Genomic DNA, 70,070 nt, shown 5'->3' with positions numbered 1-70,070 from the left:
TCATTTTAGATACATTATTCAAAAAATGAGTTCCAGAATGAGTAGTTGGAATAGTCGTTTTTTTTTCTAAAGCTGGAAAAGAGGTTCTTCTTAAAGCGGTGGTCCAAGTGTTGGGAATATTTTACCAGGATCTAGATTTACTAACAAGTATGTGGAATTTACATCATAAATATGAATTCTCTAAAACAATAAAAATAAACACAAGTTTACGAAAATCTTACATTGATTACAGCGGAATATAATGACTCCTTCCGTTCAAGATCTCTAGCCCTTGATTCCTTTCTGTAGCATAGCATTATCAAGATCTGAACCTGGATCTCTTTCTCTCCTTCGGGATTGGTTACCACTGTCTTACTCACTATGATTGAGTACTTGACTTGCTATGTGTGGGCACGACACTCATTCACTATATGTTTCGAAAGTGAAGAACAATGAAGGAGGTGAAATCTCTATAGAAGGAACTCTCTCTTCTAGGTTGGTTGAATAGTCAAGTTTGACAAAGTGTCAAGTGGATGAGATGAGAGCATCATGTTCATTTTATAGTGTTTCAACTATAGCTTAGGTTTGAATTATATGGATTAAAAAAGAATAAAATATTCGGCAAAAAACACTTATGGCCGTACACAATAATGGACCACTTTCTAATTAGATTTTTGCCACTTTATTTTATCCACTTATTTTTTTTTCAATAATACCATATTTTCTAATTCAATTCTATAACTGCCAAAATTATTTATTTAATAATTATAATTAATTACTAAATAAAATTATCATTTATGTAATTTATTAATTAGACCATACAAAGTCTCTTAATTAACAAATTGACCATAAAACCTCTTTTCTTCACAATTAAACCCTTGCTTAGTGAAAATTCTTAAAAAAGACATAGTCTAATTTTAGAATTATAATTGATTAATTAAAATCAATTAACTGATTCTGCAAGCAGTATTATCTCAACTAGTGAGGGGACCATGGGCCTATATAATCGAGCTTTCAATAAGTAGATCTAGAATTCACCAAGTAAATTCTCAACTTATTAATTCCTCCTTGCACCATTATAGATTTATAATTGAATACACTCTCAGTTATACAGAACGCTCTATATGCACCACGATATCTATACGTTATGATTATCCATTGTTACAATCCTAATAGTCAAGGATCCTCTATAAATGATCTACACAAAATAAGGACAAATTTACCATTCTACCCTTCAATGTATTTTATCCTTAAAATACTTAGCAACCTATAAATGATATTTCAGTAAACTAATATAATTACTGAAATAAGATCTCAATCATTTATCTCTATTCAGCCAAGCTCGAAGGAAATCATCATTTCACTTCTAAATACTTATAGAAGCTATAGATTCCATATCTATGATCAGTGTGTTGGAAATTATTTTACCAAGATCTTAGATCTACTCACAAGTATGTTGATTAACACCCTAAATATAAACTTTCTAAAACGATGAAATAAACACATATAAAGTTTAATAAACCTTACATTGGGTGCAACGGAATATAATGACTCCTTCCGTTCAGATATCTAGCCCTCGATTCCTTTCTGTAGCAGAGCATTGTCAATATCTGAACCTGGATCTCTTTCTCTCCTTCTTTGGTGCTAAAACTCCTTCTTGTTGAAAGTCTTTCTTCACGATCTTCCTCACTATGATTGAGGTATCACTTGCTGTGTGTGGGCACTACTCTAACACTAAGAATTTTGAAATCTTTAGGAAGAAGAGAGAGAGGGAGTGGTCGGCCAAAGATAGGGAGAGAGAGAGAGGCTCAGTTTTTTTCTGAATGAAAAAGTAGAAAATTTAAGTGTAAATTTCCTGAAGCCTTCACTATCTATTTATAGCATTCCACTCGGGTTAGGTTTGAATTATTTGGCATTAAAATAATGAAAATATCAGTTTAATAAATCATTCCAAGTGGCCGGCCATGTAGAGTAATGGGCTTTACTTAGATTTTGCAGTTTTCTCAATTCTGCATCTGATTTTCTCAAAAACGCCGATTTTCTAATTCAACCATTTAAATGCCAATTCTAACTATTTAATAACTATAAATAATTATTAAATAATATTATCACTTATCATATTTATTAATTGAACCATACAAAGTATCATAATTAACAAATATGCCCCTTAAACTCTTTCTTTACAATTTCGCCCTTACTTAGTGAAAAATTCACAAATAGATATAGTCTAATTTGAGAATTATAATTGATTAATCAAAACCAATTATATGAGTCTTACAAGAAATATTATCTCAACTAGTGGGGGGACCATGGGTCTATATAACCGAGCTTTCAATAAGCAGATCAAGAATTTATAACCTAAATTCACTGACTTATTAATTCTTCGTTGAATCCACGCATAGAACTTAGAATTGCACTCTCAGTATATAGAATGCTCTATATGTTCCACCATATAGACACATCATTAGTTATCCATTGTTATAATCCTAATTTGATCAATGATCCTCTATATGAATGATCTACACTGTAAAGGGATTAGATTACCGTTACACCCTACAATGTATTTAATCCTTAAAACACTTAACCCCGTATAAATGATATTTCAGCTTATGTGAAACGAGATCTCCACCATTTATTTTCATTTGGTCAAGCTCGAAGGAGATCATCCTTTACTTACTATTCGCCAAATAGAAGCTATAGATTCCATGTTTATGTTAGCGCTCCCACTCAATTGCACTACCGTGTTCCCAAAATGTACGTATCACCCTGACCCAAAAGTAGGCTTAACTAACAAATCAAAGAACACGAATAGCCTTTCGAGATCGAGCCTAATCATAACAGGATTAAGATCATTTGATCTAGGATCAACTAGGCGATATTGACTTGAATAGATATTACGGTAAGTTTAATAAATCTAAGTCAAAGTTCAATATCGGTCCCTTCCGATGCATACTCCATGCATCTAACCTGAGCTTTACTTTAACCAATGCTCTGGAAAGAACATAGCATTTCTCCAAATGCAAGTAAACTCTGTTGTAGATTATCATATCAGTAAAACCCTATGTCTGATAAATCTAGGAAACTTTATTCACATAGTCATGTTTACTTTCCAATATGTTGACAGCACAATAAACAGGATCAAGTATGTGAAAAGGATTTCAAATGAATTTATACATTATGTACATATAATCATGAAATAAATCATGTGAACCATGCAACATTAAATGTTATATCTGATCTATATTAATAAGTAAATCTGATTATATTGAAATGAGTTTTATTTAGGGCATAAAACCCAACACAGTGCTCCCACTCAATTGAACTACCATGTTCTCAAGATGTAAGTATCTACCAGAACCAAAAGTTAGCTTCCACGAACAACTCAAAGAACATAAATAATTTAACTAAGTTGAACCTAACCGTATCAGGATTAAGATCCATAGACCTAAGATCAACCATTGATATTGACTTAGAAAGATATAACGGTAAATTTATGATATCTTATCCAAGATCAATGTCGGTCCATTCCAATGTATACTCCATACATCCGATACTAAAAACTTTGTCAATGCCCTGGAAAGGACAAAACACTTATGCAAGGTGTAAGTATACCTTATCACTGATTATCATGCCAGTCTAAATCTAGTGAGCTGACAATTCATGGGAATTAAACTTTTGAACATATAATCATGAGTATATTCCACCGTGCTGACGACACTATAATCAAGAAAAAATATATATATTTACATATATTCTGGACTTAATAGAATTTATACAATAAGTATAATCATGAAATAAATCATGTGAACCATGCAACATAAAACGATTTCTGATATTTTATTAATTAGTAAATCTGACTATATTGAAATGGGTTTTATTTAGGGCACAAAACCCAAAGCAAGCTCTTCCCTCTTACGCCATGTCATGTTTTAGAATCCCAGTTTCTATTAGCAAGAAAATTGAGAGTCTTATGGCTCAATTTTGGTGGGGTTCTTTGGGTAACAAGGGGAAAATCCATTGGAAAGCTTGGGATAATCTTTGTCAATTAAAGTTTTTGGGTGGGCTGGGGTTTCGTTCTTTTATTCATCACAACCAGGCCTTACTTGCTAAACAGGCTTGGCGTATGCTCACTATGCCTGATTCCCTTGTTGCTAGGTTGTTTAAAGCCAAATACTTTCGTCATAATTCTTTTCTCTCTACTTATAAAGGTCATTGTGCTTCCTTTACTTGGCAAAGTTTGTTTTAGGGGCAGGATCTTCTTAAGAGAGGTCTTCTTTGGAAAGTAGGCAATGACAAATCTATCTCCACTCTGCATTCATATTGGATTCCTAGTTAGAGATTCATTTCTTATAAAGGTAATGTTCAACCACTAGATCCTTCTGTTTCCTTTTTTATTGATGGTAACGGGTGTTGGAATAAGGATCCTTTATTGGAATTTTTTTATCATGACCTTGTCTCTTCCATTCTTGTTGTTCTTATTGGTGATCCTACTCTTAAGGATAGTCTAATCTGGGAGCATCATTCCTCTGGTTCCTTTACTGTTGGTTATGCCTACCATTTAGCTAAATCGACTGCTTCTTTTCCTGCCACTTCTAACAGTCAATCCTTGGTTTGTTAGTGGAAAGTTCTTTGGAATCTTAAAATTCCCCAAAAAATCAAACATTTCATTTGGAGGGCTTTCCACCATGCTCTTCCAAATAGGGCTGAGCATCAGTCGGTTTGGTCGGTTTTTTTCTATATAAAAATCTAAAATTTGGTTTTCGGTTTGGATTGGTGCAATCCGAAAATCGACCCACCAATCCATAACATATCTTTAAACCGACCGTTTTGAACCTCGGTTTGGTCGGTTTAAACCGCCCAAAACCGATTTATTTTTTTTTTTAAAAAAAATAATCCAATTTATTCTATAAATACATTATTATACATTTTACGACTACAAACATATAAATTAATTGTTCAAAAACTATTTATTTTATTCTTTTAACTTTAATATTAATAAAAAAATAATATATTATTAGTAACTATAATACATGAGAAAAAAACTTAATAAATTAATATATATATATATATATGTATAACGGTCAGTTTTGATTTTTTCGGTCAGTTTATTACCAAAAAACAACCAACCGTTCAGTGGCGGTTTAAACCTTTAGCGGTTTTTTCGGTTTTCGATTTCGTCGGTTTTGGTTCCAACAGTGTTCTGTAGGTCGGTTTGAACAGTTTTTTGGTTTTTCGGATTTTATGCTCACCCCTACTTCCAAATGCTCTTAACATTTTCCATTGAAAAATCTTGTCTACTCAACAATGCCCCTTCTGTGCTAAAGGTCCGGAATCAGTGTGTCATGCTCTAATAGAGTGTTCAAGAGCTTCTCTTGAGTGGGGTGAATCTAGGTTGGAGACTTTTTACTTAAATAATAACTGTCATGATGTTCGAGAATTCATGCTTAGGGGTTTTGAAAAACTGCCTAAGGATGATTTAAGAATCATTTTATGCATTTTGTGGGAAATTTGGAATCAACGTAATGTTGCTTTGTTTGACAAAAAAAGACTATAATTTCTTCTGCTGAGTTTCAGGTTGGGGCTTTGTTACAAGACTTTGATGATGCTCGGGATCATATTGCAAATCAATTAGTCCAGGATATAATTTCTGGTATGGATGTAACTCAAGCTGGTTTCAGTCCAGTTGATGGTAATACCCTTGCACCAAGTTATTATAAGCTAAAGCATGGATGCTGCCGTGAATAATAGTAGAAGTAAAATAGGGATTGGGGCAGCAGTTAGAAATTTTAGAGGAGAGGTTGTTGCGGCTTTGTCTTCTCCATTGAATGGTAACTTGTCTCCTCTTTTGGCTGAAGCAAAAGCCTTGGTTTCGGCTCTCAACTGGTGTACGACTGTTAAGTTTTCTTTGAGTGTTGTTGAGAGTGATTGTAAAGTGTTAATTGGTAAAGTTAAGCATAAATGGAAAGACAAGTCTGCTCTTTCAGACTTGGTTAGTCAAATTGTGTCCATTCTCTCTAACTTTCCTACAGTTATTGTTCATCGTGTATCTACACAATTTAATGTTGTTCCGCATAAGTTAGCTAGAACAGCTTTAGGACTTGAGAGGGGTTATTTGAAATGGTAATATTCAAATCTTGATATATTGTAAACTGTACTCATCTCTTATTTTTCTTTTTTTTTTTTGACGGGAAAAGCTTCAGGAAAAGAAGCTACAAGGTTGGAGCTAAAGCATTCCAACAGGATTCTTCATCTTGCCCTAGTGCCCTTCGCGCCAGATTATGAGCTCTACAATTGATCTTCCTGTTTATGTAACGAAGGTTGACATTAGGGAAAGCAGATAAAGAACTTCTTATGTCTTCAACCACATTTGAGAGAGCTGAACAATCATTCTTCTGGCTGTGGACTTTGTCAACCAACAACTTTGAATCCGTTTCAACCACTGCCAAAGGGATGTGAATATTTTGACACCACATTAAACTAGCTCGCAATGACAAAGCCTCTGCCATTAAAGGTTGCAAGTTCCCTGTTGAAGGAATGGACAAACCAGCCACCAAATTACCCTGCCAATCCTGAATAACAACTCCAAATCCCATCTTGCTTTGCTCTACACTAAGCGATGCATCCGTGCTAAGCTTATAGCAATTTTGAGGGATTGTCTTCTCCCTACCCGAAACCTGCAAAGTCTGAACTGCTCTATATCTAGTAATATTACATATAGCTTCTTGATAATCTGAAATGTATGAGTTAATCCAGGCTACAATATCAACAGGAGCCATATCTGAATTTGCAAATAGCTTTTTGTTTCTAGAATGCCAAATAGCCCACATAGTTGTTAGCAAAAGGATTAAATGTTCTTTACTCAACTGATCAAAACCATTTATCATAAATTCTTTCACTTCAACATGCCTGTTAGAAAAATAAAAACTTTGGAGAGGCAACGCTTTCCAAATTTTAGCAGCTCTGGGACAATCTAGCAAGGCATGGGTGACAGTTTAAGTGGGATTTCTACAGATTGAACAACAAGGTTGAGGAATGGTTTTCCTAACAAACAAATTAAGGCCTACAGGAAGTATATGGTGGTAAACTCTTCAAGAAATTTTTTTAACCTTAGGTTGGATATTCAAGTTCCAAAGAGTTTTCCACCAAGCAGTGAAGAAGGAGGAGTTAGAGTAGGAAGGAGGAAGAGAAGCATTATTAGCGAGATGATAGGCTGATTTTACAGAGAATGTACCCGAAGATTCATGATTCCAGACTAAAGTATCAACCCTTTGAGTGCCCTCAATCGGAACTCTAAGAATAGACAAGACTGAATATTCATCAAAGTACTGAGACAACCTGTTTCTATTCCAAAAGCCATGGTCATCAATAAAGAAGCTAACCGTATCAACAAGAGGCAAATCATTACTTCTCAGGCAAGGAAATTTTAATTCAGGAATCCAAGGGTCCTGAAAAGTCCTGATAGAGAAACTATTACCAACCTTCCACAACAAACCCCTTTTTACAAGATCCCTACCCCATAAAAAACTAGACCAAGTGTAAGAAGGAGAATGCCCCAGTTTAGCCTCAAGGAAACCATTATGCCTAAAATATTTAGCTTTTAAAATAGTGGCCAGAAGGGAATTGGGATTTGAAAAAACATGCCAAGCTTGTTTAGTAAGCATGGCCTGATTATGGGAAAGAAAGGACCTGAAACCTAGACCACCAAAGAACTTCGAAGAACAAAGAGCTCGCCAATTTTTCCAATGTATTTTAGATCCTTTCCCCATTGAACCCCACCAAAACTGAGCCATTAATCTTTCAATTTTATGACAGATTGAGGCAGGGAGTTTGAAACAAGACATGGTATACGAAGGAATAGCTTATATAACAACTTTTAAAAGCACCTCTTTACCAGCCTTGGAAAACAACTTGTCATTCCAGACAGAAAGATGTGAGCCAACCTTCTGAAGAAGAAAATCAAAGTTAGATTTTTTAGAATGCCCAAAACATTGAGGAACTCCAAGATACTTGCTAATAAATGGCCGCGGCTCTAGTCCTAAAGTGTCGAAAAAATAAGCATTGATATGGGGGGAGTATTGGGAGAAAAAAGAATGGAAGATTTAGCATAATTCACTTTTTGACCAGTAGCTAAATTATAGATGGTGAGAGCCTCCTTAAGAGCATTACAAGAAGAAGGAGAGGCAATGGTGAAAAGAAGAGTATCATCAGCAAAAAGTAAGTGAGAAACAGAAGGAACCGTACGAGCAACAGAGATACCCCTAAAGGATCCTCTTTGCTCCTGAAGACGAAGGGCAGCAGTAAGGCCTTCCGAACATAAGAGGAAGAGATAAGGCGACAAGGGATCCCCTTGTCTAATGCCACGAGACAGATGGAGAGAATCAGAAATTTGACCATTAATATTAAAACGGATTGTAACAGAAGATATACATTGATGAATTAAACTAATGAATTTTGTAGGAAAATTGAACTTGTTAAGAATGGCCAGAAGAAAATCCCATTCCACACGATCAAACGCTTTCTCCATGTCAAGCTTAAGACCAACCCAACCAAACTTTCCATGCTTTTGGTGATTTATTGCATGAACAACTTCCTGAGCAATATATATGTTGTCAAAAATAATACGCTCAGACAGGAATGCACTTTGAAAAGGGGAAATAAGATTACCAAGAACACTCTTAAGACGATTAGATAACATTTTAGACATGATCTTGTAAATCTTCGAGCATAGGCTGATTGGACGAAAATCTTTAAGGGAAGAAGCATTTGATTTTTTTAGGAATCAATACAATGAGAGTATCATTGATGGAAGAGAAATTAGCCTTGTTATTAAGAGTGTCAAGGATGACAGCAATGAGGTCATGCCCAATAATGTGCCAATTCTTTTGATAAAAGGCCGGATTGAGACCATCAAGTCCAGGGGCCTTGTCACCAGAAAGTTGAAACAAAGCCTGCTTAACTTCATGGGCATCAAAAGGAGAGTCAAGGAATTGAATTTGATGAATATCCAACGATTTATCAATGGCAGAGAGGAGGTATTGAGTAGCATCTCTATTGGAATCCTGAGACTTAAAAAGATCACCAAAATAAGTACACACCTCATGATAAATATCATCAAACGAGGTAACCACTCTCCCATCATTGCATTTGAGCTTTCAGATAAAATTGGTCTTTCGCCTAACAGTAGCTTTACTATGGAAATATTTAGTATTTTTATCTCCAGCCTGCAACCAGTGAATTTTGGATCGCTGCTTCCAAAGGATTTCATTCTTATAAAGAAATGAATCCAACTGAGATTGCAAAGCAGACGCACGTTGAACCTTATCACTAGAAAGGGGCAGGTTGGAATGAATAGCATTAATGGAATTTTCTAATGCATGAATTCTACGAGAAAGACTGTTAAATCCCACGTTCCAATTTTTTATGTCATCCACACAAGCTTGCTGCTTGAGGAGAAAAGAGTTAAGAGTTGTAGGAACTTGGCCAAAATGGGGCTGATTTTAACTATCCTTAACAGCATCATAAAAGGACAGTTCCGTAAGCCAGAAGTTTTCAAACATGAATCTTTTATGCCTCGGACGAACCATACTATCATCATTAAGAGTTATCCTAAGAACTCTATGATCCGATCCATAAAATCCCAAATGGTAAAGAGTAGTGTGAGGGAAAGTTTGTTGCCAAGTATGGTTAACAACTCCCCAATCCAGTCTTTCACACACGGTGCCATGTTTCCAAGTGAACTTAGAGCCAATCGGGTTTAAAGGTAATAGGGAGAATTTACTAACAAAACGTTGAAAATGGGTCATGGCATAGCTAGGGAGATTAGAACAACTGGAATGGTCACTTATGGATAAATAATCATTGAAATCGCCTAGGATAAGCCAAGGAAGTAAAGGAGCGTTATCAAAAAGTCTTTCTAAGAGCAACCACGAATTCATTTTATCAATAATATATGGAGAACCATAGTAACACAAAACATGAGTACTTATATTGTCATTAAAAGTTATAATATAATCAACATGATTAATAGAGGAATTCAAAATATTAACAGATACATCTGAAGTCCAGAAAATCAAAAGACCCCCTAGACCTATTCTTGGGACTTCAAAAACATGATCAAAAGGCAGACTACGACACAAGTTGTCCCCACGACCAGCAGCAGCTTTGGTCTCCATCACAAAGAGAAAGTTCGGTCTGTGTTTTTTAACAAAAAGGGAGAGGTTACGGAATGCCCGAGGGCTCCCCAAACCTCAGGCATTCCAACTCATTAGACTCATTTTTCTGGGCGGGGTTGCCCCGCAACACCCGCCTGTTCCAAAGAGAGATTAATAGCAGAAGAAACATCAGCAATTGTAGGACCAGCTCGAGCACGCTTGAGAATATTCCTGAGAGAGTCTCCAACCATAACAGTTTGGGGAAGGAAGGCAGCCCTCTTGGCACCAGCGACTGCCTTTCCTTTGGCTTTTTCAGAAACTCTTGGGCTAATCCCCTCCATGGCAGTGCCCTCACCACTGCAATCACTAGCTGTTACCGTAGCATGCTGGGTAGCAGTAAATGGTAGGTCGCAAAGGACAGCAGAGGGAAAGCCATCATGGTTCAATGGCGAACCATCATGTGAAGCACCAATAGATCTATTACCATGATCAACTCCCAGAGAGCCAATCTCAGCTACATTACCACGAGATACAGCACCAGAAGATCCAGAGCCAATATCCTCAGTGGTAAGGAATTCGCTCACAGCAGCAGCCAGAGATTGATCCACATTCTCCTACTGAGCAGGAAGTTCATCTAGAGGGAAGGAATTTGAAAGATCAAAAGGGTTCCTTTTGAAAGTCGATTTGGCAGGTGCTTTAAGGGGTATTTTGTAAGGGAGAGTTGGTGGGAAAGCACGATCATCACATTTTTAAAGATAAGTAATACACTTTGTAAGTGTATGATCAAACATACCACAGTGATAACAGATATTTGGCAAGTTCTCATATTTGAAAGTGAGCCATTTCTCACGATGAATACTCTTGAAATCAACGAGGATGCCACGAGTAATGGGTTTAGAAATATCGATGAGGACACGAACCCGAAGAAAAAGTCCAGAGACATTTAAGAGTGTGAGCTTGTCAACCTCCAAGAAATCACCCACCTCATCCCCAATCAGCTTAGCAAGTTTCAATGATTTTTGACCAAAAGGGATAGAATGGACTTGTATCCAGAATGGGGAATATCTGAGTTGGTTGGGCAGAAGAGTGTCCAGGCCAGCAGGGTTAGCACAAGTGACCAAACAATGGTCAAAGTGCCATGCTTGACCCTCCAACACCCTTCGCATATCTCCCTCGCAATGAAACTCCACCATGAACATGCTCGAACCATACTCAGAGAATGTTAAAGGAGCTCGAGTAATCCAAGCGTTCCTCATAGCATCTTCAAACAACTCAAGTTTGATGGTTCTAGGGGAAAGGATTCTAAACACAAGGCATATGGTTTTATTAGTTTGGTTAACCCCCCGGTATCATCCTCAAGGTCATGAACAACAGCTTTTCTATCAGTGAGGTTTAGGACTTCAGAAATATTAAGAGTTAGGGAATCCATGAGATAGCACAAAGAGACACGAGAAAGAAAAACTACAGGAGAAAATCTATGAACCAGCAGGTGAACCAGTAGAGAACGCCACAAGAACCAAAACCTTAAATTGGAAAGGTTAAAGTAATACCTGGAGAGTCGAAGCTTGCAGAGGAAGGTTGTGTGAAGATGCTCTAACAGTCCTTTCAGTATCCCTATAGCATCTCCATAGCCGGTAGGAGCAATGATCGCCTCCATTCTTGGGTTGCTCAAAACGACGGTAGGCATTAAATAAGAACAAAAGACAAACCAAATTAAGGAACAAAAGACAATTAAACTCCCCTGAAAAGAGATCTAAAAGATATATAAACTCCAGAGCAATAAATGAGGATTAGGTGAAAAGAAATACAATTAATGCACACCAGAGAATATAAGTCAAACCCAAAGCAATTAAAACAAGAGAAAGAGAAAAACGGACTCAAGACTAAACCACTAAAACGGCATCACGGCGATGAGAAAAATACAGGATTGGATCCAGAAAGATTTGAGAAACAGGAAAACCCAGAAGAAACGGGATGCAACCCGCTAGAAGGTTCCAGAGCTTTTTTATCTCTTATTTTTCTTGTTACAATATATTCTGTGTTTAAAAAAAAAAGTTGTATGCAAAGTGCGCGATAATTTAACAATGCATCACCTAATTACATGAGATGTTATAAGTAAATTCTTATTACACTTTATTTTACCAAATGGATATATGTATATGGGTGCACTCTTAATGGGTATTACCTATGGATGGGTAAAATTAGAAAATTTTGAGTTTTTATACTTAAAATTTCTATCTAATTAAAAAGATCTCTCATTTTTATATCATATGGACTGAGATTGTTCCATTGGTAAAAAAAAAATTAAAAAAAAGTTTTTTAGCAAGAAAAATAAAAAAAGAAAAAGTTAAGTTTGAGTTAAATCTTTTTGTATGAACATATTTTTGATATAGTGTAAAAAGATATATTTTTTGATATTTTTTTAATTAAGTAGTTAAATTAAGTATAGAAATTTAAATTTATGATTTCATTATTCGTTATTAGATCAAAATTCGATAACTTAATATATTTAAAATTAATATTTATAATTAAATTTATTTAATAACTATTCACGACAAATACCATTAATTCATATTATCTATAAGTACACTTTCTATTAAAGTTAATCTCACTAAATGGGTGATTGCATTGATAGGTAGATATTATCTGATTATTTCATGTGATAAATTATTAGTAAAATATGTCATTTATTATTTTTTTCACAGGGCTCAATGGTTGATTAGAGATTGAGAATGAGAGAGTAAATATAAAGAAAGGGCATTATTGGAAATTCAGAAAGTTAAAGTTGATGAGAGAGAAGGGTTGGAAAGTGAGAGCAGGTAAAGGTAACCGTTGTGCAAGAGGTGGATTTGATGAGTTGGAGGCCAGGTTGGCAGCCCAGCCCTACGTAACACATCTGTGTACCCCACCACAGAGGATTACTCCCTCCCTCACATGGTCTCGCTGGTCGTTTTGGTACCCACTACAGCAGTCCCTCTAAACAAAAATAATTTGATTCCGAAAATACCCTTGCACCATCCATTAAATGCACCATTTTCTCTATCATCTTCCTCGTTCTAACATCACACTCGCTCAAACCCTAGAGCTCTCTCCCAGTTTCAGAACTTGAAGCGATTTTGAACTAAAGACCAAACAATGTCGAAAGAAGTAAGTGAAGAGGGTCAGACTCACCACCACGGGAAAGACTATGTTGACCCACCACCAGCTCCACTCTTTGATTTTGGTGAGCTCAAGCTCTGGTCCTTCTACAGAGCTCTCATCGCCGAGTTCATTGCCACCCTCCTCTTCCTCTACATCACCGTCGCCACAGTCATAGGCTACAAGAAGCAAAGCGAGAATGACCATTGCGGTGGTGTTGGCTTATTGGGTATCGCATGGGCCTTCGGGGGCATGATCTTCGTCCTCGTTTACTGCACTGCCGGAATCTCTGGTATGGAGTTAAACACTTTTAACTCAGTGTGAAATTTCAACAAACGGTATCGTTTTCTTACCAGCTTTATTGAAATGGGAATTTTTTGTTGGTTGTCTACAGGTGGTCATATCAACCCTGCTGTGACCTTCGGTTTGTTCTTGGCCAGAAAGGTTTCATTGCTCCGAGCCGTGTTCTACATGATCGCTCAGAGCTTGGGAGCCGTCTGTGGTGTTGGGCTTGTAAAGGCCTTCATGAAGCACGACTACAACAAATTCGGTGGTGGAGCAAACACCGTTGCCCCCGGTTACAACACTGGTACCGCCCTTGGTGCTGAGATCATCGGTACCTTCGTTCTTGTCTACACCGTTTTCTCAGCAACTGACCCCAAGAGAAGTGCACGTGACTCCCACATCCCCGTATGTTCATCTTCTCCTCCCTTTATGTCTTCTCTTTTTCTTTTTCTTTTTCTTTCAATGTCCCTTGCATGGTGAAATCTTCACTTGTGAACAAGTAATTAACTAACTAATTACAATAATAAACATCAGGTCTTGGCCCCTCTTCCTATTGGGTTTGCCGTTTTCATGGTTCACTTGGCTACCATCCCCATCACCGGTACCGGTATCAACCCAGCTCGTAGCTTCGGTGCCGCCGTTATCTACAACAGCGAAAAGTCATGGGATGACCACGTAAGGATATTATTTAAACCAATATTTGTATTTTAAAGATCTGAATATGTTATAATATTTTTCAGTGTTTTGATACATGGGTTCTTGTTTTGTTTTGAGCAGTGGATTTTCTGGGTCGGACCATTCATCGGAGCTTTGGCCGCCGCGGCGTACCACCAGTACATACTGAGGGCAGCTGCCATTAAAGCTTTGGGATCATTCCGTAGCAACGCTACCAACTAGAAAATTAATTATTAAATTCATAATTTATTTTGGTTGGTTGTGTGTATGAGAGGTTGATCAATGTTTAATTTTTAATTTTTTACTTTTTCTTTTTTTTTTTTTCGGTATCATCTTTCATATTTTAAAACCTTTTTTTTTTGTTAGCTTGTGAACCTGTGTATTATTTGTTCATGAGTAGTGGTGATCAGAAGAAGTGTTCTTTTTATTCTCTTATTGTTCTTCTTCTCATATTATATATTATCCATTTAATTAATATTTATCTCTTGGCTAATTATACTCCCTATTTCCCAGAAAGCAAACAAAGTAATTTATTGTGTTTCAGAGTGTTATTTAATTTTGTCGTTTTTCACAAATTAATAATGTAACCCAGCTGTTAAGTCTCGATCCATCTGGAAAGGTATTTCCTTCAAAAACTGGCAAAACATATTTAACAAGTGTTTTTTCTTATTTTAGTTTAATTTCAAAACAAGAGTCCAAAGTTAGAACGAAAAAGTAAAAAGAAAAAAGAAAGCTGAGAAAGGTAGAGAGAGAGATGAAGTAGACATGATAGGAATCCGGTGCTGTGTAATTATTGAACACTAGACACGTGTCGTACAGGCAGTGTGCTTGCCCCGTCTGTTTGTCATTGCCTCACATGGGTGGGTGAAGCTTGATAGGTCTGGTTCACTGCTTTTATCCACTGAATCTTAAAATTTACAACTTTATTTAAAAATAATGATATTAACAATTAATTAAGTGAATGGATTGGGGAAAGTGATTCCGAGATTGTTATCAAGAACTTAAAAGGTGATGATTCTATTTGGGAGATTGTGAATTATGTGCGCTATTGCAAGTTTCTCTCTCTATTTTTATGACTAATTGTAATTTTTCTTGTATAGCTAGAAATTGTAACTACGCGGCCTATAATGTAGCTAAATAGGCGTTTGCTAATAAAGTTACGAGTATAATAGAGATATTTAATATCTTTTGTAATGACCATAAGGTCTAACCTTAATTTTATTTATAAACCTTTTTTTCAAAAAAAAAAAAAGAAAAAAAGAATGGATTGGGGAGAGAAAGGTAAGAGGAGTATTGAGTACTGAGAGTAGTTTTGGAGTCTTTTCAAAATTGGAAAAGGTAATGTGTGGGTATTGGTGGTCCAAAACTCCAAACCTAGCAATTAGAATCATGGGGGGCAGGGTCTCTTTTTTAAGGGCATAATTAAAGCTAATCAAAGTATTGCAAGGGTTGGTGCCACCATCATATCAAACTTGTTAATTATAAAGTTATAAGTGTTTAGTTTTCTATGTATCTTTACACTTCTAAATATAAATTTATAATGCTCGGTAGTACTCATCCTTTCATTTTGTTGTATTACTTATGACTTGCTTTATAGCAATACTACGCACTCACCATTCGATAGATAAATTAGGTTATAGTACGCAATATGATGTTAATAATAAGTTGAATATAAGTTTGCTTGGTAACATAGACATATATGAAATAATAGTGAAAAAAGTTGCAAAATAACTATAAGGTTATGTTTGGTAGCAATAAGAGTAGGATGGATGAAGATGTTTAGAAAGGATGAAAAAGAAGAGGGTAGAAATGATAGTTACTCTCCTTTGTTATTAGAAGTGAAGTTGGAAGAATGAACATAAAATTGATTAGTAAAACGACATCATTGTTTTTAAACATAAATATTTATTACCTTTTAGAGGGATAATTATTGTATTTAACTAATTTTATTTTATTTATTTATTTATTTTCGTAAATCTTTCTAAAATAAGAGGGATTAAAATTAGAAAAATGTTAGTAAATAACCCTATTTCTAACTTTAATGATAGTTAATGTCCTTTTTTAAAAATAATTAAACAAATGTCTTTTTTTTACTTTTTAATACCTAAAATATCCTTCATTATATAAAAGGTATTATAAAAATACCTTAGAGTAATAAGAATATAACATACAAATACTATGTATTCTTTTAATTTTATTTTTATTTCTTTTCTTCATGATATATAATATAACATATAAATATTATACCTTAGAGTAATATGAATATACCACAATAATTCTATAGTCAAATAAATATATAAAAGAAACTTAAAAAAAAATTCCACAAGTTTTTTTTTTTCTCTTTCTTTCATGATATACCATAGCAAATAAAAATAATATATCACTCTATTTATTTATTAATATATCATAGCACATAATAAAGATATACCGTACAAAAAACAAATACTAAAAACTTAAATTAATAATTAATAGTTTTTTTTTTCTTTCTATCTTTCACGATATATCATATCACATACAAATGATATACCTTAGACCAATATGAATAGGAAAATTTGAAAAACTATACTTTAAAAACCTTAATATTTTATTCTTAAATCAATACATTTTAAAATAAAACATATATGACACTTTTATAAAAAACTCAAGAATAACCCTCAACCCAACCGAACCCTCAACCCCCTCACCCCCACTCCGACCACGAGACGACCCAGCCCCCTCACCCCCACTCCGACCACGAGACAACCCCCTCCTCCGACCGAGACAACTCCAACGGAGACCCACAACCCCGATCCGACCGAGACGACTCCCACTGCCCCGACCCACATAACCTTCAATCTCAAACTTCAACCCACAACACCATCGGACCCAACCCACATAACCCATCGGACCCCTACCCATCGGACCATCGGACCCCCACATAACCCATCGGACCCAACCCACATACCCCATCGGACCCCAACCCCACGAGAATGACCATCGGACCCCAACCCACAACCCATCGAACCCAACCCATAACCCCATCGGAGGGCATCGGACTAATAGGAGGTCCAATGTCTTCAACCTCAGATCTGAAAAAACCCAAGACCGATCGAGGAAAAACTAACCTTCGACATATTCGCGACTGCGGGTGGTGGTCGTGCGTGGTCGGGGGCTGCTGTCGGTGGTGGTGGGCGGTCGTCGGTGGCCGGGCGTGGTCGGGTGCTGAAGCCGTGGTCGTGCATGGTGGGTGGTCGTCTCTAGTACTGCTTGTGATTAGCTGTCTTAGGTGGGTAGTTTGCATACGATATACATATGCATATGGGCAATTAAATGGGATTTGTTTTTCAAATGGGAGGGGTATTATGGGAAAAAATTAAATGTAGTCATAAATGGGCAATTTTAATAGATATAGATTTAGGGAAATAATTTTAGAGTGTTTTATGGATAGTTTTTCAAATTTCCCATACCATAAACTTAAACTGATATACTATTAAATAATTTTTTTTTTCTACAATACACAATAGCATATAAAAACCATATTCTGCAATCATAAGTATAAATACTATAGTGAAAAATTAATATACCACTAGTATAGTGGAAAAAATATATACATACCAAAAACTTAATTTAATATTCCACATGATTTTTTTTCTTTTTCTTTCCTTCATGATATACTAATGAACATAAAGACAATATTTCCTAGTGAAATATATTTATACCTCAAACTTATATTAATATTCCACATTTTTAAATTTCTGTCTTTCGTTCATTATATACCATAGCACATTAAAATAATATACTACACTCTTAAACTAAAATACTACCTTTCAGTTTTTTTTTAATATATAATTGCACATAAAAACGATATACTAGTTTGCAAAATAACTATACCAAACACTTAATTATTCAAGGTTATAATTGTAATTTCATCATCGTCAAACTTTTAACAGGATGGACATTTTGTTAATTTTTTTATAAAAAGGGACATTTATTAACTTAATTGTTAGATTTAGGGCCATTTTGTATCATGGCCCTTAAAACTATGTTTGGTAGAGGGGATAGAAGGATGGAACTAATTTTATTTATTTATTTTTGTAAATATTTCCAAAATTGGAGGGATTAACACTATGTTTGGTAGAGGGGATAGAAGGGTGGAAAGAGAGGGGTGGAGGAAGAGGGATAGAGGGATTCATGAATTCCTTTGTTTCACAAGAATGAGAGAGGGAGAATTGGGGGCCAAAGACGAAATAAAAGTTTGGACCCCTTTACTTATCAATATATCATACAATATACTAGGAGTACTCCGAAGAGGCTCTCCAAAATGCATTATACCTATAAAATAATAAAGAAAATATAAAGAATAGTTTAAAGGGTTAATACTATTTTGGACTTTATGTTTTGCAAGAGTTATCGATTGAACTCTTGCTTTGTTAAATGACAAAATGAACATTGTATTTTTTAAAATTGTACAAATAGGATTCTGAACTCAATTTTTAATATTTTTTTAATTTAGGATAATTCCTAACAAGAATAAATGCAGAAAATGTAATTATTTTTATCATAACACCTCTAAATCGAGTTATTAAGTTTTATTTTGACAAAAAATCAGTTGAAGGTACAATTTATTACTATTTTAAAAAATACAAAGTCCAATTTATCATTTAACAAAACAGAAGGTCTAATCAATAACTTTTACAAAACACAGATCTAAAATTGTATTTACCCTAGCATTTTTTTTTTTTTGAAAAAGGTGCATTTACCCTAGTTTAAAAACATATTTCACCATCTTCTTCATATTAATATATAAAATAAAGATGCCAAACAACTAAGAAATTCATAACTACATGTAGAGAAGAGTAAAATGCTTCTTCATTTAATATTTTAATATTATTTTTTTCTTCTCTCTCCTATCAATATATTTATATAAATTTATATAAAAGAAAATTTAAAAGTGATAAGGTGACATCTAAAATTTTTTTCATTGAATTTTTATTATTTTGTGAGATCTTTTAAGTTTTGTCTTATAAAAAAAATTGTATGATTCCTTACGAATTTTGTAAAAAATACCACATTGTTTAGAAAGTACTGTGGTTTTTTATAACTAGACTATAAATAAGTTTTTCTTTGTCACTTTCATTAGTCCAAGCATTATTATTTGCTATAGTGTAGAAAATATTGTAGCAAATAAATATTTTCTTAGTATGTCATTTTTCTTTGTCTCAAACTAATTAATAAAATTCGTCTAATCCAATTAGTTATATATTTTTAGTTTCATTTAAATATTATATATTTATAATTCATATAATATACTCTTTAGTAATTTTATTTAATCTCACATAATTTAAAGTTAAATATTTAATGAAAATTATAGCAAATGATCTCAAATCAAAGCACGATATAATTAAATGTCCTTATTTTAAAACTTGTGGAGAATGACCCTTTTACACTATTTATCATTAATATTATCATTTGCCACATAAAAAAATTAATATTTTTTTGCATATTTTTTAGAATTAGAAGTAAATTACTTAAAGATTATGGTATATCTATATTACTTTTGTTAAAATCTTTTTTATTTAGAAGTTATGTCAATTTTTTTTTTAAATTTTTTTTTATAGGTTATTGTAGATTGTTGGTATATAGATTTTGTTGTATAGTATATTTTTATTTTATTGTTTGGTATATTATTATTCTTAAATGATATTTGTTTTTTATTTTTCTATGTATAATAGTGATATATAATTTTGTTAACATAATATAAATATTTAAATGTATGTATATAATTTTATTGACATGCTACATATATTTAATTATTATTTTTATATATTTTAATTGTATGATATATTATTTATTTTAAATAATATTTAATTAGTTTTTATTTTATTATATACAATGGTGGTATATAATTTTGTTATCATGGTATATATATGTTAACTATGGTATATAATTTGGTTAGTTTAGTATATATATATATTAATAATATATATATATTAATAATATATATATATATATTATTATTGCTATCCCAAATTTTGTCTACATGATGTTGCATGTCCACATAAGCCAAGACAGAGGACATGTGGAATACAGCCTTGCCAATAGCAAGAGAAAGTCTCTTTACAAGGTATGACAAAATCGTCAAGCAACAAGCAAATAGTGTTAAGCAAGCCGTCAAGGAGCTGTACCACCATGTCTGGCCGGCCAAGGAGAGTTTATAGGTCGGCTACTTGTATGGCCAACCAGGATATGAGCACAAGCTGGCCGACCAAAAGGTGATTTTTAGACCAAGGGAGAGTCCGTTCGACTAAGAAAGCATGACCTTTGCAAGGAAAAGGTTTACAAAGGCTGGCCTCCATCTCCAAAGGTTGGCCTCCATCTCTAAAGGCTGGCCTCCACCTCCAAAGGCTGGCCTCTTGTCAAAGTAGGCAGGAGCAAGACCTGCAAGATCCTGACAGGCACATGGCCGGCCAGACCTCAACCTACAGACATTGTATGGCGAGCCAGTTTTTCTCTGGCAGGACATTGATGCTCAGGCCTCATTCATGGATATCAAGTCAAGCAATAGACTGAGCCTTAATAACCCACGAAAATAGAGGGAAAATATCTATTTTTAAAGGGCAATTTAGTTATTTGTATTTATTAATTAAATATATAAATAACAACTTTATTTTACCTATTTCTAAGGATATTAGGCATGTAAGCTCTACTATATAAAGAACATTAGCCTATATCTAAAACCCTAAGTCATTAAGCCTCTAAGCTCCCTAAGCTCTCCTCTCTAAGTCTGAAACCCTAATCTTCTCTTCTCCTCTTTGCTACACGCCCCAAGGGCTCTCTCCCTCTCTCTCACACGCCTCCAAGGCTCTCTCTCTCTCTCTCTCTCTCTCTCTCTCTCTCTCTCTCTCTCTCTCTCTCTCTCTCTCTCTCTCTCTCTCTCTCTCTCATGACAGTGGCCTACTAGATTCATACATTGTAATATTAAGAGAGCTTTTTCAGATTCCATCACTATAGTGATCTGAGTAGTATTATCTCTAGGTATCAATACAACCAAGAAGAAAGTAGGTCATTACCCGCTAACTCAGGGGGTCAAACTTCTATAAAATATGGTGTCTCTTTTTTTTTTACTGATATTTTCAGAAACTAATTAATTAGAGCTTAGAAAAAATGTAATATAATGGATAATAGACAAATAGTTTTTTACGTAGTTCGTGCGTTAACAATCCCTAGTCCACGAGTCCGTTGTATTGGCCTTCTTGGCAAGTGTAAGTATTACAAATGTTTATAGAGTGAATATGAACTTCAGTATTCCTCTCGTTCCTCTTGGAGAAGTAAAATCTTGTAAGAATTTTGGCAGAGATTCTTTAAGTAAAAATTGTTCACTCTTTTTACATAAAAAAGAGGGTATTTATAGGCATACATGAAGGTAAGGGCACACCCTTTACCCACATAGGGTTTCCTACTCTGCACGCTGCAAGGGTTGGTACTACAACAAGACGATCTGACCATCGGCTAGTAAGAACCTTCTCCACTTGTGGCATACACCTACTAAGAAGAATTTTACGCGAACTATGACATGTGTCATGTAAAGGTTTCTCATTTGCAAAATACTCTCTAAATAGGTTGTTGGACAAAAAAGCATGTCCAGAGGTGCGTACGCGCACTACCATGGCCTGACATGGGAGACAAGATCTGATCTTGTGTAAAAAAAAGGTGTAACTGCTTGTAGGTCAATTTTCATGTGAAGTTGACGTGGTCATTTGCCTTGAGGTCGAGGTTATGACCCGGAACCAGTTTGTGGAGGTCTTCACCTGGAGGTTACTTACTTTAACTACACTCTAGGACTTCTCGAAGCTAGGGACAACTACAACTTTGTTGGATCCCAGAGACACTACTTATCTTATAGATGGCTCTCCCCATAAGATCCTGGACTACCAAGATACCCCTGTGAGGACCTTCGGGAGTTATCTTTGCTAATCCAAAAAGTTAACACATCTTTTTTTCTAATCATGCCACGTGTCTCTTATATGAAAACATAGATGACATTTAACCCTCAAGCTTTTGGAGCTTTCTGAGATCTAGGAGCTTGTAACCTTTCCTTGGAACTGTCTGCTAACACATACTGATTATAACAGTCGCAAACACATTTTTTTGTGTGAGTTGTAATCCATCAAGGGTAGATGAAATGTTAAAGCATGTTAACGTGGAAATCATGTGGCACATTAAAAGCCCTAATTGATTCATTAGGCGCATGCTGGGGCGCGTCTGTCAGAAAAAGGCGTAACTAACGGTTGAGTGATTTGATGGGACCTATCTTTATGGCTTGGCAGACCCGAGGCGAATCATTCTAGCCATTTTGACTCCCTAACTGTTGGATTTGATGAGAGATCTGGACCATTAATTTTGAAAAGCTAGTTTTCTTGAAGTATAAATTAACATCAATGACATTCCATTCACTTTTTCCACAATAGACTCTAAGTTTCCTCCTGTAAATTTCTACCTTGTCACCATTTTCATGGCATGCAAGAAGAGTGTGAAAGCTTGATTCAATAATTACTCAATCTCTGTGCAAAGCTTTTCTCAAAAGTTGAACCCCTACAAGTCGACTAGCTAGATTCTCTGCCAGACGAAGTGTTCGACTTTCAGGCTAGCTGTGATCGTTGCATCAACTGGGTTCGAAGCTTTCAGACGAGTCCCCTCAGCATCAACTTCTACTCTTCCCACTCGACAAGTAAGTATGCTAACACTCTGATTAAACATTTATCATTTCGTATCTTGGATAGAAATTTTCTGCTCATGCTAGGGTTAGGATTATTTATATGTCAAATAGTAAGGTAGAATATGCAGAAGAAATTTTGCAACGTTAAGGGAAAGTCTGAGATTTAATGAGTGCCCATACATTTGTTGACAGTGAAATTAGATCGATTGGGGTATTATTCTGGAGGTTATTTTCCTTTTAACCGTCAGTTACTTCATGAAGCTTACTTTCTCTTCGTTTTTGTGCTAGTAGTAATGGACCTGAACTAGGATCTCCAAGCAAGTGTTGTAGGAACCATTGAGAATATGTCCATCGATTTTGTTGAGGGAACTCCGATGGGAAGTGATCAGGCTATTGTTCCTGTTGTGATACCTTGGTCAGAGGTGACTTTGGAAACCATTCTTGAGGATGATGCAGTTGCTGGGGAAGGTTCCCTCACCAAGGCCATAGGTAAAAGGACGGCCAAGACACCCCTAACCATTCAAGATTATAGTGACTCTATTTGGGAAATGGACCAGAAAGCCAACTAATTTCGATCCTGTAGGATATTATAGGCTTATGCCAATGGCGCTGGCCTCCGCAACATCCCTGGATTGATGTGGCGTAGGCTATCTACCACGGGAGATTCTGCTTTTGTTAGTACAAAGGGTTTAGTCCATGGAGCTGGTCCCACATCTCCAATAGTGCTCATCTCCCTTTGAGGACCTACTTCGCAAGCCTGATTGCAAAAATCAGGATCGCCCCTTTCCAACTAATCCCTTCATCATATAGGCTCTTGGGTGGTATGTGTTTTGCAAGATGAAAAAGCTGGAAGTACCTTCTCTGGAAGAGGTCCTTTATTTTTATAGCGTGAAAGCTAACCCCATGAGGGAAAATAAGAAGAAGTTGGGCTTTTTTAGACTGGATAAGCGTTCAGAGTCTTACTGTCCTGTTAGCCATATGAATCGTACCCACGACTTCTGCAAGTACTAGTTCTTCTCTTTTAGATTCCCTACAAAAAGGGTGCCTTCTCTTCGCCTAAAATTCCATCTTCCAGGTACCATTGTCACCCAACTTTAATCTTGATTGTTCTATAGTTTCTTGTGTTTTTAATGACTTGCTAATGTATATGACTTTTTCCAGAACTTCCTCCTTGAAGTACCAAAGCCGCCACGATAACAAAAAAAAAAAAAGTCTCAATATAGGGCCTTCTCTGAGAAGCAGTTGAAGGTTGAGAACTTAGTGACTACTAAACTTCTCTATAGGTCCGATTTGGCCACAAATTTTCAAAATATTGACCATGTTAACCTTAGAGGGTAGCGCCAAGCTTCTAAGGAGGTGAAGGAGGCCATTTCCACCGAACTGGTCGTCGTCATTACTAACGAAGCTAAAAATGACAAGCTCCTAGAGCCTGACTGGCTGGCACGTCACCCTAATCATTTGTCTGAAGAAGAGGATATCTTAGAGAGGTTTGCTACCGTGTACCCAGACGTGGGGACTCTGAGAGATTGTACTTCGAGAAGAGGTAATAGACCCTTCTGCATGTTGGATATTCTGCCCTAAATAAAACCTATTTCAATATAATCAAATTTACTAATTAATAAAAGATCAGAAATCGCTTTTATGTTGCATGGTTCACATGATTTATTTCATGATTATATTTAATATATTATATTAAGTCCAGAACATATATATATATATATTTGTTCATGATTATAGTGTGTCAACACAGTAAAATATAATCATGATTATATGTTCAAAAGTTTAATTCTCATGATTTGTCAGTTTACTGGATTCAGATTGACATGATAATCAACGATAAGGTATACTTACACCTTAGATAAGTGTTACGTCCTTTCTAGGGCATTGGCCAAGTTTACCAGTATCAGATGCATGAAGTATACATTGGATTGGATCGATATTGATTTTAGATAAGATATCATAAACTTCCCGTAATATCTTTCAAAGTTAATATCACTGGTTGATCTTAAGTCTATGGATCTTAATCCTGATATGTTTAGGTTCAGCTTAGTTGTAGTATTTATGCTCTTTAAGTTGTTCGTGAAAGCTAACAAATGGTTATAACAGATATTTACATCTTGGGAACATGGTAGTTCAATTGAGTGGGAGTGCTAATCATAAATATGGAATCTATAGCTTCTATAAGTATTTAGAAGTGAAACGATAATTTTTTTTTAGCTTGGCTGAATAGAGATAAATGATTGAGGCCTCATTTTAGTAATTATATTAGTTTATTGAAATATCATTTATAGGTAGCTAAGTGTTTTAAGGATAAAATACATTGAAGGGTAGAACGGTAAATTTATCCCTATTCAGTGTAGATCATCTATAGAGGATGTTTGACTATTAGGATTGTAATAATGGATAATCATAACATATCTATATCTTCGTACACATAGAGCGTTCTATATAATTGAGAATGCAATTCCAAATCTATAGTGGCGCAAGGCGGAATTAATAAGTTAAAGAATTTACTTTGTAAATTCTGGATCTACTTGTTGGAAGCTCGGTTATATAGGCACATGGTCCCCTCACTAGTTGAGATAGTACTGCTTGCAGACTCAGTTAATTGGATTTAATTAATCAATTATAATTCTAAATTAGACTATGTCTTATTTATAAATTTTCACTAAGCAAGGGCTTAGTTGTGAAGAAAAAAGATTTTGGAGTCTATTTATTAATTAAGAGACTTTGTATGGTCTATTTAATAAATAATATAAGCGGCAATTTTATTTGATAATTAATTATAATTATTAAATAAATAGTTTTTGACATTAATAGGATTGAAATTGAAAATATGGTATTATTGAAAGAAGAATAAGTGGTTGAAATAAAGTGACAATATTGTAACTAGAGAATGGTCTCTTAAATGGCCAGCCATTAGTGGTGATTTTTGCCCAATATTTTATTATTTTTTAATCCATATAATTCAAACCTATGCCCTAGTTGAAACATTATAAAAGGAACATGATGCTCTCATCTCATCCAACTATTGACTTCAACCAAATCAAACTTAGTTTTGATTCTCTGACAACTAGTAGGTGAGAGACACATTCTATAGTGATTCGAATCCTCCTTAATTGTTCTTCACCTATTCCGCCCATAGTGATAGAGTGTCATGCCCACACATAGCAAGTCAAGTACTCAATCATAGTGCGGAAGACGGTGGTAGCTGTTAATGCTCATTTTCGTTAACGAATAATGAGCCTTTTTCGTAATAAATTAAATACAGATATATATTATAATAATGACACCAAGTAATTAATATGGTTTTGTAGTTAACTCTGCATACTCCACGAGTCTATCTTATTCAAGATAGTTTTAGATATTTAATACAATATTACAATTAGTAATCTTTTTCTCTCAAAGATTTTCTGTCCCTTTTTCTGTAGAATCTGCCCTATTTATAGGAATATAGGTTGGCATTTATTTATATTTAAATTTGAATTACATAACCGTTTCATGAAACGTGGGCTTTGATCACGTTTCATTTATACACGTGTAGATAATACTAAAAAATCGCATAACCACTTATCAATCTTATCTTCAAAGCGATTGATATTGACATGGGATAATGGTATCTCGCTTTGCATATAGATGACAAAAAATGACCTTGTTTATTCATATGCCTTCTAGCAATGGCATGAGCTCCAGTGTACTGAGTAAACTTAAGAACTACTCTTTGACCATAAAGCCTCGCAGGCTGGACAATCATGTCCTACATGTTTCCAAGTTGTTACCCTTATTTTAATGTGAAAAATACGCTAAGTGTTTCAAGAGCTGATTCGTCTCATCAATATTTAATTATATGTAGCGAGGTGTATGTCTCGTTATACATTATCCGTAGTTTCCTTGGGATTAGGCCTTCCGAGGTAAGATGGTCTCTCATCAATACATGAATTGATAGTTTGTGTATCCTTGTCTCGCCTAAGACTATACATTCAGCAAGTTATGAATATACTCTATTAATTCTATATTTAATGAGTTATTCCATTTTACATTAAATGATATAATCATTATTATATCTGGTGGTTCATATTCCACTTGATTGACACGTGTCACTCTTCGAAGTATAGCCAAATTTCGGGTATAACAATTGCCCCTTAAAAAGTTTTTTTTTAATAAAAGTACTTTTTAAATGATTACAAAGGGTATATTTGTCTTAACCCAATTTGAAAAATTGCATGCTTTTGAATTTGGCGGTTCATGGTTTTGAGGCACATCATTAGCATTTAATGACCCATTTTTTTCCATTTCTCTCTGGTTCCTATCTTTTGGATCTTTGTTCTTTTAATCTAATGGTAATTAATCTTAAGGTATAAAATTTAAAAAGAACCATTTTTCCACTATTTCTGCTATTTCAAAAAATTTTGAGCTTCTTCTTGCGAAAAAACCACTTTGATTTCGAAAAGCTTTGCATGCCCTCCTTGTCATTAACGTATTTCGTGGTTCATATTCCACTTGATTGACACGTGTCACTCTCTGATGTACAGCTGAATTTTGGGTATAACAGTAACCAAACCCGAAGGAGAAAAAGAGATCCAAGCTCAGATCTTAATAATACTCTGCGACAGAAAGGAACAAGGGTTAGAGATCTGAGCAGAAGGAGTCATATTATTCTGGTGCAATCAATGTAAGGTTATCTAAACTCTTATGTGTTTAATTTCATTGTTTTATAGATATTCATATTTAGGATGTTAATTCAATATACTTGTTAGTAAATCTAGATCCTGGTAAAATATTCCCAACAACTGGCCTCAGAGCCATGGTAATGATTTACATTCATGTAATATGGTTTTGTTATTTGATGAATGTATGTGATTTACAAAATTTTTACATGAAAATAATTTATTTGAATTCCTTTTGAAAAATTAAGCAACTTTCGTTTTTACAGAACTCAATTCTAATAAAAAATGAGAGAGTTATGCTGGTTTGAAATTTTTGGTGCATTGAGTGTCAAGCACTCGAGCACCATGCGAGCAGTGTCTCGGACAAGGTGATGTCCGCGCACGTGCTTTAGAAAAAAATTGTCTGAAACCTCAGTCACGCACGATCAGCTCGCCCAGGACCATGCATCCACGTCGAGAGACATCCTGCAAGCGTCAGGGTTTACCGCACATCTCAGGCTATATATCCCAATTCCGCGTGCGCACCTAGGCTGCACGCAACCTTCTTGGACAGTATGTGCATCATGCACCTAAAATCCGATTTTTGGGTGATTTGTTAACCAATTTCAAAAAATTTAATTTTTAATTAAAATTAAAGATAGCATTATCTTCTTAATTTGAGGTACTATATTAAAATTATCTTATAGGATATATTAAATAATTATAAATTTTGAAAGTAACCTAGATATTTTTATAGACATTCTAACCATTATATTTTCAAATTCATAAATTGGTTATTTTGTGAAATATTTAATTGTTTATAAATTATAAGTTAGAAAAATGATATTTTATATCATTTTATTTATTAGAAATTTATGACTAGTATTTGAAATATTTAAATAACCTAGATATTTTTGTAGAAAATTTAAAAAGCTTATTTTGAGATATTTTTGATATATAATTTGGATAATTATTATTTGTTTATTATTTTATTCTTAAATTAATATTTCCCTAACAACATCTATTTTCTTTTTCTTTTTTTCTTTTTTTTTTTTTCAATTTTTATAATCAGCCCACAACATTAAAAAGGGACAAAAACATAATTTGCGAAAAGACTAATCCACCCCTCAAAGCATAACTTAATAGCTTTAAAAATAACCTAGGGGCATTATGGTAATTTTACTAATCCATCAAACTGACATTCTAAAATTCTAAACTAGTCCGGAATACCCTCATAATAATCCATCCATTAATGTCGTGATATTTTTGACCACATCGTCAAGTTTCCACAGTCACCGGGCTCGAAAAAATATTTTTATTTAAAAAATGGTATCCACGATACCCACATATCTTAATATAAAACTCCGTAATTAATAAATTACGCTTTATATAATCATTTAATAGATTTTCATTAATTGATCCAAGTAAGATCATAATCTTACTTCATTACCAAAACAATTACATATTTAATAAAATATGTCTAATTAAATATCATTTTATTTTTCGGGATATTACAGTCTATCTGCTCATATCTCCCTCGGACTAGGCTGAAGGTCACTAAGTGCATGTTTGACATTATAACTAAAAAACTATTTTTTGTTTTAAAAATAGAAAATTATTTTTATGAAAAACAGTTAGGCATGCTTGGCCTTGTTTTGTGAAAACTTTTTCAAAAAAATAAAGTTACAAAAAACAAGAATTTTGAAAACAACATAATGTTGTTTTCTGTTTTAAAAAAACAATTCGAGCATGTTTGGTATTGTTTTTTGTTTTTAGTTTTCAAAAAATTATTTTTAGAAATAAGAACAAAAAATTATTTTTGAAATTTTTAAAACACAAGTTACGTTTGGTTAGTGTTTTTTAAAAACAATATTGACCAAAAGTGAATTGGTTTTTAAAACAGAAAATAACATTTTGTTGTTTTTAAAATTCTTATTTTTTGTAACTTTATTTTCTGAAAACTGTTTAAAAAAAAGGCCAAACAAGTCAAATTATTTTCAAAAAAAAAATTTCTGTTTTTAAAAACAAAAAACAATTGTTTAGTTATGATGTCAAACATGCACTTCAATTTTGGTTAATATTGTTCTTAGAAAACACTAACTAAATGCGACTTGTCTTTTGAAAACTTCAAAAATTAATTTTTATTTTCATTTCTAAAAGTACTTTTTTAAAAATAAAAGAGTAATTTGCGGCAAAAATACCTGAGTTTTATCCTGAGTAGCAGATAAATACCTAAGTCGTATTTTTGGCGGTAAAAATACCTTCCGTCACACTTCTGGAACTTCCGTAGGTACCTCTCCGTTTTCTGCCAAGTAAGTGTCCAGGTGTCACCCTATTATTAGTCCACATCATAAATTTTTATTTTTCATTTTAAAATTAAAATAATATATTTAAAATGTATAAAAAATAAAAAAAAAACTTATTTTTTAAATTAAAAAAATTACAAAATTAAAAAACACATAAACCTAAAATTTGATTAATATTAAAAATCCTCTTTTCCTCTATCGGCAGTTACAGAGAGAAAGAGCTTCTTCACTTCAAAAAAAAAAAGATTAATATTAAAAATCCTACAAAACTTAAATCTTGTTCTTCTCCACCTTCTCTTCTCCGATTCAGGGGTTTCTTCTCCCTCATTGTCTTCTAGGAACAAAAGATGCGAACCAGGGGTCATCCCTCTTCACCCTCGTCGGCGTCGAGTACCTGCGAACAACCCCCATCGTCATCGTCTTCTTCCTCCTCACCATCAACAACCTTATTTCACCACATCTCAACCTCTTTTTCTTCCTTTTTCTCTTTGTATCCAAATTGTAAAAAATTAAAAAACCCCAAATCTCTCATCACTCGAGATCTACCGGTGAGTGACCACGGGATCAAAGTCAGACCTGTGAACATCACCCTCATCGGCGTTGACCTGTGAACAGCACCCTCATCGACGTCGACCTACGAACAACACCCTCATCGGCGTCCACCTGCGAACAGCCCCCTCCATGTTTACAGGTCTGAGCTTGAATTTGGGCATTTGAATTTGTGGTCTTTGTTCTATTTCTGGGTTTGAGTTTTTAATTCTAGGTTTGTTTACAAGTCTTCACCTGGATTTTAGTTTCGGGTGTTGCATTTGTATGTTGTTTGTAATATATTTTGATTTAGGATCCTGTAAAGTCCTGGATTTGTTTTAGGGTTTGTTTATGGGTTTGTTTCTGTTATTGGAAAGTTCTAGATTTGTTTTAGGGTATTAAATAAATTTTGTATTGTTGATGGATAATTGAAGATTGGGATTTGGGTTTTTTTTTTTTTTTTTTTTAATTTTTTTTTTTATTTTGTTTATTCAAAATCTAAGTTTGCTTCAGACTTTTGATTTTAATTTTGTTTCAAAATCTGAATTTAATTTATGTTGGAATTCATTTTTAACTCAAAGAGAAAAGAATGGAACAAGAAATAAAAGAAAAATTCATTTAAAAAAATGAAAGAAAAAAAATTAATTATTTAGGTTTCAGAATACATTTTTATTTTTATTTTTTTATACATTTTAAATATATTTTTTTTTTAATTTTTAAATGATTTTTAAATAAGTTTTAATGAATTTTAAAATGAAAAATAAAAATTAATGATGTGGACTAATAAAAAGATGACACGTGGACACTTACTTGGAAGAAAACGGAGAGGTACCTACGGAAGTTCCAGAAGTGTGACGGAAGGTATTTTTACCGCCAAAAATACGACTTAGGTATTTATCTGCTACTCGGGATAAAACTTAGGTATTTTTGCCGCAAATTACTCAAAATAAAAATAAGGGCTATTTACAAAAATATGGGAAAATAAGGATAAGTTTTGATATATTTGGCATAAAAATTTAATTAAACTAAATATAACATTTTTTAAAAAAACTTACAAATATGGGAAAAAGTCATGAGGAAAGCCATAAAAAATTTTAAATTTGTGCTTCTTTTTATTTTTTAAAAAAATAAAAACAATAAAGTAAATAAAAAATGATCTCAACTATAGATATTATTTTTTTTAACAAATTTTAAACTTGTTTTTTTTATTTAAACTACTGTTTGTTTTTTGTTAAAAACTAATTATTTCATTAAAATCAGCAGAAAAAAAAAACCAGTTTCATCAACATCATCCTAAAAAAAAAACAATATAAAAAATTATAATCTAAAAATAATACAAACTTTAAAAATCAGTTTCATCAACATGGAAAGAAACTAATAATTTCATTAAAAGAATTGAAAAAATAGTTTCTTTAAGTTATTACAAAATTTTTATTTTAAGTTACCTTTTTATTATTTTGTTTTTAGGTTCGAAACTTACACTGATATTTTGTTTTTAAATTATTGGTATGCATTGTGTATTGTTTTGATTATATTTGTGATTAGTATTTTTTTTTTTTTTTTGTATTTGTGTGTGTGTTTTTTTATTTGATTGTTTGATTAAACTGGTTTCAGTTAACTTCATTATTAATATTTATATTTTGTTATGATTTTTTATAGCGTCAAAACTGGTTTCACAGGTCGAAACTGGTGTCAAAGATTTAACTGTTATGTAATGGGATTGCTCCATTTTTATGATATTATTGTATATTTTTTAGTTTGTATAAAACCAGTTTTATTATTATATAATATTTGAACAACAATTTTTATTTTATTTTAAATAATCAGTTTCTGACACACATATTATTTTATTATTTTCATAATTGGTTTTTTTTAAGTAACTAGTTTTCATACTGGTTTTTTTTACTGTTGTTCATAATTGAGTTTTAAGTTTCAATTTTTTATTTGATTATTTTAAGAAACTGGTTTTTAATTGTTTGTTTTTATTTGAGAAATTTGCGGCTAAACCCCCTTTATGTTTTGATTGTTACACACTTAACCCCCTCATCTTTATTTTTGGTGGCAAAACCCCTTTTAGTATTATTCTGTTTGCAAATCTAATACACCTGTTAAACTTGGCTGTTAAATGCCAACTAGAATTGCCACTGTGTACACATATGTACACGTGGCATAATTTTATTGGCCCAAATCATTTTAATAATTTTAATATTATAAAATAATTTAAAAAATAATAAATAAATATTTTTTTCTTTTTAATAATCAGATTTTTACTTTTGTATTAATAAATAAATGAAAATAAATAAAACTTTAATTTCAAATCCCAAATCCTCATCTACGACTACGCCCTTCTCTCTCTCTCTCTTGCTCTTCACTTTCTCTCTGAACAGAAGGTTGACGCCGCCGCCTCCAATCACTGGCGACAAACCCGCCGTCGTCCAGCCAAGAGCCCGATCTTCCTCACTCTCTCTCCTTCACGCCGCCCCTAATCCCCCATCTTCACTCTCTCTTCATGTTGCCATGAAAACCAGACCTATATGTAATACCTGAAGAAACTCCATCTTCACAACCTTAAACCCAGACACTAAAAGAGATTCGCGAGAGAGGAAAGGGGATTTGGGGGTTTTTGAGATTTGAGGTTTCGGCTGACCTTTTTGTTTTGAGATTTTGATTTTTTTGGTTCTTGATTCAGATCTGAAATTGTGTGGTTTTTTTTTTATTTATTAATTTTGATGATATGGTGGTAGAATGGTATTCTGTGGTGTGGTGGTAATGGTTCTTTGATGTTATGGCAGTAGTAATGGTGGATAATGGTAGCGGTTATGTTAGTAGCAGCGGTAAAGTAGTGATGGTGGGGTGATGGAGGTAGTACTGCTAATGATGGTGATGATTGATGGGAGAAGAAGAAGAGGGGTGATGTTGGGGGGATGGAGGTAGCATATTGATGGAGAAAAAAATAATAATAAAAAGCAGTACAGTAGTTTTTTTTTAAAAGCCATAAATAAAGTTTTTTTTTCCTAAAAAAAAATTATGATGAATTTGTGCAAATAAAAATCTGATTCTTAAAAATAAAAAATATTTATTTATTTATCTATTATTTTTAAATTATTTTATAATATTAAAATTATTAAAATGATTTGGGTCAATAAAATTATACCACGTGTACATATGTGTACACAGTGGCAATTCTAGTTAGTATTTAACAGATGTATTAGAGTTGCAAACAGAATAATACTAAAGGGGTTTTTCCACCAAAAATAAAGATAAGGGGGTTAAGTGTGTAACAATCAAAACATAAGGGGGTTTGGCCGCAAATTTCTCTTTTTATTTTGGTTGTTCTACTAACTGGTTTTTCACATTCCACTATTTTTTTTGTTATTCTTTTATGGTTTTTATTGTATTTTTGTCTCTTTAATTTTCTTTGTTTCTCTTTGATTTTAATTTCTGATTCTCTTTGTTATATTTGTTGCATATTGTATGTTTAAATCAACTCTAATTTTTGAGCAAACAAATAAAAAATCAAATGCCAGAATAAAGAATGAAGTTAGAAGTTTGGTTATGAGGTATTGATATGAAATTTATATGTTCGAAACTGGTCTTTAAATTTAGTATCGTTTGTAAAAATTTAGTTATTAGGCATTGTGTATTTTTTATTATGTTATTGATGAAACTATTTTTTTTTTGTCTCTTTTAATGAAATAATTAGTTTTTTTTTTAATATTGATGAAACTGGTTTTATAATTTTGTATTGTGTTTTTTCAGTAGAAAAAACCGGTTTTTTTTTTTTTTTTTTTTTTTGTGTATTTATGCCATATTATATCTTATTTCATTAAAAGCAGTAAAAAAACCAGTTTCATCAACATCATAAAAAATAACATCATACAATACAATAACATCATAAAATGGAGAATTCCCATTACAGAACCCTCAAAACCTGTGAAGAACTTATGAATCCTGTGAAACTAGTTTTGATCTTATGAAAAATCATAACAAAATCATAATAACACATAAATGATAAACAATGAATATAACTGAAACCAGTTTTATCGGTCAACCAAAAAAAATACTAACAGATATAATCAAAACAACACACAATGTACAATGATAATCCAGAAACAAAATACAAGTGTAAAAACTATTTTCGAACCTAGAAAAAAAATAATAAAAACAAAATTAAAATAAAAGTAATATCATAAAATAGACCAATCCCATTATAGTACCCTCAAAAACTGTGAAACTAATTTTAGATCTATGAATATTGTAAAACCAGTTTCGAAGCTGTGAAAAATCTATAAAAATAAAATAAAATCAAATCTCTCATGAATTTTGTTTTTTCATCAGACACCATTCTTTTTCATTGCTTGGTGAAAAGAAAAATAAATGGCCCTACATTATTTGGGAACCAAAAAATCATAGCATTACTATGTTGATGCCTAGGAGGAATTCAAACCTCATGTTTTTTAGTTTGTTAATGGCAGCCACGTGCTCTAACTATTGAATTTTTCAAACCAAACTATTAAAGATAATTAACTTATTACCTTAGTCCATTCCAAAGGCAGTTATTTTCTACCAAATTATCTTTTGTCAAGACTTTAGCATAATCAACATATTTCTCATCTTCTATATAAATAAAAGTAAAACCTGTAAAATCAAATAATTAGAACACTAAAGATAAACCACAATCATACTCTCATCTTCTATATAAATAAAAGTAAAACCTGTAAAATCAAATAATTAGAACACCAAAGATAAACCACAATCATACTCACGACCAAGTTAATTTTTACATTGTAAACATTAAGGAATTTTTTTTTTCCTTTTTTTCTCCTAGTTCTTTCAAAAAGAAGAACCTTTTCTCCTATATTGGTTTGGAGTAGGAGAACAAATCTGACTGCTCCTTCCACGACTTCGGCAACCTTGACCATAGATCTTTCGACAGTTCCGATGACAAATTCGATGTTACCAATTGGAAAATGTCTAGACGAGATACAAGCATTCACTGGAGCTAATAGCGGTTGGGCGAGAATCTATCGATCGCTGGAGCTATCTTCAACTACCGGAGCTAACAACAATCGGAGCAAGAATCGGCCACTAGAGAAAGAGAAGAAAAGAGAGAGGCAACACCTGAGAGATAAACAACTTTAAAAAAATTAAGGTTTGACTTAGAAAAAATACAAAAATATTAAATATGGTATTCAAAACTAATAATAACATAAATATGGCATAGTATATACCATATATAAGTTTGAAAATAAAAAAATGCCATACAAAATAGCCAAACTCAAAATTACCATATTTATGTAAAAATATTTTAAAATTTCATATTAGGTGTAATTTTCACTAAAAATAATACCAGCTCTAAAATGATAATGATTTTAATTCAGTACCTCAAACTCAAAAGCCAAGAAAGAACATTATGGGGTATCGTTGAATTAAGAGAAATGCTAAAGGGCACCAGTGGTGCCTAGCACCTTCCTATGTGTCAATATCGCTATTGGTACAACTAAGTATCGGGTCCCATATAATTTAATATAATAATTTTTAGGGAGTATCGCTAGCCAATCGCAACGCGACATGTCGCAAAGGTGCTAGGCGCCACTGGTGCCTAATAGCAATGCTCTTGAATTAAGTATCCACCATAGGTTCGTTGAATTCAAATTAAATGTGACAATAAGTGCGCAATTAAAATTAAATGCAAATTAGGGAGAGTAATTAATGTGAAGAGGGATTGAATCTGCAGTATTGGGGGAATCATCAGAAGAGAAAAATGAGAGAAAAGAGTAAATGCAAGGTAACAAAGAGTATGTGGAATTAATGAAGGGAAATGGGAGTAATAAATAGGAAAAGATAAATGTTATGGGGCACCAGTGACTAACGAGAAGGTGGTAGACAATACCAGTGCTTAAATCATGCCGAACCAAGTCTGTCTGGTGGCAGAAACTGAAGACTAATTTTAGATTTCCTATGTAATTAAGTACGATACCTAAATCTGCAGGTAGACATTTATTAACCAAGTCTATATAAAATGTTCATCCAAATCAATCATGTAACTCATGTTCCTATTTATGTAGTACGAACGTAATAGCCAGATCCAATAACAGAAATGGATTCTCAGCTTAACCCTGATCAACACTACATCGTCGTGTTCCCCTTCATGGCTCACGGCCATCTCATTCCTTTCTTAGCCTTGGCCAACCAAATTCACCGAAGGACAGGCTTCACACTCATCATCGCTACCACCAAGCTCACCCTCCATCATCTCCGGCGATCTACCTCCAGCGAAGATGATCACGAACACTCAAACTCCGGAATCCATTTCGTCGAGCTACCCTTCTCCAGTTCCAACCACGGCTTGCCCGACAACACTGGAACCACTGAGAATTTGTCTCGTGCCCAACTAATCGACTTCTTACACGCTTCAACATCTATGGAAACTCCTTTCCGTAACTTCATCCGCGAATGTATCGGTAAACATGGACGCCCTCCACTTTGTATTATCTCCGACATGTTTTTTGGGTGGGCCGTCGACGTGGCACGTAGCTACGACACCGTCAATGTCACTTTCCTTACTTCTGGCGCTTACGGCTCTGCAGCCTTCATTTCTATCTGGAACGAACTCCCTCACCGGAAAACAGAGTCTGAAGAATTCGAGGTCACTGGGTTCCCTAAACGGTGTCGGTTCCACCGTTCTCAGTTACATTATTTCTTGAGAGCAGCCGACGGTTCAGATTCATGGTCAAAATTCTTCCAAACCCAGTTGAGGCTTAGTCTCAAATCGCACGCCCTGTTGTGTAACACCGTCGAAGAAATCGAACCGCTCGGACTGCAAATCCTCCGGGATTACAGTAAACGCCCCGTTTGGTGTGTCTGTCCGCTTCTCCCCAAAGCTCTAATAAACGACAAGTCGTTTTCACCTTCTTCTCCTTCTTCTTTCAGTTTTTCCAAAGAGAGTATGTCGGCCGACAAGTTGTTCGAGTGGCTCGATTCACAAGAACCCAAGTCCGTTCTGTACATTGCGTTTGGTTCCCAGAATACGATCGGAGCAACCCAGATGATGGAATTGGCAATCGGGCTGGAAAAAAGTGAGAAGCCTTTCGTTTGGGTCATAAGGCCTCCGGAGGGTTTCGATTTGAAAGGAGAGTTTAATCCAGAGTGGTTGCCAGAAGGGTTCGAAGAGCGAGCCAAGGAGAAGAATCGTGGGTTGTTAGTTCGGAAATGGGCGCCCCAGTTGGACATTTTAGGGCATAAGTCTACAGGTGCGTTTCTGAGTCATTGTGGGTGGAATTCGGTGATGGAGAGCTTGAGCCAGGGGGTCCCGATCATTGGGTGGCCATTGGCGGGGGAACAAAATTACAATTCAAAGATGTTGGTGGAGGAGATGGGTGTGAGTGTGGAGCTGAGTCGAGGACCTTCGGGAACCATTGCTGGGGATGAAGTGAAGAAGGTGATTGATTTGGTGATGGCGAGCGATGGTCAAGGAGAAGAGTTGAAGAAAAAGGCTAATGAGATTAAGTTGCAGATACGAGAAGCCTTGAAAGAAGAGGGAGAAAGTAAAGGGTCTTCTTCTCTTAAAGCCATTGATGCTTTTGTTGCTTCTATTGTAAAAAATAGACAAGAAAATGTCAAGAATTAATTTGGATATGAATCATATCATATGATAATTTGATTAAACAATGTACTGTTAATTTTTGCTCGAGAAATATATAGACAGGGAAATTTGAGTTTGTGTGCTTTACTACTTATTTCAAAAACAAATCATATAATGTCCATGTATAACTAGAATATATTACCTGGCTTCCTGAGGTTTGTACCCAACAACATGCATTTTATATTGACACTAATAGGTTTTATTTATTCTGTAATACATATTAATATTAGTATATATAAAAAAATAATTCTGCAATAGGATGTGGTGCAAACAAGCACCTATAAGAACACAAGATTAATCAAGATACTATAAACTAAAACAATAAAATAACAGATTAAGAAATCAATAAGAGTTTAACAAGGTTCAATCACAAATTTTAGATAAAACTTGGATCTAATCCCTGGATTTGAAGCAACTCTATGGCTTTATTAATAATTGGCAATGATGATGATTACCACTCAAATCAAGCTCTCACAAACTCACTCTAACGGTGATTCACACAAGTTACACATAATCTTACTTGAGCCTATCCAATCAAACACAAGAAAAAGCTTTTTACATCCCTCAATTTTCACTCAAAAAACTAGAGAATTATTATGTCAATCTAATATGTGTTTTAAAGACTTGATCACCCCTAAACAAGTTCTAAGACTATCATATATAGCCCCAGACAGTTAGGAAATCCCAACTGCATTAACTACTAGTTGGTAATTATTATCTTTGTGATTAGGACGAAGTGAGCTACGATGGTGGTTTTGTCTTGTAAGGACAATTTATTGTCCTTTCATTAATGATTTAAGAGTGATGAGACTCTTGGGTACAGAATAACAAAGTGGAGTCTAGTACATACAATATGAAGTTTTAAATAATATTTTAATAATTATTGTTTTATTTGAGTCAGAGAGAAGCATCCTTGTTTACGAGAAAAGAATCAAAGCCAAGAGGTCATGGGTTCGAACCTAGGACCTTGAAGCTATTAAGCTATTAAGCTATTAAATGATTGTAAAATATCATTACGCTACACTCAAAAAAAAAAAAAAAAAAATCAACTTTTCTACTCTACTCTTTAAAATAACTCACTAAAATTTTACTTTTATCTTTTTTATTTTACCTTACACTTTTACATTACACCATACATTAACTTCTTCATATTTTTATATACATCATTAAAATAATATATTTTTAATACATTAATAATATATATATTAATAAAAATATTATATTGTACATTATATATAATTATTAAAAATTAATAAACTTAAATAAAGTAGTAATAAAATGAATAAATAAAATTTGAGAAATGATAAAGGGCACCAGTAGTGCCAAACACCCTCCTATGTGTCAATATCACTATTGGTCCAACTAAGTATCGACTCCCATATAATTTAATATAATAACTTTTAGGGAGTATCGCTAGCCAATCGCAACGCGACATGTTGAGAAAGTGCTAAGCACCACTAGTGCCTTATAGCAATGCTCATAAAATTTAGCTTTCTCTCTCCATAGCTACATGATGCATTTTATTAGAGTTTGTGCAAATTTATTATAGCTAAGTTATAAAGATATTGTTGGAAGAGTTAAAATAAGGATATTTGCGGCATAAATACCATACGTTTTCGGTTTTATACACATAGATATTACATGTCTTTCTTTCGACGGATTAAATACCTTAAGTTACATTTCGGTTACTTCCGTCACTACTTTTCTGTTAAATCCTATTCAAACTTAGAGTATTTGCGGGATAAATACTTTATGTTTTAAATTTCATACTCTTATATACCACATGTTTTTTCTTCTGACAGATTAAATACCTAAAGTTACATTTACATTACCTTCATCACTACAAGTCTCTTAAATCCTATTATAAGAAATTTTTTCAATATTATACCTAAAATTGATTTTATTTACAAAAATATCTTCAACAAATTTAACTATAAATTCAATTTATTTTTATTTTTATTAATTAAATAAATATTATTTAATTATTTTTTTTAACTTTAAAATTATTTAATAACTTTTTTTATTGAATAATACTTAGCAAAAAAATACATTTTTTATGTTTTATTTACAGTTTAACAAATTTTAAAATTATTTAATAATTTTTTATTGAGAATATATTAGTGGACCACTAATATGTTGACAGGTGTTAACTTAGTCTATTTTAATAGAATTTAACGAATCGATAATAATTACAAAAGTAGCGTAAACGTAACTTTAGGTATTTAATCCGCTAAAAAATATGTGGTATATAAGTGTATGAAATTTAAAACATCAAGTATTTATGCCGCAAATACTCTAAGTTTGAATAGGATTTAACAGAAAAGTAGTGACGGAAATGTAACTTAAGGTATTTAATCCGTCGAAAAAAAACATGTGGTATTTAAGTGTATAAAACCGAAAATATATGGTATTTATGCCGTAAATATTTAAAGTTAAACAAGAAAATAAGTGAGTGTGTGTAGGACAAAATAATTGATATGTACAAAAGGTAAAAAAAAAAGTGCATTAGATAATAAGGTGCCAAGTGTGTGGAGTGCAAAAAACACACTAGACCTCGTACTGTGAGGTTACTCTGCAACTTATGAATCAAAACTAATTAGTATGAAAACGGTACAACTACAACGGTAATTTTGATAATTTTAAAAGCCATGTCATTTGTGTAATTGAGATGTATTTTAGGGGTTTAGATGTAAATTTCCTTAAAAGTATCAATGTATACTATTTTTATTTGAGTGACATATTAAAAGGGAAATTTGATTTTCTATACTTAAAAAACTTAAATTTTTTTTTTTTAAACCAATACATTTTACACTACAAAAAATATGACACTTTTTTCAAAACCCCAAAAATACCCCTCTCTCTCTCTCTCTCTCTCTCTCTCTCTCTCTCTCTCTCTCTCTCTCTCTCTCTCTCTCTCTCTCTCTCTCTCTCTCTCTCTCTCTCTCTCTCTCTCTCTCTCTCTCTCTCTCTCTCTCTGACCGAACAAAAAAAAAAAAGCACAGTGGTCCGATGGGGTCCGACCAATCGGACCCATCGGACCACTGTGCCTTTCTCTCTTCGTTTCCCTCAAACCGAAAAAAATGCACACACAGTGGTCCGATGGTCGGACCATATGGTCCGATGGGGTCCGACCAATCGGACCCATCGGACCACTGTGCCTTTCTCTCTTCGTTTCCCTCAAACCGAAAAAAATGCACAGTGGTCCGATGGTCGGACCCATGGTCCGATGGGTCCGATGGGGTCTGGTCCGACCATCGGACCACTATGCATTTTTTTTTCTGTTTAGTCCGAGAGAGAGAGAGAGACGAAGAGAGAGAGAGGGACTGTCGTGCGCCGTGGGTGGGGGCGGTCAACAGTGGGAGGGTGGGTTTGAGGCTCACGGTGAGAGAGAGGAAGAGAGAGGGGGTGGGGGCGGTCAACAGTGGGTGGGTGGGTTTGAGGCTCATGGTGAGAGAGAGGAAGAGAGAGGGGGTGGGGGCGGTCAACAGTGGGTGGGTTCGATCTACGGTGGTTGGGTGCAGTGGTTAACCGTGGATGGTGTCGATTTTTGAGTGGTGCGGTGGGTTTTGGGTGGTGCGATGGCTTACGGGTTGGGTTGGTTTGCTTTGACTGAGAAAGGAGGAAGAGAGAGATGGTTGAGAATAATGAGAGGGGTATTTTAGGGTTTAGAGAAAAGTGGTCATATTTTTTTTGTAGTGTAAAATGTATTGGTTTAAAAAAAAAAAATTAAGTTTTTTAAGTATAGAAAATCAAATTTCCTTATTAAAACACATATTTTACATTTAATCATACTAAGCTAAATTTCTTTTATTAAATTTATAATTGACTTAAATTGAAATATTTTTTTTTATAATAAATTAAATGCTATTATTAAATGGAGTTGGGTTTGGCTATTAAGTTTAAGTAAGTAGCGTAATGCTCCATCCATGCATTCTGAATTCGGTGAATTCTTTTCACTCTTTCCATCTCTTTCTCTGTCCTTCTTCATCTCTTTCATAATGTCAAACAGAACTAGCAGCTCCCGACACGATGATTACATTCTCATGTTACCTTTTTTGGCTCATGGCCATCTTATTCCTTTTTTAGCCTTAGCCAAACAAATTCACCAAAGAACAGGCATCACCCTCATTATCGCCTCCACAAAGCTCAACATCAACTATCTCCGCCGGTCCTCATCCAACCAATATGAAAATTCAGACTCCGGTATTCACTTCTCAGAGCTACCTTTCACCTCCTCCGACCATGGCTTACCCCCCAACACTGAAACCACCGAGAACTTGTCTCTTGCAGAGGTAATCGGCCTCTTCTACGCTTCCCTATCTCTGGAAACTCCTTGCCGGAAATTAATCCACGAATCCATCGGTAAATATGGCAGGCCGCCGCTTTGTGTTATCTCCGACGTGTTCATGGGGTGGGCGGTGGGCGTTGCCAATAGCTTCGACACCGTCAGTATCACTTTCACGACCTGTGGCGCTTACGGCACTGCGGCCTACATGTCTATCTGGCTCGAACTCCCTCACCGGAAAACGGAGTCTGAAGAATTCGAGGTCACTGGTTTCCCGAAACGCTGCCGTTTCCACCGTTCTCAGTTACATCAGTTCTTGAGAGCAGCCGACGGTTCAGATCGATGGTCGAGATTCTTTCAACCCCAGTTGAAGCTGTCTCTGAAATCTCATGCCTGGTTGTGTTACACCGTCGAAGAAGTCGAAACCTTCGGACTCCAAATCCTCCGGGATTACGTTAAACGCACCGTTTGGTGTGTTGGTTCGCTTCTTCCCCAAGCTGTGTTAAACGACAAGTCATGTTCACCTTCTTCTTCTTTGAGTTTTTCCAAACAGAGAGTCAGTAAAGAAGTTGGTATATCAGTTGCGAAGTTGTTCGAGTGGCTCGATTCACAAGAACCCAAATCCGTTCTCTACATCTCCTTTGGTTCTCAGAACACAATCGGAGCAACCCAGATGATGGAATTGGCTATCGGACTGGAGAAGAGTTTGAAGCCTTTCGTTTGGGTGATAAGGCCTCCATTGGGGTTCGATTTGAAAGGAGAGTTTAGGCAAGAATGGTTGCCAGAAGGGTTCGAAGAGCGAGCCAAGGGGAAGAATCTGGGCTTGTTGGTGCGAAACTGGGCACCCCAATTGGACATTTTGGCGCATAAGTCTATAGGTGCGTTTCTCAGTCATTGTGGGTGGAATTCCGTGCAGGAGAGCTTGAGCCAGGGGGTTCCGATCATTTCGTGGCCAATAGCAGCTGAGCAAAGTCATAATTCGAAGATGTTGGTGGAGGAGAAAGGGGTGTGTGTGGAGCTGACTAAAGGAGCTCTGGGGTCCATTGTTGGGGATGAAGTGAAGAAGGTAATTGATTTGGTGATGGAGTCTAATGGTGAAGGAGAAGAGATGAGGAAAAGGGCCAGTGAGATTAAGTTGCAGATAAGAGCAGCCGTAAAAGAAGAGGGGGGACATAAAGGGTCTGCTCTGAAAGCCATAGATGATTTTGTTGCTTTTCTAGCACATAGAGCAAGGATATTATAACTTGATACGATTGAGAATTAGCTTTTCTTTTTATGTCTTTTGATAATAAAACTGGCAAAACCCAGTGCTCAAATTTAGTTGGTTAGTATTTACCAGAAAACTCTTCATAACATGATTATATGATAAAATTCTGGTTTTCCAATGAAACTTTTTTTTTTTTTTGCAATATGTAACTTCATTAGAAAACACGAACAAACAGAAAAATACAAATAGTCTAAGCGGTTATGCTATGAGCAACCAGAGAAAGAAACCACGTTGAGGCTATTCGGAGACCAGGGATCCTGTTGAAAATAGTTGCCACAGACAATAAAAGGAACGGGGATCGCTCTCAGCACCTAGCCGTCTGAAAAAGCCCTGGCACCACTCCATCCCCTACTCTGGATCAAAGCAATCCATGGCACACGACAAGAGTTTCCACTTCCACGGGCGAGATATGAACTTTAACAGAGAAGGCCTCAATAAATTCATAATGTTTACCCAAAGCCAAAATCGACAAGAAAGCAGAACTTTTAACTGCAGGAGCATCCGTAAAGAGATTTAACTTCCGCTAGCTTTGGGGAAGCATTAGCATATGACAATTTCACCCCACAGTAACCTCAATCTCTTCCTGCAAATCAAGACTGTTTCAACTCGGACAAGGCCACATTAACCTTCTGCAACACCACCAAAGGGGACTCTAACACCTGCTCCTGATAGGCCCAATGAAACTTGATTAGGGAAAACAAAGAAAAATTGGTGTTGCTTCTGAAAATACAAAACCATGTCTTTTGATAACTCTATACACCACCTCAGATTAGAAGACTATTGAGATATAGTCATACATTGTACTACACAATCGACAGACAGTAGTACTATAACATGATGCATATCATCCTTACCTGCCAACATATATGAACATTTGAGTATTTAGGAATAGATAGAAAAGTCAATTGAAATACTAAGAGAGCCACATAGTTTATTATTACCTACATCCAGGTTACAATGTGGGTTATAACCTTGTATTAGTGGGTTGATGAAATACTTGCAACAAAGCTCATGAATCTTTGAAATTATGATGATTAAGAAAGAGTTGACATTTGATGTCGCCCAATTAGTTACACTGCGGTGGTTGCAGTAGTAAACGGACTATATGTCGTATTTACAGGGAGAAAAAATACACTCAAAATGACAGTTAGTAATTTTACGAGAATAAAATAAGAACCTTGAATATGATGAGTATATTGAAAAAAATGATTTTTTGAAAATTAAAGAAGTAATTAAAATGAAAAGTGATCAGAAAATAATTATAGAAGACACAAGTTTCGTACATGCAATTATATTTTCCTAATAAAATTTATTCTTTAAACTCAACTATAATTTTACACCATTAATTATAGTTGAAAAATGTGTATAATTAAGCTCACTAGAAAAATATATTTTCTAATTAAATTAATACTATTTCTAAAAATACTATCATATTATATAATTTAAATCGACAAAATACCACCGGAAGAATGTAGTAAAAATCATATAATATAATAAACACCCTAATAATTAATAGTCTAACTTATATAAGAAAAGCATGACTAAACTTATATAAAAGGTACTATTAAACTTAAAGTGCAATTTAGAAGAAGAAAAATTTAATATAATAAATATGAAAATGAAGAACAAAGAGAATAATATATTAAAAAAAAAATTGCATGAAGTTACACTTGAGTCTTTCCAAAGAAATTAACTTAGAAAAGATATTGTCTTTACACTAAAATTAATAAGCTAAAATAAAGAAGAAGAGAAGAAAAAGATAAAATTTTGGTATAATAACTCTAGGTAAACATCTAATGATTTTTTCCATTGTATTTTCTTTGGTTCTTTTTTATAGTGTAAATTTACTCCTTAGAGCAACTCTAAGGACACTGCAAAAAGCTTGTATGTCGTGTATATATCTTCCAAGGAGGCTGCATTTGTTGCAGCATTTTGTAGTTTAATCTACAGTGCACGGCATATATGTCGTGCACTGTAGACATGACATTTTTTTTTTAATTTTTTTTATTATTTAGTTAATATTTATATATATTTACATTATTGTATTTGTAAAATGAAGAATTATTTTTTGGGAAATTTTACCATGCATATTTTTAAAAGTAATGTACGAATCTACTCCTATTTGTTTTGGCACCCAACATACTTTTTTAGTCTATTTTTTTTATATAGTAGTGTATATTATAGTTATTTAAAACATCCTGTAAAATTTTAAAAAATTAATACGCCGAAAATAATGCACTGTTTAAAAGTGGCTCAATGATATACTCCTACCTGTTTCGGCATTCGGGAGACTTATTTAGTCTTTTTTTTTTTTTTATAGTTGTGTACATTATAGTTATTTAATAAATCTTGTAAAATTTTGAAAATTTTTAAAAATTTTAACACGCCGAAAAATAAAATTCAAACTTTTTGTCATGTTTCTTTTATTTAAATAATTAGTTAAATATAACAATTGTGGTAATTTTTGTTAATTAATATGATATTAGTTTATTTTTTATTTTATTAAAAAATTAATATAATAATAAATAATATTTTTTTTAGTGTAAATTTTGGTATTGTAGTTAGAGTAAAAATATTTTTTTGACGTTAGTGTTTCTTTAGAAATGCTCTCAAATATCGTATTTTTGTGTACCATTTGAGATAAATGACACAAAAGTGTGATTGGTTTAGGATTTGAAAACTATTTTATGTTTTTGAAAATTAAAATGGTGGGGGTCCACCTAAAAATTCTTGATTGGTTGAGTGTTTTCAAAAACAAAATTTGAGTACTAGTTTGAGTTTTAGGCTAAAAAATAAAAACACAATTTTTATGTTTTTGTGTTTTCAAATCATTGAATCCAAAAACTCTCAAATTATTCTCTTACTTTTTTATTTTGAGATTCTCAACCAATTACATATTCACTTTTTTTAAACTCAAAAATATTAAATCACACTACACCAATCACATATTTAAAAATAAATTTTCAGTTACAAAATTTAAATTTTTGTTTGCATAACACATTTTTAAAAAACACAATTTTTGAATCACAAACCAATCAAACCCTAAGAAAAGTGGGGGACAAAATAGAATAATGCATGTGGCGCAAGGGAAGAGTTGAACCGTGCCCGTGCGCCAATTTTGTTGGGAGAGAGAGCTGACGAGTGGGTCAGAAGTGGGGCCGCTGCTTCATTGTTGCACATGTTCAAAGAATGAGGACGTGGCTTCTTCATTGGCCTTAAAATAATTTGAACTGTGGATAAATACGATGGACTTCATCTTAGAGTTTGAATGAGTGCCTCATTAGATGAATTGGAGCACACGTCCAATTTGAAGATTCAACCTAGAGGTATTTTTTTTTTTTTTTTTTTTTTGATTTAAGGATTTATATATTACAACATGTTTTAGTTGGGACTCGAATCCAGGACCTTCAACACTCTCACACACACACTTATCGCCACTAGAAGTATACATACACATATGTCACTGCTTAGTTTCAGCAGGATTTCCATTATTTGTATCTTGGGCCCATATTGATTAATAACAATCTGACTTGGACTTGGTTGGTCTTCTCACATATTTACTATTATCATTATTTGCTCCAAATCTGAGAATTAACACAAAATCAAAGTAAATTAAATATTCTCAATTAAAATAATTTCACAATTAAAACTATGAAAATATTAACTAAAATTAATTTTATATACACAATTAAAATCTTAAAATATACAAATTCAAGGCTTAATCAACATTTACTATGTTGTTGACTACTATCATATAGAAAAGAAAATCGAGACGAAGAGTATTGTTTCCTTGAGTGTCTGGTCTGCTTTGGAAACAGAGTATGAGGTGGTTTGTGTGCCTTAGTAGCATCAAGTATGAGTTTATTTGCTCATATTTGAATATAAACATTGTTTTGTTCAAAATGTGTGGATATATTGGGAAGATATCATATGAGCACTAGAGGTAACCGGCAGCATAACACAGTCAACAGAAGATCTAGACATCCAAGAACAAACCCAGTCTCCATTCATTACAAGAGTTTCTCATCAACTAATAAACTGAGTATAATCAGTATAGACACTAAAAATGAAACTGGATTATAGTTCCCTTAAAAAGAGTGACTTTAGCTGAGAGACTAACTTAGAGTGATAAGTCTCTAAACTCCATTTGCAGAAAGGGCCTCCACTTACTCTGTTTATGATCACTCGAAGCATTTATGGACATAATACAATCTGTTGTTTAATACTGAATTACTGACGGTTGTTGTTGGAGCTATATGAATCCATATTTTTATTGACTAACTCAAGCATTTATATTGAAAACTTTACCAAACAATTGCTCAAAGAACAATGATCATGTGTGAAAAGAGCTTCCTCTTTAACGTTTATAGTATCAAATATTTGTAATGTTTGTATCAATCTTCAATTGTTTAATTTGGGATGACTGGTGAGTAACTCATCAAAGACATTCTTTCAATCCCAAACAGTTCATTGCATTCTTGTACAAAATAAACTTATAAACTTTGAACCTATATAGCTTATTAGGTACCCAACTAAAATAAAATAACAAAATATAGAATGACCTTAACCTTTAACAAAGTCAAAACCTAAAACTCACTTGTAGTGTCTCTTACAAAACTCCATCCAACAAAGATTTGCTATTGAGAGTTTCAACCTTAGACTTGATAGAGCTAACAGTCTCATTGAGAACAGAAGATTTCAGCTCCAATTCCCTCAGATAAGCTCTGGTCTCTGCAATTCGCTTCTTGGCTTCAAGAACCTCCTTTTCTTTCAAAGTCAAATCCGCCATCTGAGATTCAACTTGTTTCCTAGTCGTTTCCAAGTCCTGCTCACAGTTTGTCTTTGCCACTGCAATTGCATGATGCTGACTAATCAACTCAATGGTTTCTGCGCCTTCACTCAGCACACGGCGTAGCCAAGCAACATCGATCCCTGATGACTCAACATCCTTCAGAATGGCCAACATTTCTTTGACTTTGGACTTTGTCAGCTGCATAATTTGAGTGGACTCCAGTTCTTGAACCACAAAGCACACACATTCCAAATAATAAGAACGCATAGCAATTGATTCTAGTTGGCAACTTGCTGCTATGTCACCATACTTGTCAAAAATCGACTGCAAAATGGAAGATAACCTTCCCTTAACTCGATATTTTCCCACTGACACACTAGCATCAGAAATTACTGATTGAGCTTCTTCATCATCACTCTCTTGGAAACCATGAGGTACACCAGTGAAAGTAAAGCTGGATTCAGAGGGTGAACCAGTAGTTCCTTCTCTTTTCTCATTCACGACAGGAGATGAAACTGCCTCTGTCATTGGCTGATGGTTTTTCTCCTCTTTCTGATGTATTGGTTGTTCAATGGCAATGGAGTTGACATCTTGTTTCGGAGGATCTTTGGGATAATCAGGCTGCCAAGGAGAGGTACATGATTAGAAAGAGAATTGGTAAGAAATGTGAGTGTGTGTGTGTGTGTGTGTGTGTTCAATATGAATTTCAGCTTACCATCTTGAGAATTTCAGTCATGGATATTGGATAAGAGTTGACGTGCTTCTCATCATAAGGAGACTCTTCAGCATGAATTTCTCCAGAATACGTCTCCGAAGAAGAGTAGTTCTCCCCATTTTGTGATCCAAGCTTTTCTGTAGAATATATGCGTTTTGGAGGCAATGAAGCACTGTTGTTGAAAGCTCTATCTCTTGCAGGTGCACTGTCAGGCTCTCGAGGCGGTGGCATTGATCGAGATTCTTGCATCTTTTTCTTTCCCAACTTCATGGGAAGATCAAGAATTGAGCCTGCAATTAAATGGAACATAAAACAATCATTTGTTGAATGGAAGCCAATGGTATGTTATTTGTGTTAACCCATTGCATTTGTCAATTGTTACATAATCAGAGGACTATAATTTCACAAGGAAAAGAGATCAATCAACATGCAAAGGTTAGTATTACTTAGTTCTCTTCACTCAACTCTTGATCTCTATCTAGTCATTTGGGAAATTTATTTAAAGAAAGTTTATGGGGTTCAAAAAAAGGAGATAGAAAAAGGGGTTAAAACCTGGTTGGTTTATATCTTCTTTTCCTCCAGCTTTTTTGAGGCAATTTTCATTACACTCATGGTAAGGATTAGATGCCTTAGGGCATGCTCGGCCAACAATTTTATCTTCATATCTTTTGTTCAGACCACCATCTTTTATAACACTGCCATTATCTTTAACAGACAAAAAGAAAAAAGGAAATCCAATATTGTTGTCCCAAGTTCAGAAATGGTTTAAGAAAAATATCACAGCAACAAACTCTGATAGGAATAAAACATATTCTTTTAAAACTCAATAACATTTTTAATCAATTGACCAATAACAAAGAATTGTTGTACAAAAAGAAAAGCTAAAGCAATACATATTAATAACTAGGTGAAAAAGCATTGCGCTAAAGCAATGAAAATCAGGGAGAACAATAACATTTTGGTTTGTTTGTATAGCAAATATGAAGAGAGTACATGAGAGAGAAGAAAAAATTGAAAATGGAAAATAACCTGATTTCTTTTTTTCCGTGCGGACCTTTCCTTCTGCTATTCTCTTCAAGCAAGCTTCAGTGCATTCATGATAAGGATTAGGTGCATAATAGCAATCAGAACGTACTTTTCCATTTGAAGTCATCTCTCTTTTGTTGAATTTACACTTGTGATAATCCTGCAAAATATTCTGTAAAAACAACACCAAATTCAATTCAATTAGCATATGAGGACAAATTTCTTCGATTTGGGATTAATATTCTATAGTCATTTTTTAATATGAACTTTCAAGTAACAAATAACAGGGAAGGAAAAAATAACCAAATCTTGAGAAACCATTAAACAACAGATGCTGAAAGTATATACCATCCACAAAATCAAGAGAAATTCAAAAATCAAAATCATTGGCAAGAAAAATATTTATATATATAATTATATTTTCATTACAGTTCATAGCAACCAAACATTAAACAGAGCAAAAGTCTTAAGCCATAGCTCTATGGTAAGTCTCAATTCGAATCAATATATATTATACAATATTGTTTAAAGACTTGTACGAAAAACTTAAAAAAGATAATAAGAAGATCTTCAACATGTACAGAAAAACTAATTACCTAAAAAAAAGAATGAATAAATCCACAAAACCTCAACAACAAAAAAGGGAGCAGAGAGTCTGAATTAATAATCTTAAAAAGAAAACCCACCTGATAAATATTAGGATCTGATAATGGAATAAGAGCAGAGTTTGATGAACAATAACAAAGATGCAGATGGTTTGGTACTGGTAATGATGATGATGGTGCGTAGTTTCTTGACTACGAGAAATGAGTGTATCTGTATGACTAGTAATATAATATACTATTAATTGGGAATAAAAGAAATTGATATTTCAAATTCCAACTACAAATATATAAAAAAAAAATAGAAAACAAATAAAAGAAAAAGAGGCAAAGCTCTTAACAGTGCAACACCTTCTTCGTCGTCTCATTCATACATGACGCACTGCGTTGCCGTTCTTTGACTTTGGAAAGACAATATTGTCAAACCACCATTACTTCTTATTTATTTATTCATTTCATTATTACTTAGGATTCGGACCACTTTTTTTTTATTTATTTATTCTTTTTTGTAATAAGATAACATTATTTTAAAATATAATATTTTATTTTTTTCACATTATTTTTGATATTTTTATTTTTAAAAATATTTCAATGTATACAACTCTCTAAAAATATTTTTCTAGTATGTATTAATTACAATAATTTTTTAGCTTTAATTTTTCATTAAAAAAATAAAAGGGAATTACTTCATTTATTATTTTTTTAAATTTTTTTTTAAATTTATAGTTTAAGTTTCTAAAATAACTGAGCTTGCAATAGGAGTTTTTATAATATCAATGTTATAACATAACATTTATAAATTTTTAAAATAATATTTTTTTTCCAATAATATAATTTTTTAATATTTTGTCACATCATATATGCATAGGATTAAACTTCCTCTAAAATTTTACTAGAGATGCTTTTATGTACCTTTATTTCCCTATTCTCTTTCTCAAAATAAATAATAATAATATGAGATGCTGTATCTTCTAGAAAGATTCATTTCTCACTAACACCAATTAATAGATATAAAAAATAAAAAAAATAGGAAATTCCCTATTTTGTTTTTATTGCTGTTGTAAATAACTTTATAATAATAGTGGTACTATCTAAAAAAATAAAAGTTTACTTTTGAACTTCGAAAATTCAACTCTGAACTTCAACCATAAGAATGTGTCGTCGTGGCCCTCGTGGGTCTATTTATCACCATACACATCAAGATGTTACTCGTTTTTTCTTTTCGTTTCTATTTTTTTTTTTCTCATATAAGCAAAAGTAGCCTACATCACCTTTTGTCTTGCAGAAAGTCACAACAAGCAATATCAAAAAACTTGTCTTTTGTTTTTGGATTAAAATGCAAAAGCTTTTAATTTGGTTGGGAAATTTTACTTGGATTAAAATTATTTTACTTAATTTAAGTTAACTTATATTAGTATAGGGAAATTTTATTCACACCCCATAAAATTATAAACACACTCTAGTTTAATAATTTTTATTTTATATAAAATATATATCTTTAATTTATAAAAAAAATTATCCTTCTAATATTCTTAAAAAATACACTTATAAAATAAAAATTAATTTTTTTTCAAAATATTAAGACAAACAATTAAAATTAAATATTATATGAAATGAAATTAAAAAAAGTATAAATGATTTTTAAAAAAATGTGAAAATAAAATTAAAATAACTATTTATATTTAGAGAAAATAATGTGAAAAGGAACTTTTAGAAAAAAAAAATATTAAAAGTAAACGTTAGAGATTAATTAAAATTAAAATTAATTTTCTTAAAAAAAAAATAGGGTGTACTTATAATTTTATGGGGTGTAAATAAAATTTTCCTATAACAGGCTAACATTTCATCAAACCTAATTCTACCCCTCATTTCAAACTCTCTCTCTCTCTCTCTCTCTCTCTCTCTCTCTCTCTCTCTCTCTTTGTAATGACCGCTCTAGTAATGTGGATTAGTAAAGGCAATTAGCACTAATTTTTATTATTTTATTATTATTTGTGAATTAATTTAATTGTGGACCCCAATATTTAGAAATAAATATTAGAGTTATAATTTCTCAATTCCGAAGATTTTATTAAACTCTAGGGGTATTGTTTAGCTTATATGTAAAATATGTTATTTTTGTAATTTTTGCTCGGCGACAACGGAAAATGCGATGGATGGCTAGATTGATCACATGGGTAAGTTTAGAACCTTATTTCATAGTGGGAAATATTTTAGAGAAAATAAATTATCGGAATTAGGGGTGAAAATCGGTCGGTTATGGTCGGTTTTTAAAATTTTATAACCGACCGGACGGTTACGGTTTTTATTTTACGAAAACCGTAACCGACCGTTTAGAAATTATAACCGTATAAAACCGACCGTACGGTTTTTGGCGGTTTTCGGTTTGGCGGTTTTAGGCGGTTTTTGGCAGTTTTGGGCGGTTTTGGGCGGTTTTAGGCGGTTTTTGGCGGTTTTGGGCGGTTTTTGGCGGTTTTGACGGTTTTTTGGTTAAACTATTTTTTTTATTTCAAGAACCGAAACCGACCGCCGTGTCAAAAAAACCGAAACCGAAACCGACCGCCAAATTCGGTGATGACGTGGAACCGAAAATTCGGTTACGGTCTGGTCGGTTTGATGGTCGGTTTCGGTTTTTCGGTTTTTATGAACACCCCTAATCGGAATTGAGCGGGGTTATGGAAATTGACCATTTTACCCCTAGCTTTAGAAATACCTAAGTTATACCTTAAAGGGCATTTTTGTCATTTGAAAAAAATAAGAGATAGGTGGCTGCCTTAGGTTTTTGACACCTAGCTAAGTTGATTTCAGCAAGGGATTAATTAAAGAGATTTTTACACCTCATGTCAAAATTGACACCTTTTTTACATTTTTATCAATACACGGTTTTTTAAACTTTTTTAACTTTTACATTTTTCAATTTTACTTTTCAAAAAGTTTAATAATTACAATTTTACCTTTTCCCTTCTTCCTTACACACGTACACGCACGCCACCTCATAACTCCTTTCTTATTTTTTTTTTTTGAATTTTTCATTTATCTGATTCTTCCACTCTTCAAACCGAGCTTCCCACGATCACCATTATCAAGCCCTAACCCATTTCTTCTTCCCACGATCACCTTCTCCAAGCCCTCACCCACGTTTTCCTCAACCTACATTGTCATCCTCCACTATATTTTCTCTATATAAATGGCAACCACTAGAAGTGGTTCGAAATCACCATCTCCGGCGAAGAAAGTTTCTAAAAAATCGAAGAAGGCTCCAACTGTTACTTCCAAAGTCGAACCTAAGATGGGGTTAAAAAAAATTGCTAAAAATTTAGTGGCTGATGTTCCAGAGACATCGGACACTAAGAAAAGAGCCCCTCCTGTTAAAGCCGATGCTCCTAAGACTAAGAGAGCAAAAATTTCCAAGTCTGCACGCGATGTAAGTTTCTCTTTGTTGTTTTTAAATTTTTCTTTAGTTTTTTTCTGGTTGTTTTATTTGTGGTGTTACATTTGATGATTTAAAGTTTTCCCCATTTTTTGTTCTAGGTTTCCTCAGATTCTGATTTTGAGGATGAAGTGCATGGTGAGGACCAAAAGCCCAAAGTTGAATCGAAGGTAATTTAAATTTGCTTGGTTTCATTTTATTGTGTTAATTTTTACATGAGCTTTTTAGGTCACTGGTTTAGGTGTTTATTAGGATGTTTTTATGTTTTTTTGGTGTTCTTTATGTATTTCTGTCATGTATTGTGGTTGATGTTGTTTTGTTGTTTTTATTCAGTTGTTGTTTGGTTGTTGAAAAATTGCCCAGTTCAATTCGAATTTTGTTAGAGCTTTGAATTGCTTTTCCTCATTGGTTGTTTATATGTTTATTGTGAATTTGTTTTCGGTTGTTTTACACACTGTTAGTATTGAGAAGCATTTTACTAATTTCAATTGCAACAAGATCTTTCAGTGTTGTTTATTCTTTAGTTTTGTATATGTTTATTGTCAGTTTTTTCTCGGTTGTTTGTCACACTACTATTATCGACTACCATTTTCGAAATTTCATAACAACGAGCTTGTACAGTGTTGTTAATATTTTAGTTGTTTTTTTTATAAGTTGTGACAGTGTTCTTACTGTATTTTTTTGAAAGTTGTTTATCTCTTACATTTATCATACTGTAAGGGTTTCATAAACGTTGTTTTTAGGTTTTTAATTGGTTGTAATTTGGTTACTACATTTTTATATATTCATTGTTATTGTATCTAAGATTTGTTGCTTATGTTTTACTTTGTATTTCCGTTTTTTTGCAGGTCCATGCTAGGACCTCAGTGAAGGTTGAAGGATTTGACCTACCAAAGAAAAATCCCCCTAAGGTGTCCTTTTTTTTTAAAAAAAAATTATTTTTATTATTTGTTTTCTATTTTTGTTTTAGTTTTTTTTGTTTTTGTCCTGATTTATTTTGTTTCAATTTATACAGGAATGGGATTATATTTACGACCAGAAGAATCTATTCATTGCGAAAGCTTTTTCCACTGCTACTTTCCAGGTGATAGAGAACATTAAGTCTTGTCTTTCAGATGTACAGCTTGAAATGTTTTCGAAAACCTGTTTTGGTCATTTCCTTAACCTTCCTGATTTTAAAGTTCAACCCCAAGTGTTTCATGGGTTGTTGCTCCGGGAGGTTCAGCAACCTAATGATGCTGAGTTGTGGGTAATGATACGCGGTGTTAGGCTTAGGTTTAGCATTGAGGAATTTGCATTGATTACTGGGTTAGACTGTGAAGGTGACTGTAGTGTCTTAGATTTTAAGCAAGAGGTTAATAGTCTTTGTGAAAGATATTGGCCAACTTCGTCCTCTATCACTAAGGAATCTGTTAGGGAATGTTTTACCACCAAGAGTTGGGGTGATTCTGATGAGGATGCTGTGAAGTTGGCAGTTTTGTATTTTGTGGAGTGGTTCTTGCTTAGTGGCACTAAGCATAAAAATGTACCCAAGTCTATTTTAGATGTTGTAGATAGTGGGAGGTACAATGAATTTGCTTGGGGCCGGAGTTCTTTTGAATTGACTATTTCCTCATTGAAGGGTAAGCTTGATAGTTGGGTTGAGGGTGTTAGGAAGGCAAGGAGTTCGGGAAAGAGGCCGAGTGTTTTTTACACTTTGATTGGTTGTCCTCATGTTCTTCAAGTTTGGTTCTACGAGTGTTGTAAGTACATGAAAGGTAAGTACTGCCAAAAGGAAAACTCTCGTATTCCAAGGATCACTCAGTGGACATGCAATAGTCAGCCTACTTTCAAAGTTTTGAAGACTACTATCTTTGATGTTTCCAAAGATAAGGTATATCTGTTTGTTGTAATTTGGTTTTTCAGTAGTTGTTTTTGTTTTGTTTTTCATTATTAATAATCTTCATAATTGAAATTTTTTTTTTGGTGTTTTTTGATCAGCTGCAACTTTCAAATATGAGGCCCACGGCTGGTGAGTTCAAAGCTTTGAAACTGAGCAGTTTCAAGTTCGACACCGACTACAACTCTTACAAGAGTCTTCCTGTTCCCGAAGAGCCAACCTGTTGCTCAGAGTGACATTTCTGTCAAGCTTGATGCCTTTTCTGAGAAATTTCATGGGTTGGAGGTCAAGATCGATTCGTTGCATACTTCCCAACAGAAGATTTCATCTGATTTGGTTGAGTTGAAAGAGTTTGTGTCTGCACAGTTTGTTTCTTTTGGTGCTCAGATGGCTTCAATGCGGCATACGAGTTTTCTACTGTTTTTGCCGATTCCTATGCCAAGGTATTTTAGTTTTTCAATAGTTGTTTTTCGGTTTTTTTTAAGTTGTTTTATACTAATTTAATTTGTCATTTCAATATAGGAAAAAGGCAGTGACTCTTCCAATGATGATGATGGAAGTGGTGATGAAGCAGATTTTGATTTAAATGGATCTGAAGAAACTGATGAAAATGAAGAAGAGAATGTTATGGGTGATGAAGAAGGGGAGGGTAGTGAAGGTGAAGACAAGGATGGTCAAGCCGATGAAGATTCTGACTCAAAAGAAAAAAATGATATGAGCAGTGATGATGAATCCACTGATAGTGAGGAGAAGGTAGATAAGTAGACAATGTAACTAGGTTTTAGTTACTTTGTGTGGTTTATTTTGTTGTAAGTCCGTTTTAGGTTGTGGTCTTGTAATTCTATGTTATTGTTATGTCTCTTGTTATGTTTTATTTTTCAGAAATTTGCAACTATTTTTCAGACTATTTATTTGTATTTATTATGTTATTTATATGGCTGTGTTTATAGAATATGTTGTTCTCAATTTATTGTTGGTCTTCTTATTTTACTTGTTGTTTTTATTTTGTTTTTAAGTTGTTATGTAGTTTTTTTTTAGTTGTTGAAGTATTTCACAAATAATAACTTCACTTTTTTTCCATTTTCTTTTTTCCTTTATTTTCTGTATCAAGAATTTCGTTGATTTCAATGACGGGCCTACTCAAATAGATGTTGAGGCTACTGTTCAGTCCGGTGTAAAAGCAGTTGAGATTATGGTAATGTTGCTTTTGTGTTGTTTTTTGGTTGTGTAAAGGTTGTTATTTTTTACCCATGCTCCAATTACTTTTTAATACCATATATAAACAGATGTCTTCAGATGGAATTGGTGGTGATCCTTGTAAACAGATTTCAGTTTCTGAAAATGTTGAGGTTACGGATCGTCGTCTTGTTTGTTTTGAGGTATATTTTTTTTTTTGGTTGTTTTTTAGTTTCTTCATACTTTTTGTGTTTAACACTGTCTATTTTCTTTCATTTTTGTGGAAAAAATATATTAGATGGGTGCAACAGGTCTCAATGTTGATTCTAACATTGAACTTGAAGAGGACCCAATTCCCGTTGAAGAAACTCCTCTTGTTGACAAGAGGAAATCTAAGAAACCCATAGCGCTGACGTCTCCGTTTATGGAGTATGACTCTTCCATTTCTAGTTCTAAAGATGGTTCTGGTTATGGAGTTGTTAAGTATGTGGCTGGGTTGTGTCCTCTCGATGATAAGATTGGTAAAGATGTAGAACATAAAGACGAGAATGATTTTAACTTGTGGCTTGGTGAAGGACGCCGATCGAAGAAAGATCCGTAAGTGTTTATTTTCAGCATTTTTGTTGTGTTTTTGTATTTTTTGTTTTTTACTTTACTATTTATGTTTCATTTTTTTTTTTAAATGTTAGGCATGACAAGGACAAGGTTTACTTGAAGGGTAAGGATAAGATTGTTCCCCCTTTTCGTTTTGGCGTGGAAGATGTTGCAACCAAGATGTGGTTCCACAAGCTTGCATATCCTGGCCAATGTTTAACTAATTCTGTAAGTTAATTTATTTTTTCTTTTGATTTTTTTTCAAAAATTTCAGTCTATAGTTTTATTCAGGTTGTTTGTTGGTTGTTTTTTAGTTGTTGAAATATAATTCATTTTCTGATTTTCGAACATTTCTCATTTTTTATTGTTTAGCATCTGGACATCATTTTTTACTATCTACGTAAAAAAGGAAAGTATGCAAAGGAGCCAAAGGTTAAGTTCACAACCACCGATTGCTTATTCTTCAAAACCATTCATGCTTTGTATGAAAAATTTATTGCACAGAAAAAAAATCTTTCTTTGATAACTGCCCAGCATGCCATTGCTGATTATATAAGAGGTAGAAAAATGTTATGTGGTTCCCCTTGGCATTTGTGCGATCATGTTTTCTTTATCATCCATATGGAGACTGAATCACATTGGATTCTTGGTCGATTGAATATTGAGGAAAGGCGTATGTACATGTACAACTCCTTGTCGACTGCTATGAAAGATAGTGCTGCTATCAAAGCTTGTCAGCCATTTGCGGTGTTGTTGCCCCACTTTTTTGCTTTGTTTGATGAGTTCAAAAAGGAAAACAAACCGGTTTGTTTAGACCCTTTCGAAGTTGTTAAGGTTGATGGTTTGCCTCAACAAACCTCGAAGTAAGTTGTTTTTATTTTTTATTTTCAAATGTTTTTAAAATTTGTAATGTTATTTTCCTTTTTTAAGTTTTTCTGCTGTTGTTTTTTGGTTGTTTTGCAGTGACTGTGGTTGTTTCGTTGCATCGTTCGCCGAATACTTTATTGATATGAAACCGATTCCTCCCATATTTGATGTTGAGAAACACCGTGATAGGCTTGCTGTGTTGTTCTATAAGTATGCTCGCATGAAAGAAGTGGATTTTATTGATAGTGAAGATGAGGCTTCTCCAAAGGGTCCAAAGAAGAATTTGTCTTAGTTATCTATTGGTTGTTGTTGGAAATATTACTTTTTTTATTTAGCTTTTGTTTTTTCTATTACCAGATTATGTTCATAATCATAGACAAGTTGTTGTTTCTATCATGTTTTTTTCTTAATTGGAATTGGTTTTTAATTTGTTCATATTTTTGGATTTTTAATCTTTATATTTACTCTTACTCATGGCAGCATACTATTAACAACCTTATTACAACCATCTGACAAACAACTAAATTGCATTTGTAATCACTTTATGTAGTTTATTTTTCCTTCTTATTAATTTCAACCTTCTTCCACTCATTTAATTATTTAACTATAATATTTTGATGTTCTTTTGTATATTAATGATAATAATACCAATTCCCTATTATCAATATCTCTCCACATAAAAAATCTCAATAAAAAAATGTATGTAACAACCAATCGTAATATGCAGTATGTGTTTTCTAAATGTTTTAATATAATTGTTTTTTGGTTGATGTGTAGTTGTTTCCACTTCTATGCTGTAATTCTTCTGCAGGTCTTTTTGTTATGTCCCTTTTGTCCACACTTGCCACACTTGTTTTGTTTCTTTGTTTCCCAAGCTGCTGCCATTCTTCTTTTCCTCGGCCTTCCAGACTTGATTCTCTCCTTTGGAGGCAACACTATGATGTCTTCAAAAAATTCTGGAAGTTCCCATTCTCTTACGTTTCCAACTGGGTATACTGTTTCTTCATATGTTTGCAGCCATGCTTTTGATGTGTAGTATTGTGCACAGTAGTTGTATGTGTTTATGTTCAAGTCCTTCATGACGCGCGATCGCATGGTTACATGGCATTTCATCTTTTTGAAATCTATTGCATGTGCACGTCTTCTCCTTCAAGTTTACTATTCTTGTTCTGTCTTCATCTATCACCTCAAACAGGTTCTGGTTTGCTGGTTTCACCTGCATGTTTTAAGCCAACTTTAAAACAACCAAAAAACTATGCAAAAACAACTGTTTTCATTTTACTTTATGCGAACGATAATCTCAACTTACTGTTAGTCGCAATGACTGTACATAGTTCCCTATGAGTTTTTTCTCAGATGATGGTGTCAGCCTTGTTGTGCATTTTTGTGCCTCCTTTCTATTATTGTATGTCCACTCTTGCATTTGTGCCCTCAAGCACTCCATTAATGTTGTCACTGGTGTTTCCCTTGCTGCTAAATTTGCTGAGTCCAGTGCCTCAGCTATGTTTGATGTCATGGTAGAGTACCTATAATTTGGACAATTTCTGTCATAGTTCTACTTTTGAAAAAACACTCAAACGCAACGCAAAAACAACGCAAATACAACGCTTTAAATATGTGAATATATCATTAATTTTATCCTCCTTATTAGTTTTCACCTGTTGTTTTCTGAATGATACCTTGACCATTTTTCATGGCCAATTTTCTCCAGGTACGGTCTTATGCGCTTATCCAAGTTGTCTAGCTCCCTCATATGGAATTCAAACTCCATTTCTGTGTAAGCTTTTGCAGCTGCAAAGAATGGCACTCTGAAATGCTTTGCATTTTTCTTGAATTTTGTTTTGAGGTTCGACAAGAGGTGGAAGATGCAGTAGCCATGTGTTATTTCAGGGAACACTTTCCTCGTTGCTTTGATGATGCTTTCATGTCTGTCTGATATTAGGCATTGACATTCTCGAACCCCGAATGCTTCTTTTATTTTTTTTAAGAACCACTCCCACGATTTATCGTTCTCAGAATCAACTATGCAGTATGCTAGTGGAAAAATTTTCGATTCTGCATCTTGTGTGTTGGCAGTGAGCAACGTGCCTCCATACGCGGCCTTTAGGAATGTACCGTCTACCACGATGATTGGTTTGCAGTTTGGCCAACCTTTTATAGCAGCATTCAATGCAACAAATGCATATTTGAAACTGTCATCATCATCTTTCTCTATGTCTATTAATGTTCCTGAATTTTAATCAAACAGGATTTTGTCAAACAACATGTACGCAACGAAATAACAACGCAAAAACAACTGTTTTTTCACAAATATTTTCAAAGTAAAATTTTTAAATTTTTTTTACCTGGATTTGTTTTCTGTAGCATGTACAGGTATCTTGACAAGAGATTGTACGACTCTTTAGCATTTCCATGTAGCTGGGTTTGTGCTCGCTCTTTACTACGCCATGCTTTCATGTAATTCATCTTTATTCCGTATTTGTCTTTCATTTCGTCTTTATGTCTGTAGTGGCTGCACTTTGTTTTCAGGTTCAAGAATTTTGGTTTTACAAAATCTGCTATCAACTTTGATGTAGCTTGTCGTTGATCTCCAAATCTTATTGTAACTGCACATGTGTGTTCTTCTTCGTAGCTCCTTATTATGAATGTTTCTGTGTTTCCATTCTTTGTAGCTTTTAAACTCCATTTGCAGTTTGTGTCCAAACACACTATGTTGTATTCTTTTGTGCAAGATTTCACTACTTTGTATTGAAATGTCTTCTTGATTGCAAAGTAGCATAGTGTACTTATCAATGTTTCTTTGTCCTTGTAAATTTGCCCCTTCTCTATTGTTTCATGTCGTTTGTCATTGATGATAATCATTTCTGTGTTGTCCACTTCCTCTTCTTCTTCCTGGTTGTTTTCGAGTTGCTGTACCATTTCTGCAGCCACAAGCTTTGCATAGTCGGTGAAGTCGAAATCTTCATCTACTGCTGTAGTTTTTTCTCTGTTGTTTTTTGGTTGTTGTATGGTTGATTCTGATGACACTGTTCCTGTTTCTAGGAAAAATGTATCAACTTCACCAGATCCCATCGTCTGCGCAGATAGTTGTTGCTTGGAAGTTGTTGCCGTGTTGTTTCCAGGGTGCTGCAAGTCTTCCTGTGCTGCGTTGTTCTCATACGATTCCATGATCATATTGTTCCACACCATTGTTTGGTTAGGTGGTGTCGTGTTACTGGTTTTGTTCACACACAGTGGGTACCTTGTGAAATCAACCTCCTTCGTTAATAGCTTTATGTAGAACAACAGACTTTTGTCATCCTTGATTTGTAGTGGTTGGCCTCCTTCCTTCAGTTGATATTTCAGTTGTAGTTGTGTTGATTCATGGTTGCATTGGAGTTCTTCCATCATTATTCTCATTAGTTCCTCAAAAGTGCACTTGGTCGAAATTAATTCTCCACTTGATTCATAATCAACATAGTTTTTGTTGTCATCCCAATGCCCATTGCTCTGCACCAATATTTGTAATGGTTCCGTTTCCTGAAATAATGTAAATTATTTACTTGGTTCAGTTTTTGTAGTTGCAAACAACTATTTTAATCTGCCAAAACAACCAATAAACAACTCTTTCCACCAATAACTTATGCATCTAACACTTTCAGCTGGCCGACTATTTATATAGGTTAAATCAACTATCAAACAACTATTTTAAAACTGATCAGTAATTAATAACAATAGATTCATATTTTCCAGTTCGTAGATCCCAAACAACTATTATTCCACTGTAAAACAACTTGTAAACAACAGTTTCAGAATAAAACACTGTAGCAACTATTTATATGCCTTAATTTTTATTTTCATGCAAACCGTTGTTGTTTTTTTCTCAGCTTCATCAATATTTCATTATTATTTCAATTTAATCCGGTTTTCATCAATTAATATCAAATTTCTATTCATCTACACTAAAAATTTTTTTCACGTTCATGAAAAAATTTGTTTACCTTCAATTCTCCTTCTGATTCAATCATGGGTGAGTTTCTTTGATTTCCAGCTCTCCTTCTACTCGGTTCTTCTCCTCTGATCGCGATTTCTTTGTTCAATGATTGTTGTTTTTGAGTTTTTTTTGTACATCAATGGAGGTTTCCTGGTTTTTTTTTTCCTTTTCGTTTTTGATTTTGGATTTTCGGGATTCAGCTGGTTTCCTAGGAGTTCTACATTTTGAATTGAATTTGATTTTGCTGGTTTTGGAAGAAAAATGGTTGAGATTGGGTTGTTGGGGTTGGACGGCTGGGTCACGAAGAATGGTGCGGCTGGTCACGAAGAAGATGGAGTTTCCGTTTTCTCAGCCGGTATTTTTGTAATTACCAACTTTTTAGTTTCTATTTTTGTTTATTTCCTTTTTTGGGGTCATAAATGTAAATTTCATCTATTTTTAGTCTATAATAGAAAAAATATCTTAATTAAATCCTTTTGTCTCATTTGAAGAAAAATCAAGGAAAAAGAAAAGATTGAATTTTGGAGTTTTCTCTTGAACCTCTCTCTCTCTCTTGCTTTCGGTTGGGACAAACCAAGGGAGTTTGTTGTTGATTGTTGGATTTCAGCAAGGATTTCAAAGAAGAAAATCAATCTAAGGTAAGTTCCAATGAAACCCTTTCTACCAGTGAAAGTTACATATTCAGTGGATCAGTACGCTGAATTGTATGTGAAAGAGATAGTTCGTCTCCATAGAGCCCCTAAATCTATTGTGTCAGATAGGGATCCAAAGTTTACATCGAAGTTTTGGGTGAGTCTTCAGAAGGCTATGGGTACCAAGTTAAGATTCAGTACAGCCTTTCACCCTCAGACTGATGGTCAGTCAGAAAGAACTATCCAGATCTTGGAAGACTTGCTGCGAGCCTGTGTCATGGACTTTGAGGGTTCATGGAGTAAGTACTTGCCTTTAATTGAATTCTCCTACAACAATAGCTACCAGAGTACAATAGGGATGGCTCCCTATGAGATGTTATATGGTAGAAAATGTCGTTCTCCTATTCATTGGGACGAGACGGGAGAAAGGAAGTACTTGGGTCCAGAGTTAGTACAGAGGACCAATGAAGCTATTGATAAGATCAAGGCTCAAATGCTTGCTTCTCAAAGCAGGCAGAAAAGTTATGCTGATCCAAAGCGCGGAGATGTTACATTTCAGGCAGGGGAACATGTTTTCCTGCGGGTTTCACCAATGAAGGGTATTAGGCGCTTCGAGAAGAAGGGTAAGTTAAGCCTTAGGTTCATTGGGCCATTTAAGATACTCGAGATGGTCGGGCAGGTAGCATATCGGCTAGCCTTACCACCAGCATTATCGGCTGTTCATGACGTATTTCACATTTTTATGTTAAGGAAATACGTGTCGGACCCGACTCATGTCTTGAGTTATGAAGCCCTTGAACTACAACCAGACTTATCCTATGAAGAGCAACCTGTTCAGATTTTGGATAGAAAGGAAAAAGTTCTTCGGAATAAGACTATTGCACTGGTTAAGGTGCTCTGGAGGAACAGTAAGGTGGAAGAAGCCACCTGGGAATTGGAGTCAGATATGAGGACTCAACATCCAGAGCTATTCAGGTTAGATTTCGGGGACGAAATCCTATTAACGGGGGGATAATTGTAATGACCGCTCTAGTAATGTGGATTAGTAAAGGCAATTAGCACTAATTTTTATTATTTTATTATTATTTGTGAATTAATTTAATTGTGGACCCCAATATTTAGAAATAAATATTAGAGTTATAATTTCTCAATTCCGAAGATTTTATTAAACTCTAGGGGTATTGTTTAGCTTATATGTGAAATATGTTATTTTTGTAATTTTTGCTCGGCGACAACGGAAAATGCGATGGATGGCTAGATTAATCACATGGGTAAGTTTAGAACCTTATTTCATAGTGGGAAATATTTTAGAGAAAATAAATTATCGGGATTGAGCGGGGTTATGGAAATTGACCATTTTACCCCTAGCTTTAGAAATACCTAAGTTATACCTTAAAGGGTATTTTTTTCATTTGAAAAAAATAAGAGATAGGTGGCTGCCTTAGGTTTTTGACACCTAGCTAGGTTGATTTCAGCAAGGGATTAATTAAATCCTTTTGTCTCATTTGAAGAAAAATCAAGGAAAAAGAAAAGATTGAATTTTGGAGTTTTCTCTTGAACCTCTCTCTCTCTCTTGCTTTCGGCTGGGACAAACCAAGGGAGTTTGTTGTTGATTGTTGGATTTCAGCAAGGATTTCAAAGAAGAAAATCAATCTAAGGTAAGTTCCAATGAAACCCTTCTTAGTTTTTAAGTTTTTTAAGTTAGGTTGAAATGGTGATTTTGATTATGAGGGGCTGTTAGGTTTCAAAATGCTTAGGGTTCAATTTCTAGGGTTAGTTTGAGTTAATCTAAGTCCCTAGCAGCTGGTTTTAATGCTTGATGTTAGTTCTAAGCAAGCTTGAGTTTTGAAACTCAAGCTTTGAGCTTTAATGGCAACTTGAGATTTATTGACTTGTTTTGTGAATTATTTGTTGGAAATGGTTGTTTATGCATTGTATAGGTGTACTGGAGAGTTTGATAAAGTTTGGTTGAGATTTGAGGTCATGGGGGAAATTTTTGGGTTCCCAGCACAGAACCGGAATTCCGGTTCTGGGGGACCTGTACCAACCGGTCGACCGGATGGTGACCCAGAACCGGATTTCCGGTTGGGAACCGGTCTGCCTGTTGGGGGAATTTTCAGAACCCTAGTTTTGCCCAATTTTGAGATATTTAGGGTATTGCCATGAGGTTTATCGATAGGGAAACTTTAAGTTTCAAGTTTAAATCCCGGAAAGTGATTTAGCAAGTCACTCATCTGTGTTACATTATTGTGATTAGGGCATCCATCTAGCACGTGATTTCCGTTCAGGTCAGCCAGCACACTTGAATTCGGAAAACAGGTAAGAACTGTGTATAATGTATGATGTAATTATCTGAATGTGTGTATATGTGTTTGTATATGCATGCTTGAATTATGTTAAGCACTACCAACACTTGTATGAATAAGATATAGAGTGCATTGGTATAGTAATTATTGTGGTTGTGAGTACGATACAGTGATACCAACACGGGCACGAGAAAATACTAAGGTGTGTGGTACATCACTCAGTGTTACTCAGTGTTCAGGGTAAATCCTACCAACACTCGTACAGTGAGGTACGATGTGTATGTGGTATAATGGTTGTACCCTGGTATTGAACGTTCATACTCATCTGTTAAGCTCTGTAAATAGGCGTATGGGCGCCTATTTACAGGTCGGAAATTATATGGTATGTTATATGCATTTCTTACTGAGTCTGTTGACTCACAGTTTCTGCCTCCTTGTGTAGGTAAAGGAAAGGCGAAGGCTGAACAGGAGTGAACCTGAGCTCGGGTGAGATTGTACATGTCAAGTAGCGCGACCTGGAGTGTTCGGTCTCGAGACATCTGGGAGTTGTAATTTGAAAGTCGCTGTGCGACCTGGAAATTATAAATTTTGAAATGTATAGTTTGAAAAGTAAATTTTACAAAGTTTGAAAACGGGATCCCAGAATTTGTAAATATTATATTATATTACAAAGTTTAATATTTCAAGCAAAAGTTTTAATTTGACACGTTTTTCGAGAAATTTCTTTGATTAGCAAAGATTGCACAATAATTGAAAAAGCACTATAGCGTGCCTTAGCATTAGGGCGTTACACACACTCTCTCTCTCTCTCTCTCTCTCTCTCTCTCTCTCTCTATGAACTCACCCCAAGGACTCAACCCACCACCATAACCTTGATCGCTTCTCTCCATGACCACAGACCCAACGACCCACGGACCCCATGACAATTGCGAACCCAATGACCTCCATCGGCCACAACTTTTCCATCAATAATGTCGTCAAAGGTAAATATTGTTTTTGTTTTTGTTGTTTTTTTTGCATGATTTAGGATTAAAATATATGAAATTATTGATATGTTTATTTAGATTTAGGGTTAACGGTCTTTGATTTTTGAGTTTGGATTAGATTTAGGGTTGGAATGGTCAGATATGTGTTTTGGGAAAAATTTTGATTTTGGCCTGGTCTGATGCAAGCCCGATGTATTTTTTGTTATTAAAAAGGGATAAAGGTTGAAGACAATAGCCCGATGTAGGTCTTATGCTGGGCTTAATATAGGGCCCGATAGTGTGCCTAAGTTTTATGCTTTTATTGTAAGGCTCGATTGGACCGATGTATGGTTCGATATGAGGCTCGATGTATGGTCACAAAATAGCACAAAAATAGACACATTATCGGGCCTTATAAAAAAGCATAAAGCTTAGACACACTATCGAGCCTTATATTGGGCCCATCATCGGGCCTACATCGGGCTATCGTCTTCAACTTTTATTCTTTTCCAACAACAAAAACATATCGAACTAGGCCAAAAAACCGAATTTTCTCCAAAACACATATCCGACCATTCTAACCTTAAATCTAACCCAAACTCAATAATCATGCAAAAAAAAAAAAACAATAATTACCTTTGACGACATTGTCGATGGAGAAGGCGTGATTGATGAAGAAGTTGTTGGGTCTGTGGATCGTTGGGTATGTGGTTGTGGTGGTCGTGGAGAGAAGGGACCGAGGTTGTGGGAAGTGAGTTGTGGGTCGAGTCATTTGGGTGAGTTTAGAGAGCAAGAGAGAGAAGGGAGGAAGAGAGAGAGTCAGGTGTTTGAACTGGGATGGGTAGAATTGGTTTTATGAAATGTTAGCCTATTCTACCAATATGAGTTAACTTAGGTTTAAGGAAATAATTTTAATCCAATAAATGCATAGAAAATTATATTTCCCATTTGTTATCATAGTTATTTTTTTTTTGAAAGGATTATCATAGTTATTTAGTTTAAAAGAGAGGTGAAAAAAAGTGAAAAGTAATAACTCAAATTCAGCAGTCAACACTCGTCTACTCCCTTTGAAATGCTTTACTAAAATTTTAATTTTCTCTTTAATTTTACCAAATACAGTTACATTATTTAAATATTAGAAACATAATAAAATAAAATAATTTTTTCAAGAATAAACAAAAATAAAAGGTTAAAAAAATATGTAAAATATTGTACCTCATAAATAGTTGTAAATAGTTTGGAGCAAGTAGCTAAAAAAGTTAAGATGGAGAAAGGCTTAAATTGTTTGATGGGGAACGAAAGCAAGATTTTAGTTATTAATATTTCTTATTTTATTACCTCTTAACTATTATAAAGGAGCACTTCCAACAACTTGAGTGGAAAAGGCCTTTGATAGGGTTGAGTAGAATTTTTTCAAAGCTATTCTTCTCCATTTTGGTTTCCCTGCTAGGTTTATCTCTCTCATTTTAAATTAGATTTCCACTGTCTCCTTTAAAATCTTGGTCAATTGATGTCTCTCTTAAAGTTTCCATCTTTCTAGAGGTATCAGGCAAATGGACCCCCTTTCTCCTACCTCTTTCTGCTGGTCTCTGAAGGCCTCTCTGATGCCATCTGTGCTCGTATGTGTGCTAATCAATTTAAGAGTTTTTCTATATGCAGAACTGTCCCTGTGATCTCTCACTTGTTATTTGCAAATGATAGCCTACTGTAAAGTCATCTCTCACTTGACCTCTATAATAAGGTCACTGGTTAGTCTGTAAACTTTGACAAATCCTCTATTCTTTTCTCTCCAAATACTAGCTTGTCTGAGAAAAGTATTTTTTTACAATAATTAGGGCTGTCTAATAAGGATTTTATCAGTAAATACCTAGGAGTTCATCAGCGTTGGTAGGCTTAAAAGTTCTTTCCACTATCTTCTACAAAGTGTTAGTTCTAAGATCAATAGCTAGAATGGCAAGTTCTTCTCCAGGGCTGGGAAAGAATCCCTGCTCAAAGCTACAGTCCAAGTTATCCCTTCTTATGCTATATCTTGTTTCCGTCTTCCCATGACTACTTGTAAAATCCTGGAGAGCCTTATGGCTAAATTCTAGTAAAGTTTTAGTGTTAACAAGAAAAAAATCATTGGAAAAATTGGCCATCACTCTGTGTTCTCAATTTTTTTAGTTGTTTGGGTTTTAGATCCATTGACCACCACAATGAGGCTATGTTAGCTAAGCAGGCTTGGAGGATCTTTCTTAACCCTTTGTCTCTTTTGTCTAGATTGTATTTTAAAAACAATGATTTTCTCCATGCCTCCAAAGGTCATTGCTCTTCGACCAGTTGGAGAAGTATTATGTGAGGAAGATACCGCTCTTGAAGGGTCTGATTTGGAAAGTTAGAAATGACACTTCTATCTCTACTATTAGTTCCTGTTGTGTTCCCAATGTTAAATCTCTTCAATTTAAAGAAAAAATTTCCCCTTAATCACTTGGTCTCGTATTTTATTCATGATAATGATACATGAAATGTTGAAAGTCATAGAGTTTACTTCCCTAAGGACATTATAGATGAAATCCTAAAGGTTCCTATTTGTCCAACTATGGAGGACACTCTCATTTGGGGATGTCATCCCTCGAGCAGTTTTACTATCAATTATGCCTATCATCTTACCAAGTTTTTAGTTTCTACTTCTTCTCCATCTTCCTCTAACGTAGCTACTTTTAAAAACTGGAGGATGCTGATTTGGTCTTTGAATTATATATGAATTATGTTATTTTTATAATTTTTGCTCAACGATAACGAAAAATGCGATGGATGACTATTTTAATCACATGGGTAAGTCTAGAACCTTATTTCTTAGTGGGATGTATATTGGAGAAAATAGAATATCGGATTTGAGCAGGGCTATAGTTTTTGGCCATTTTACCCCTTGACTTTATTTTGCTTAAAGTGTAAGTAAAAGGGCAATTTAGTAATTTGTCAAGTGTGGGATTTGGTGGCTGCCTAGGGGAGTGACACCTAGTTATTTATTTTTAGCAAGGGTTTAATTTATTAAACCTTATTTCATTTAGAGGAAAAACTAAGAAAAGCCAAAAAAAAAATCAAATAACACCCTCTATTTCCCTTCTCTCTGTTTGAATCAGCAAGAACCAGGGGGTTTGGTGGCATTTGAATAAGTTTTGAGCAAGTTTAGAGTTGTTTGGGGAAACCTGGTGCAAACCAGTAGCTAGTTTGCCAGAACGTGTAAAACCAATTAATCAATTTTGGCAGATTCCCCGAACAACTTGTTTTCTCAATTCTTGCCCATTTTATATCCTTAGTTGGGTGTTTCCCTGTTTCTTAGGTTATTGTAGTTCCTATTTAGAATAACAATACCTTAAGTTGTAGGTTTGGGTTTCCCAGATTAGGGTTTTGACATGTGATTTACCCAGTTATGTTATGTGATTAGGGCATCCATCTAGCATGAGACTTTCCGTTCAAGTCAGCCAACTCACTTGAATTCAGAAAGAATGTAAGAACTGTGTATAATATGTG

General features: G+C 34.1%; 8 protein-coding genes across 14 annotated transcripts; 5 read left to right on the top strand and 3 right to left on the bottom strand.

The window, feature by feature from the left end:
* Positions 1-8,014: 8,014 nt before the first annotated feature.
* On the bottom strand, positions 8,015-10,151 carry LOC133031999 (uncharacterized). Its single transcript, XM_061105806.1, has 4 exons — positions 9,561-10,151; positions 9,159-9,470; positions 8,766-9,038; positions 8,015-8,653 (listed from the first exon to the last, which is right to left on the bottom strand). The coding sequence occupies exons 1-4, from the start codon at positions 10,149-10,151 to the stop codon at positions 8,015-8,017; spliced, it is 1,815 nt and encodes a 604-aa protein (XP_060961789.1).
* A 2,934-nt stretch (positions 10,152-13,085) lies between these two features.
* Positions 13,086-14,655, top strand: LOC133032803 (aquaporin PIP2-7). Its single transcript, XM_061107304.1, has 4 exons — positions 13,086-13,560; positions 13,663-13,958; positions 14,088-14,228; positions 14,331-14,655. The coding sequence occupies exons 1-4, from the start codon at positions 13,266-13,268 to the stop codon at positions 14,448-14,450; spliced, it is 852 nt and encodes a 283-aa protein (XP_060963287.1). The 5' UTR covers positions 13,086-13,265; the 3' UTR covers positions 14,451-14,655.
* A 21,405-nt stretch (positions 14,656-36,060) lies between these two features.
* Positions 36,061-38,135, top strand: LOC133031753 (UDP-glycosyltransferase 92A1-like). Its single transcript, XM_061105388.1, has one exon. The coding sequence runs from the start codon at positions 36,504-36,506 to the stop codon at positions 38,031-38,033; it is 1,530 nt and encodes a 509-aa protein (XP_060961371.1). The 5' UTR covers positions 36,061-36,503; the 3' UTR covers positions 38,034-38,135.
* A 3,810-nt stretch (positions 38,136-41,945) lies between these two features.
* Positions 41,946-43,737, top strand: LOC115703926 (crocetin glucosyltransferase 3). Its single transcript, XM_030631356.2, has one exon. The coding sequence runs from the start codon at positions 41,975-41,977 to the stop codon at positions 43,574-43,576; it is 1,602 nt and encodes a 533-aa protein (XP_030487216.2). The 5' UTR covers positions 41,946-41,974; the 3' UTR covers positions 43,577-43,737.
* Positions 43,738-47,936: 4,199 nt separating this feature from the next.
* LOC115710135 (uncharacterized) lies at positions 47,937-51,186 on the bottom strand. Of its 4 annotated transcripts, none has more exons than XM_030641154.2 (5): positions 51,087-51,183; positions 50,137-50,305; positions 49,660-49,812; positions 49,108-49,397; positions 47,937-49,013 (listed from the first exon to the last, which is right to left on the bottom strand). In XM_030641154.2, exons 1-5 carry the CDS (start codon positions 51,105-51,107, stop codon positions 48,210-48,212), a joined length of 1,437 nt encoding a protein of 478 aa, XP_030497014.2. In that variant the 5' UTR covers positions 51,108-51,183; the 3' UTR covers positions 47,937-48,209. The 4 variants fall into 4 exon arrangements, with proteins under 4 accessions (XP_030497014.2, XP_030502744.2, XP_060961138.1 ...); XM_030646884.2 differs by lacking the exon at positions 51,087-51,183 and adding an exon at positions 50,820-51,028; XM_061105155.1 differs by lacking the exon at positions 51,087-51,183 and adding an exon at positions 50,730-50,750.
* A 2,356-nt stretch (positions 51,187-53,542) lies between these two features.
* LOC133031836 (uncharacterized) lies at positions 53,543-56,437 on the top strand. The gene is made up of 5 exons (XM_061105556.1): positions 53,543-54,159; positions 54,267-54,335; positions 55,014-55,076; positions 55,181-56,038; positions 56,146-56,437. The coding sequence occupies exons 1-5, from the start codon at positions 53,923-53,925 to the stop codon at positions 56,278-56,280; spliced, it is 1,362 nt and encodes a 453-aa protein (XP_060961539.1). The 5' UTR covers positions 53,543-53,922; the 3' UTR covers positions 56,281-56,437.
* A 27-nt stretch (positions 56,438-56,464) lies between these two features.
* Positions 56,465-59,779, top strand: LOC133031835 (uncharacterized). Of its 4 annotated transcripts, none has more exons than XM_061105554.1 (4): positions 56,498-57,239; positions 57,331-58,042; positions 58,187-58,677; positions 58,778-59,779. In XM_061105554.1, exons 2-4 carry the CDS (start codon positions 57,995-57,997, stop codon positions 58,971-58,973), a joined length of 735 nt encoding a protein of 244 aa, XP_060961537.1. In that variant the 5' UTR covers positions 56,498-57,239; positions 57,331-57,994; the 3' UTR covers positions 58,974-59,779. The 4 variants fall into 4 exon arrangements, with proteins under 4 accessions (XP_060961538.1, XP_060961537.1, XP_060961536.1 ...); XM_061105553.1 differs by having other exon boundaries at positions 56,498-57,423; positions 57,519-58,042; XM_061105555.1 differs by lacking the exon at positions 58,778-59,779 and having other exon boundaries at positions 56,465-57,239; positions 57,331-57,423; positions 57,519-58,572.
* On the bottom strand, positions 59,471-61,870 carry LOC133031998 (uncharacterized). Its single transcript, XM_061105805.1, has 5 exons — positions 61,027-61,870; positions 60,361-60,910; positions 59,991-60,207; positions 59,841-59,897; positions 59,471-59,755 (listed from the first exon to the last, which is right to left on the bottom strand). Exons 1-5 carry the CDS (start codon positions 61,868-61,870, stop codon positions 59,471-59,473), a joined length of 1,953 nt encoding a protein of 650 aa, XP_060961788.1.
* Positions 61,871-70,070: the final 8,200 nt, after the last annotated feature.

This window comes from Cannabis sativa, chromosome X (genome assembly GCF_029168945.1).
Source record: "Cannabis sativa cultivar Pink pepper isolate KNU-18-1 chromosome X, ASM2916894v1, whole genome shotgun sequence".
NCBI classification, from domain to species: domain Eukaryota; kingdom Viridiplantae; phylum Streptophyta; class Magnoliopsida; order Rosales; family Cannabaceae; genus Cannabis; species Cannabis sativa.
The sequence above is the reverse complement of the archived record's forward strand: the minus strand, read 5'-3'. Positions and strand labels throughout refer to the sequence as shown.

What these genes read in the sequence shown, in the direction of transcription:
- LOC133031999 (XM_061105806.1), bottom strand. Translation starts at nt 10,151, where the DNA reads ATGGAGACCAAAGCTGCTGCTGGTCGTGGGGACAACTTGTGTCGTAGT. An exon ending in CTCTTAATGATGATAGTATG is followed by an intron (nt 9,471 to 9,560) that starts GTTCGTCCGAGG and finishes AGTTAAAATCAG; the next exon opens with CCCCATTTTGGCCAAGTTCC. An exon ending in ATTTCCATAGTAAAGCTACT is followed by an intron (nt 9,039 to 9,158) that starts GTTAGGCGAAAG and finishes TTTAAGTCTCAG; the next exon opens with GATTCCAATAGAGATGCTAC.
- LOC133032803 (XM_061107304.1), top strand. Translation starts at nt 13,266, where the DNA reads ATGTCGAAAGAAGTAAGTGAAGAGGGTCAGACTCACCACCACGGGAAA. An exon ending in CTGCACTGCCGGAATCTCTG is followed by an intron (nt 13,561 to 13,662) that starts GTATGGAGTTAA and finishes GGTTGTCTACAG; the next exon opens with GTGGTCATATCAACCCTGCT. An exon ending in AAAAGTCATGGGATGACCAC is followed by an intron (nt 14,229 to 14,330) that starts GTAAGGATATTA and finishes TGTTTTGAGCAG; the next exon opens with TGGATTTTCTGGGTCGGACC.
- LOC133031753 (XM_061105388.1), top strand. Translation starts at nt 36,504, where the DNA reads ATGGATTCTCAGCTTAACCCTGATCAACACTACATCGTCGTGTTCCCC.
- LOC115703926 (XM_030631356.2), top strand. Translation starts at nt 41,975, where the DNA reads ATGCATTCTGAATTCGGTGAATTCTTTTCACTCTTTCCATCTCTTTCT.
- LOC115710135 (XM_030641154.2), bottom strand. Translation starts at nt 51,107, where the DNA reads ATGAATGAGACGACGAAGAAG. An exon ending in TGAATGAGACGACGAAGAAG is followed by an intron (nt 50,306 to 51,086) that starts GTGTTGCACTGT and finishes TTGTTTTTACAG; the next exon opens with AATATTTTGCAGGATTATCA. An exon ending in TGACTGAAATTCTCAAGATG is followed by an intron (nt 49,014 to 49,107) that starts GTAAGCTGAAAT and finishes TCTCCTTGGCAG; the next exon opens with CCTGATTATCCCAAAGATCC.
- LOC133031836 (XM_061105556.1), top strand. Translation starts at nt 53,923, where the DNA reads ATGGCAACCACTAGAAGTGGTTCGAAATCACCATCTCCGGCGAAGAAA. An exon ending in TTTCCAAGTCTGCACGCGAT is followed by an intron (nt 54,160 to 54,266) that starts GTAAGTTTCTCT and finishes TTTTTGTTCTAG; the next exon opens with GTTTCCTCAGATTCTGATTT. An exon ending in AGCCCAAAGTTGAATCGAAG is followed by an intron (nt 54,336 to 55,013) that starts GTAATTTAAATT and finishes GTTTTTTTGCAG; the next exon opens with GTCCATGCTAGGACCTCAGT.
- LOC133031835 (XM_061105554.1), top strand. Translation starts at nt 57,995, where the DNA reads ATGTGGTTCCACAAGCTTGCATATCCTGGCCAATGTTTAACTAATTCT. An exon ending in GCCAATGTTTAACTAATTCT is followed by an intron (nt 58,043 to 58,186) that starts GTAAGTTAATTT and finishes TTTATTGTTTAG; the next exon opens with CATCTGGACATCATTTTTTA. An exon ending in TTGCCTCAACAAACCTCGAA is followed by an intron (nt 58,678 to 58,777) that starts GTAAGTTGTTTT and finishes GTTGTTTTGCAG; the next exon opens with TGACTGTGGTTGTTTCGTTG.
- LOC133031998 (XM_061105805.1), bottom strand. Translation starts at nt 61,870, where the DNA reads ATGGTGTGGAACAATATGATCATGGAATCGTATGAGAACAACGCAGCA. An exon ending in GCTACAGAAAACAAATCCAG is followed by an intron (nt 60,911 to 61,026) that starts GTAAAAAAAATT and finishes ATTAAAATTCAG; the next exon opens with GAACATTAATAGACATAGAG. An exon ending in ATGAAGACAGAACAAGAATA is followed by an intron (nt 59,756 to 59,840) that starts GTAAACTTGAAG and finishes CGCGTCATGAAG; the next exon opens with GACTTGAACATAAACACATA.